Source organism: Capsicum annuum, chromosome 10 (genome assembly GCF_002878395.1).
Source record: "Capsicum annuum cultivar UCD-10X-F1 chromosome 10, UCD10Xv1.1, whole genome shotgun sequence".
Taxonomy (NCBI): Eukaryota; Viridiplantae; Streptophyta; class Magnoliopsida; order Solanales; family Solanaceae; genus Capsicum; species Capsicum annuum.
The window spans coordinates 185,558,856-185,630,944 of record NC_061120.1 but is presented as its reverse complement, the minus strand read 5'-3'; the positions used below and the strand labels follow the sequence as shown (position 1 = coordinate 185,630,944).

At 33.2% G+C, this 72,089-nt stretch overlaps 1 protein-coding gene and 1 pseudogene across 1 annotated transcript; both read left to right on the top strand.

The window, feature by feature from the left end:
- LOC107854283 overlaps window positions 1–300 on the top strand; it is a 15,157-nt pseudogene extending 14,857 nt beyond the window's left edge.
- A 43,784-nt stretch (window positions 301–44,084) lies between these two features.
- LOC107854295 (translin) lies at window positions 44,085–52,737 on the top strand. The gene is made up of 7 exons (XM_016699303.2): window positions 44,085–44,500; window positions 47,200–47,296; window positions 47,400–47,515; window positions 49,727–49,771; window positions 50,360–50,385; window positions 50,725–50,860; window positions 52,446–52,737. Exons 1-7 carry the CDS (start codon window positions 44,125–44,127, stop codon window positions 52,556–52,558), a joined length of 909 nt encoding a protein of 302 aa, XP_016554789.1. The 5' UTR covers window positions 44,085–44,124; the 3' UTR covers window positions 52,559–52,737.
- The last annotated feature ends 19,352 nt before the right edge of the window (window positions 52,738–72,089 follow it).

The following is a 72,089-nucleotide window of genomic DNA, read 5'->3' as shown; positions in this document are numbered from 1 at the left end:
GGATACCTTACTACTCTTCAAAAACTCAACCTCAACGCAAATTCCTTCACTGGAAAAATTTCTGAGACAATTGAAGACTTACAATCTTTGAACTTCTTGGCTCTAAGTAACAACAAGTCGGAATTTCCCTAAGGGACTAAATAAGTTACAACGTCTATAATATTTTTCATGGATGATAATCCAATGTACATAAAACTGCCTAAAGAATTCAGTCACCTACATAAACTTAAAGAATTGAGGCTTGCGGGTTCAGGTTACTCGGGTAAAATACCATCAAGTTACTGTTACGACCCAAATTGAGGCTCCGATTGTAACGAGCATCCGGAGCCATGAAGGCCCGAGCACCTTTTTCTAACTGGCAATCATACACACCATTCATATACAATAAGAAAGTTGTGGAAAGATAAATAGATGGAATCATGGTCATGTTCTGAGTTTATTTTAATAATATGAAATTTAGTTCATACACATTTAAAACCACATGAAAGCTAGTCTGCAAAATCTCTAACAATTTGAAAACCAACATCTGTCTAAAGACTGGGACAAGGCCCTCGGTTGAACCATGAAACAAAATAAAGTAGTACTGTCTAAAATTCAAGGCTTTCCGAAATAAGGGAGGATCACCAACAGAAAACTTCAGACAACCAATCTACTACTTAGAGGGACCCCGGGATTGTGCCTCAGATTCTGAAATATAGGGGGTCAATACAGATGTACTGGTATGCAGAGCATTCCAAAATAATGTACTGTTATATATAATATAAGTGAGAGTATTTCATAAAACATTATGCGTGAAATAATTTAAAACATATGGGCAACTTCAAATGATCTTCAAAACAATTCTGTAGATGCAATACCATTCTTTATTTTACTTATAAGATAGGTGGTACACCCTACAATTCTACAATCCCATAGAATATATGGAATCCGCCCTTGACTCGACGCCAAGACCTTAACCCAAGTTTACCGCAAGAGTTGGAGTTTCTAAATCTAATACGCCACAGGGCACTAGGCCAGTGTATAATCCCTCGTTGGGGACATAATAACCCGTATCGGCAAAATACGATTTTGGGAAATGAGTTTTCTGAGCTCATTCCTTCTTCGAGTAACCACCTAACTCTCTTTAGGCCCATTTTTAACTCTTTCTAAACATGCATCTTTCTGAATTCAAAATCTAAAAATCTGAGTAAAAATGTATATTTTGTTCTATTCTGTGTTACTATGGCATTATCTGTATTGGTATCATCATACCAATACTTGCAAGTCATATTTATCAGCCATAAATTATCAAGTTACAACTCTTTTCAATCAAAACAATGTTTACATCACCAAATCAATCAAACAATGCAAGAGAGTTCTTATTTTCAAAATATATTTCAACTATGCAGAGATTCTCTCTTTTCAACATTTCATCAAACATGTGATGGTCAAGTATTTTGTGACAAACCATGCAATTCTTTAAAATCATCACTTCTCCTTTATATAAACAAGAAACACCCTCTCTTCAATTCATAATCAAAATCAAGTCTTAACCAACAGTAAAGACATTTGCAACATGCTTCTTAGTATGAAATTGAATAATTCATAACATATAAAACAAGGGGATTTATAACAAGATAGGGATTATAATTATTCTTGCTCCCAATTCAAATTCCAAATATCAAACCACATGCATACATATATATATATATAAACAAAATTGAGTTTAAGGGGTAAGGCTTCAAGACCAAAACATTATTGTCAAGAAGGATTCACAATGCATAATTGTAATTATAAATTTAAGATCCCTTTGTAAATTCATGATTTATCAACATTTAAATATAATTAAAAATGATTTCACCATGCCCATGTAGTTTAGGAAAACCCTACGTACCTTATGTCATTTAGTTTGAAGATTGGAACTCTAATCTTGACCCTTTTCTTGAAATCTTGAACTTAAAGGAAAACCCTAGTTTGATCTTGTTCTTGAGAGTGGAGAGGATTTGATATGTTGTAAAACTGATAAAAGATCGATTCTAACGTGTTTTGGGTGATTTAAATCATGTAGAAGAAATTTGGGGTGGGAAAAATACCAAAATACCCCTCTGAATTCAAATAGAAATTTTTGAATTTCAAGGGTGACGACCTTGGCTGATAGGTCATCAACCAAGTGATGACCTATCACACCAAGTCATCACTCAAAAGCTGATTTTTATGAGTTACTTATCTTGGGTGATGACTTGGGCTGATAGGGCATCAATTAGGTGATGGCTTATCAACTCAAATCATCACTTTGTTGACAGACAAACATGCTGAAGTAAAATGAGCATAACTTTTTGCTCCGCTATCGGATTAAGGTGAAACCAAATACGTTGGAAAGAATATTCAAAGAACTTTCATTTTATATATGATATTACACGTAACTCATTATATACTAGGGTTAATAGTCGTTGAAATTTGAACCAAGCTGAAACGTTTAATAAACTTAAATCGATAGAAACATTCTCAACTTGTCTTTGTGTTAGGAAATATTTGTGACCTCAATTCATATTAAAAGGTACTCCTATACTATAGAATTGATCATAACATATATATTAACAAAGAATCATTGGGTTTGGATCTATACGCGTATGAACGACTGTTTGAAATCTAGCCTGAAAAAAAATATGGGGTGTTACAGTTACTCACAGCTTCTTAACTTAACTATATTATCACTTCAGAACAATCGGTTGACAGGCAATATTCCTATGAAATTAATGAGATTTTCACACATATATCACTTGAATTTTAGCAGAAATATGTTGTCTGGTGTTGTTCCATTCAATTCAAGTTTCTTGAAAAGACTTGGTAGGAACTTGGACTTGAGTCGAAATCCAGGGATGTTTTGGATCAACATGAGGGGGATAATGAAGTTTATCTTGGAGTAGTTAATGTGTGTAGGTGCAAGAATAGTATTAGTAGTAATTTTATAACTATGCCATTGAAGAATAAGTCTAAAGCTTCATGTGGAATATTTAGATTCTTGTTTGTGCTTTGTGTATTAATATGGCTTTATTGTATCCTTTAGAATTATTTATTTAGGAATTTAGGCATTGTTCCATCAATTGAGGCTCATGAAGTTGACTTAAATACTAAATCGGACATGATCAATAATGTCAAGGTTTCGGTCGAGTCTTTCTCCCAGTCAGTAAGATAATACGACTAACAAGAACCAGTAGAAGCTTCATGTTGTGTTACCTCTCCCTGCCTCAACATCACAAGTGCATAATGGTAGTAATACCGCTAAATTTCATACTCAACAAGAGAATTTAAATTCTTATCTTGAGTTATTAACCAATGGAAACATTAGCACCCTCGCAAGACGCAAAGAAATCAACAGTCCAATATACATACAAATAAGTTTCAGGGAAGGGATGCGGTTATTTGTGCACTTGTACGGTCTCAAAACAAAACTGAAGATGTTGGTGAAGCAAATTAGACAACTGGATCTAATTCAATTGGTCCTTATCATATGATGATAAAAAGAAAGAAATGTAAACGCATAAAAAACATTTTAACCCTTATAGAATAAAGCCTTTTAGCTCCATAATAATTGAATAAAAAATCTACGAACGTAAATAAGGAGCAAAAAGTATCACCTATAAAATAAACTGCACAGAACCATAATTAAAATCCTACTTATGTACAAATACACGAACCCCTAGAGTTCTGAATACATTCATTTGGTCATTTTGCTTCACTTAATTCTAAATTCAATATTAAAACAAATCAGTAACAGATCTTCCTATTAAACAACTGGACGAATCCTGGATTTTTCTCCAAATTTTATTCAGTTACACTTTTTTCAAAACACAATACCAGTTTATTCCTATTAAATGTGTAGTCAAATTGCATTTCTCCTCCTGTTAATATTCAAATTCATTATACACAAATCCTATAACCATTCAGCCTTTCATTCATATTTCATCCTCAAATTCACCAGAGACGACACTCAAGGAAGGAGAGAAATTTAATTAGTTATTTAGTAATAAAGAAAACTTACAGCAAAAACAAATTTAGACATTGCATTCCACTTTATCTCTTTGACATCATCCCCGCTGAGCATTTTAATTTCGAGTGGTTTGTATACTAATTACCTATGTATTTTAACTTCAACGTTTATATGGATATAACCAAAATATCTAATCTTCTGAAACATATGCAACAAGCACAATGGAATTACTATCTATTGTTGTTAAAAAATACAGTGGCTCGATGAATATTCCGCTAGAAATTAACCTCCTACAATAGTTTCTATCAGAATTAGCTCGGCGGGAACGGATGCTAAAAATTAAATCGAATATAAATAAATCAACAATAGATGCAAGTATTCCAGATTTAAGAGAAAGATTGCACTAATTGAAAAACAAATACAAGAAGCATCCCCAACAAAAAATAATCCGGCTTATACGATTTATCAATAGATTCAAAAAGTTGATGAAACTAACAAACTTGTCAGGCATACATGATTCAATTCATCAAAAGGGTATGTTAATCTACAACACCATTTATATCTTAACAAAATACTACTTTTTATTCATCTGTGAAACTTAAAAAAAAATATTAACTACCTATAAAATTGTTATGTTTATGAAGGGGAGCCTTGAAGTAACTAATAAAGTTGTTGCCATGTGACTAGGAGGTCATGGGTTCAAGCCTTGGAAACAGCCTCTGTCAGAAATGTAAGGTAAGGCTGCGTACAATACACCTTTGTGGTGGGGACCTTCCTCGAACACCATGCATAGTGGTAGCTTTAGTGCACAGGGCTGCCCTTTTTTTAAAAAAAATTACTATGTTTATATTTATAACTTTGAATTTTAGAGGTTATTACACAACAATTTGGAACTTTGGCCCCCCAAAGTACACATGCTAATATTGTGGTGCACTTTTATCGTATGAAGAATGGAAAAATAAAACAGTACCGATAAAAAAATTGATATTCTCATTTTGATGTATAGAAGGAGGTCGAGTCTAACTATTATTATTGAGTGAACCACCACCATATCTCAAGTATCTTTTGGGAACAGAATTAGAAAAAGTAGATACAAATTTTTGTAAAAATATCAGGGCTTATAACTTCATATTTACATTTATATCTATCGGAGTCCGAGTGGATGGAACTATCTATCGCTCAAAGGGGCCATATGTTTTTAGGATAAGCGGTCAGAATTACCATCATATAGGATCTTTATTGCCTGAAATTGATAAAACCCCATAGTTTTCTCAGCTATATATATATATGATACTGAAAATGAGATAACCAACAGAATGAATTGTCTGTCGTAAGGAGACCTTGATCCTAAAATTTTCCAGACCTTATCTGAAATGTTGGACGAGCACAATATATTGGTAAAAATATTTTGAGTGGCTAGGTATAGATATAAATAACATCCCAAATATGTATTTTACCTACGACTTCTATCTATCAGGACAAGAGATGGTCGATAATACAAAATATCCACCACTTTTGAAGTATCGAGTTAATTATTTATGATCTTACAGATGAAAACTTCCAGCAAGATAATATGGTATAGCATAAAAAAATAAACTTCAAAGAATTACAAATTTACACCCAAGTTTCATGTCTATGACATATCCATTAATACACCTATTTGGTGAAGACGGATATAGACTTGGAATTAATTTTCCAAAGGTGAACAACAAGACTCACAAGCGACAAAACTTATCAATGAGAGAGTTCTATTTCTTCATGATACAACAAAGACTAAACGAGGGGCACACTCTCCTACTGGCGGGTAGACTATTACAACAATACATTGTTGATGGTTATATGTCAATAGAGGAAGAAAGATTTTGCTATATCAAGAATAATAAAAAAAAAACTCAGAGCTGATACTTACTTTGGCTTAATGGATGCCATTCTCCATGGTGATTCAATAGTTAAATGATAGGAAAAAGTATTATCTTGCCCTCATCGCACACTAGAGGATCTCGATATAGGGCACAAAATTATCAAGACACAATGGCAATTTGTAGGTGGGCTGGTTATCCAGATTTGTTCCCCACTTTCACATGCAATCCAAAGTAGCCAGAAATAAATAAAATTCTACACTTAATTGGCCAACATGATGATAATAACCGAGTGGACATCATATGTAAAGTCTTCCAAATTAAACTTTTTCAACTAATGCAAGATCTGAAAAAGTAACAACCCTTTAGAAAAATAATCACCTGTAAGTTCTAACTTATGCATACTTATGTCTGACATCACTTATTCATTCAAGCTATTAAATTATGGTAAAAAAATATGAATACTTCTCCTAAATCATTACCAACATATATATCATTAACTATGTAGCTTTATATACTATTGAGTTTCAAGAAAAAGAACTACCTCATGTATATATTGCTCTTCCTCATGTAACTTGATATAATTTGGTAGGATACAACCACAATCAAAGATATTAAGAACAGAATTGTACAAGCAAAATGAGAAATCTATTAATGTGACGAACACACTTTTGATCATATGAGGAGTGACGCGACACTCTCTATAACTAGAATACATATTTTTCTTTTTCCTCCATTTTTATTTTGCTATATACAAAAGATTAAATCTCAAATGATTAGAGCTATACCTCCTCCTCTTAGCCTTCTTTATCTCATCTGTCTTTCCTAACACTAGATTTTACGCACCATAATTTCAAAGTCCTGCACATTTTCTTCAGCGAAGGTTCTATCGTTATTGATATTTCATATTTGGTGTTGCTCAGGGAATATACAGAACTAAAAGTAATATGGTTTTCTTGGCCTCTGCTTTCTCCTCCTCTTTTGCATTTTGTTAAGCAAGATCTTCAAGAGGAAGAAACATAGAAAAAGTTATTTGCAGTCATGTTGATCTATCAATATCTTTTCTCGGGTGATGAATTCTTTTGCAAATTTATTTCTCAACGCAGATAATAAGGAAGGAGTGCCCCAAGAAAGTACAAGTTAAGTGGTATTGTTCAGTGACCATTGATGTAAAGATTGGGGCAAATCCATCTGCAATATATGTGGGTGAAATCAAGGTATTAAGAATTAAACCGACAAGGTTGTCTATATTATTGACTCTTTTAGGCTTCAGGTGCAACATTCTTCCAAAATAAGAAGTTTATTTAGTACATTAAGAAATACATCGAGAATCCATCAACCAAGTTAGATGCTACGAAGAAAGAAATTTCAAACAACATTGAATAAGCAATTAAGTTTCTTTTGTGAAAACATAATGATTTTCTATTCTTTGTCGATGAGAATCAATGATGCTAGAAAGATGTTTCTACACTGCAAGTATGATGACACTGATCCATTTTTTGTCAACTTTGCATATGGACTGAAGGATGTCAAGTGTTGAATAGTATGATCTAGACTATGAGCTTTTAAAGATGAAGATGAAAATGTTTTTTATTTTTTCATGAGGTTTTTACACCGACATTTATCGACTGCAGTTTAATTTTCAATTTCTTAGTAAAAACTTATACTATAGTAGTTTAGATGTGCGTGATCTATATTTACAAATTGGTTTGATTTTAGAATCCACACAAATGGTAGCATACATACTGCTAGGAAGGCTTACAAAGAGTTGTGGTCCTCTGTTATTTCAATTCATAAAGGATTGCATAAGATGACTGCACACAATGAGTTTCGTTTCAAAAGGCAGACAAAAGCAACAATCATTATTCAGGTAAGCATTTAATATCTGAAGGATAAATCTGCCTTCTCTTTTATTGTTCCTGAAGAATGGTAAGCCTAAGGATCTAGACAAGTGGGATTTAATTTCATGACCTTCAAGTTTATGGTTGGACACTAAATGCATAAACCAATACGTACTATATTTTGAGTTGTGCAGCGTGTCTTTGGATAGAGATGGCTAATAGCTGACCTCTAAAACGATCATCATAGTGGCACCATCTACACACATTGAGTAAAATACTATAACTTTACTGAAACAATCATCATAATATCTATCTCTTTTTATGATTTATAGAATATCTTTAACTTTTATGGACAAGGATAGATAAGAAAATCATATCAAGGTCCCTGTTGGAATGTCTATGTTAGAAGCTGCACATAAAAATGATATTGAACTTAAAGGTCGGCTTTGTTGAGGCATCTTGAATTTTTTATCATGTACAAATCATATTATCCTCAATTACTTAAGTTCGCTGGCAATTTAAAAATGATAAGGCAACTTAGTAAATCATGGTATTAGTTTCTATCAGTTAGGAAGCATTTGTTGGATGTGTTAAAATTGTGATTTAATATTTGAGCATAATGTATTGTAATTCCCAAAATTGTTTCAAAGTTAATGGTATGGTTGAGCTTAAAGAGTTTCAGAAAGAGCACCAAGAGCATTGTGAGGTCACTGTCTTCATACTAGAGATACTACTATAGTGCTGATGGTGATGGTAAGAGGAGAAATTTGTAATGCATCTTTAAAGTTTCCTGTACAGACAATGATTGTCGATTGCACATGGGACTATTTTATTGAACGTATTAAATGAAAGTTTTTGTGTTCACGATACCTCTTCCCCTCGCGACTTCAGCATTAGATATTACGGGTGGGTGCATATGTTGTTCTTCTTTCAGATCATTCCTCTGATAGTCACCGCTCGAAATATCAATTGATGCATATTGTTCACACCCATAAAGGTAGGGATGATAAAGTTTTTGCTGTAGTATTTCAATGTTTTTGATTTGAACTTCAAATAATACATGACAATTGATTATGTTCTCAATCATGTAACTATATAATTTTATCAATATCTTAATATATTTTTAGTGAATTTATAGATTATAAAAGAGAGACAGAAAAGAGGTTCCATTTTTGCGGTCGTAATACTATTGATATTTATATTTTGTTACACATGTGATAAAAATGAGTTGCTATTAGTGTGAAAATTCAAGCCATTAAAAATAATGACAAAGGATCTTGGTGATTTATTTTGGAATGTTTTTACAAGTTCTCTTTTTAAAGATTTTATTAATCTAAGTAGCATTTAAAACATTTGATGTACATAAAATATACAACTCGGACCATGATTTATGTTTATCAACTTTAATTAATTTTTTTTAATTCATTGAGCCCTTGATATATCTTTTATACACTCTAAACAAAGTTTTCATTAAGAAAATAAAATAGTACCACTTAAATAGCCATACATAAAATCAAATATATTTAGATGATCATAGGTTCTTAAAAGACTGAAAATTATGAGAAAATTAATAAACTAATTCATTTAAATAATGCAACAAAATTTAAAATATTAAATTTAACATATCTCAGTTTGAAAACTTTAAAAAAAATTATAACATTCTTGATGCTTGATTATTAGGAAAAATTACAAAAGGAGAAGAAAAGAAGGATGTTATATAAATTTTACAAAAATATAAAAGTAAACCTTCCATTGAAATTTTTAGAGTTGTTATTCATGAAATTAATATTATGTGATAAGATTATAAATTATTTAAATAATACTTAAAATTATAAGTTGTTATGAATTTTTATCTAATTTCTTTTATAGAATATAATATTTATTTTAAAATTAAATATTTAATTATGACAATATCATTTTGTAGGTCAGCTACATGATATTATTCTATTTTGAAAAATCACATAACAATAAATAAAAATCAACAGTTAAGCGAGATAAAACGATTAAAAAAATAATACCTTGAAAATACTATGATATAAAGAAACAACTCATAATATTATTGTTGAAAATTATAAGGAAATAAATATTTAATAATAACTAATGATAATATTTATTTAATAATAATAATTCTTTAACGATCGCACGAAGCGCGAATGTATCCACTAGTATAATAATAATGATACTTGGACTTTTATAAGATAATAACATAATAGTTGAACTTCTTTAAGTTAAATATAATTTAACATGCTCGAACAAGACATTACAATTTAAAAAGACTATTATTCTTCCTTATCCTTACTTTTTCAAATACAATACATAACTATCTTATGATCTATATATTTGAATTGAGAAAAATATTTGAAATTAATGAAATTAATTTGGGATGATGGATGTAGATGAGGGTGAGTTGAGTGGGAGAAAAATTATTTCAAAAATTTGTGTGGGTGATGTGAGTAGGTCAAGGTCAGGGTAGGGGTAGGGGGTTGGGGTAGTGGTAGGAATTTTTTTTTAATATTTCTAATAAGTATACAAATTATATGCGCTTAGTTTTTCAATTGAGAGGTAAATTCTAAAATTTGAAATAACTAGTTTTGAAATTAGAAACAATCAAGTACTTTTAATGAAGTTGTTGATTTTGAGTTGATAGATAAAATGTTAAAATTTAACATGAAAGATAAATATTAATTGCGTATCTTAATTGATTAAAAATATATAAAATAACTATTATTTATTATTTTTGAAAATCATGAACGGAATATGATAAAAATATTAATTTCATTCTTTCATTGAAAAACGTCAAAAATAATTGTGATTGTGTTTATAATTAACGATTAATTATAGTTTTACTATTAATAATTATTTTTAATATTTAATAACCAATCTAAAATATATGAATATGATACAATAGATATTTTAAAATTTTAATTTTATTATTTTAATTAATAAGTTAGTATTTTTTTAAAAAATACTTTTATAAAAACATATTCCACTCATTGCACGGGCGCTAATACTAATTATTACTAATCGAAAGGTAAATAAATTAACATTTTAGTAAAAAAAAATAAGGGAGTAGTTTTTAGAGAAAATTGAAGGAAAGGTGTCTTTTAAGTCTTGAATGAAGAATTGGTGACATTGACCAACTTAAGGGTCAAACATCATTAGGAAACTTGATTAAGTTAATTGTGGACTTGATAAATATTTTCAAAAATTTCTAATCTTGTCAAAAATACAAATCAACCCAACCCACACCCCTCTTCAATCCAAATCAATCAGTCTCTCTCCTCTCTCTCGACAACTTCTCTCAACTCTCTCCTAACTAACAGTTCTACAAAATTCTCCCTTCAATCTCTGGTGACTTTAAACTCTAATGAAAAATAGTCGGGCAAGTTCCCTTTCGACTTTCAACCGTCAATCGAGGTGAAGACTTCTCCAGCGACAACAACTTCGAGTTCTTCATCGTCCCATTTCCATTTTCACAGGTAAAAAATTATAAAAAAAACAGAGAAACTTGAGTCAACTACTCTTCTAGTATATCAATGTGGATAAAATAAAACCCTAATTTCTGACATTTCTTCTTCTTGTTGTTGTACTGTTGATTCAGATTTGTTAGTGATTTTTTATCATAGTTGATGTTCTTAGTGTGTGTGTGTGATGTGTTGATGTTGTTGGGTTGATTTGTTGTTTGTCTTGATAAAAAAAGTGTTGCAATAGATGAAACATCTGATGCAACAGATGAAACATCTGATGAGATAGATAAAGACATCTAATACAACAGATAAAAAAATCTAATGCAACCGATTAAAATCTGATACAACTATAAAAATCTGATGCAACAGATGAACAATCTAACAGATCATTCACCTGTTGTGACAAGAGAATCTTCTATTTGGAAGAAAAAAACAATATTAATCCAATAGATAACTTATTTTGCAACAGATAAGTGATATATTTCAACAGATCAGTGATCAATTTTTATTGTTTCCAACGGTTTACTCATCTGTTGCAACAGGTCAGTTATATGTTACAGCAGATAACATACCTGATGCAATAAATTAGTGATCTATTTTTATATTTTTCAATGGATTACTCATCCGTTGCATCAGGTTGGTTATATGTTTCAATAGATAAACTACCTGGTGCAATAGATTAGTGATCTATTTTTATGGTTTCCATTGGTTTACTCATCCGTTGCAATGGTTGGATATATGTTGCAATAGATAAATTACCTGGTGCAACAGATTAGTTATTTATTTTTATTGTTTCCAACGGTTTACTTATCTGTTGCAACAGGTCAGTTATATATTGCAATAGATAACATACCTGGTGCAACATATGTGTGATATGTTTTTACTATTTCCAATGGATTACTCATTCTTGCAATAGGTTGGTTATACATTTCAACGATAAACTACCTGGTGCAATAGATTAGTGATCTGTTTTTATGGTTTTTAATAGTTTACTCATCTGTTGCATCCGGGTTGGTTATATGTTGCATCAGATAAAATACCTGGTGCAACAGATTAGAGATTTATTTTTATTGTTTCCAATGATTTGCTTATCTGTTGCAATAGGTCGGTTATATGCCGTAATAGATAACATACCTGGTCCAACAGATGTGTGGTCTGTTGGAACTGTTATTTTACCGTTGTGCATGTTAGATTTACTGTTATCCTTTTTAATAATGCATTAATCAATTATAATCTATTCTATGTTCCTGTTAATTTAAGATAATATGGATCCTAAAAGAAAAGAAACTGAATCAAGTCCAAGTAAAGGAACAAGTACAACAGCTCGGCTACATCCATAACTCTATGAGCTTGCTTTACGAGTGTTATCTCAATCAGGAGCAGAAGATAATGAACACGAGGAAGAGGAAAGTCTCAAAAGATCCATGATCTAAATGATAATAGCCCTTCCGTCGAAGAGTTTGTCAAAACCTTCAGCATTGATCGTTATCCTGTAAGAATGCAGTATGATAGTGCCACAGATTTAATGAGTGATTTCGTGGTTAAGTCAGTCATGAGAAAATCTTTCGACGCCTTCAGAAAAAGACTTTGAGAACAAAAATTGGATACTTATTTTAGGGAAACAGGATAGAATGATTAATGTTATTAATGCACTAACTGCTTTTGTAAAGAAAATAGCATCTAAGAAGGGTGTCATTCCATCAAAGAGGATTTCATATTCATACACTCCACTAGAGATCAAGGTGGCTAAGAGAAGGAGGAAAGATATCTTCAAGGCATCATCAAGCATCAAAAAAACCAAAATTGCAACGCCTCTATCTTTATTTTGCACCGTTGTTCAGTATACAAGGGCCACAGGAGAGCAGCATGGGCTAAAGAAGGTGAATGTACATCACCTGTTCCAACAAACAAATAGGCACATATCTATTTCAACAGATAATACATCTACTGAAAATTATCAAACAGATATTTACATCTATTGCAATTGTTGTCTAACCTGTTGCATCAGATGTGTTATCTGTTGCAACAGATGGGTCATCTGCTAGAAATTATCGTACTACTTCGATCTACCTGTTCAAATTTATCCCAACAGATGATCCATCTGTTGCAACATAAGACTCATTTGTTGCACCAGATGGACAATCTATTGTATATCTATAATTAACATTGATAATTTTTGGCATTCCAGGTGGATGTCACAGTAAAGCTACTGATAAAGATCATAATATCACGGTTGATAATCCATCAACTGCTTCTAAAGAAGAAAAAAAAGTGGAGCCTGTCAGTTCGGGAGAACAGATGAATTACACATTTGAAGGGTTCAATATCTCGGATGAGGCTCTAAAAAAATTAACACAGTTGATCAACAACTATTTAGAATAGATTGCTGATAGGCTGTTAAAGTATTATGCCGGTAGATACATAAATAAATTTTTAAAGATATTGGTTTATACAATTCTTGTTGTAAGAACGTGACATTAACACATATAAATCATCATGTAGAAATAAAATGACGAACGCCACAAAGTGAATGAATCGAGTCCTGATTTTGATATATTCGACTTTGTTGTTGTACATCCTGAAATGAAGAATTGGTTCTATTTGATGTCACAGCCCCAAACTTGCTGGAACGATGAGGTTTAAGTGTCATACATATTACTATTCATTAATACTTTATTTAATTGCATCTGCGTATTAATTTTTTCATCACATAATTCGAAATGTTTGATAATATGTTCAGCATATCAATGTCATTTTTTACTACCTTCGAAAGAAGGCCAGGTTGCAAACATAAGAACAATATAGATACATGACAGATAATTATTTGTACAAAGTTTACATCAATAATGCCTACGATAGGTATTGTCAACAACAACCGAAAGTTTTTCGAAATGAGGAATGCTTAATTAACATCATCAAAGGTTTTAGCATTTCGGCTGGCTTACCTTGGCATTTGATCGACGAAGTGTACATCCCAATCAATTGTGGTGATGAATTCCATTGGGTGTTAGCTGTATTCATTCTAAAAGAGAGGCGCATCTGAGCTTATGACTCGATGTCGCAAAGGAGACATTCCGGGCCGTCGTCTGAGATACAAAAGCTAGCCAAAATATTGCCTACTTACCTTAATATGAGTGGCTTTTTAGACCAAAAGGTTAGTACTGATTGGTCAACGATTGCATCATACCGGGATAAAATGGGTAATCCATTTAATGTACAATATGTTGAAGGAATTACTCAACAAACCATTGGTAGCGTATAAGTTTAAGTGTCATGATTTTATTTTATTTCATAAATTTCACAACGCTTGCATGAACTGTAAGATATGGATTATCTGTTTTTTAAAATGCGGGGATTGCGATCTTTCTGTTACCACATACGTCGAGTATTTGAGTAATGGATTACAAGTACCAAATGATGGACTTGATGCCAGATTACTCCGTAAAAGATATGCTGCTCTTTTAAGGAAATATGAAGAAGCGAAAGCTTAGAAGCTGTACGCAAGCGACATTAGAGATCCACGACGACCAAAGATGAATTCCGCAATACCAGATGAAGAAAAACTTATCCATATTGAGTATATCTTTGTAGCTTGAGTCCGTCAATGTAATAACCTATCCTCTTTGGTTTAACTTATTGATTTATTTGTAGAGTAGATCATTTGTACCTATAATGATCATTGGTTTAACTTTGGTTTACATTTCATTTATTTGTTGAGTTATTTCATGTAATTTCTGAAGGCTTCAACTTATTTTATGATGTTTATGAATATAATTTAATCCTTAGTTTTGAACATGTTAATTAATGGAATACTAGATTCAAATATCACAATCAATAACACATCTGCTGCAACAGACGACATATCTTATCAAATAAATTTAGACATATATTGCAACATGAGATGCAACAAGAGGGTTATCTGCTAAAATTATATAATAGGTCTTCCTACTTTCTTGATTTTTGCTAACAGATTGCCTATCAGTTGCAATAGATAGATTATATGTTGTAATAGATTGGATATCTATTGCGACAAACAGACTAGGAAATATCTATTAATGCAATGGATGGTCAACCTATTCCAACAGATAATCAATCTGTCACAATAGGTACTGTATCTATTACAACAGATATACTATCTATTGCATTATAAAATTTCAACTATCGACAGACATAAAAATTATTGCCACTATATGTAAAGTGAGGTGGCTTAAAATAAAAAATTGTTATCGTGTTAGTCTCCGTCTTTGTACATATTCTTATTTATACACGGGATCCAACCATTTAGTTAGGTCATCTACTCGAAATTATATTACAATTCTTGCTACTTTCTTGATTTGTGCTAACAGATTACCTATTAGTTGCAATAGATAGGTTATATGTTGCAACAGATTGTATATCCGTTGCGAAAGACAAACTGAGAAACATCTGCATAATGCAACAGATGACCAACCTATTCCAACAGATAATTAGTCTATCATAACAGGTATTATATCTGTTACAACATATATAAAATCTGTTGCATTATAATTATTCAACTTGGCCAGACATAAAATTACTGTCACTACATTTAAAGTGAAGTGGGTTGAAATGAAAAATTGTTATCGTGTTCATTTCTATCTTTGTACATATTATTTTTTATACACGGGCTCCAACCATTTTGTTAGTACCCCATAAGCCCAAATCCATTGCATCTTTCCCACAACGGTGTCGCACATACCGGTCATTTCTGTGCCGCTCAGCAAACACTCGATGTATGCAAGCGAGTATGGCCCTCACACTACATTGGTTCTATTTCTTTAGAGGTAGATGTTCTTATTTCGACCTTTAAAAACCCATGATTCCTACTACAGATAAGTTGTAGTCATAAACCTTAATCTTTCCCTCGTAGAGTAGTATGTCAATAGAGAGAAAATATTTAACTTCCACGTTCATGACTGTAAGATTTTTTTGCCTTGGTCCGTCTCTTACCGTGTGGATATGGCCTCTTCCCTCTAACATATTTAATCACCTCTTCATCCCATTAGAACATAAAAACTAACTTATCAAATCTCGGGCCACCAAAATCAGCTAGCTTACGGAGATCATCGTCCCTATCCTTGAAATTATTGAAGAAGTTAAGGTCCATTATCCTATCGGCAGCATCATAAGCATCCGGGTATGCTAATTGCCTACCCCTCATGAGGCAGAGAATTTCATCAACATACTGTGGTATAAGAAGACAATTTTTAAATAAATTAGTAATTGTAAAGAATAAAAACACAGTGGAAAGAATCTATTGCAGAGGGTTCTCTGAATCAGTTCATAGATTACGCAGCTAATGTAACTTATGCAACAGATGTGTATTATGTGCAATAGATTACCAAGCTGTTGCAACAGATTACACATCTTTTGCATAGATTCTTCTTCATGGAGTAGATTGGAAGGATAGGTTAGCAAAAGTAAACTTACATTGTTCTCGTACCACTCACACATATTTGTCATATATGTGAAGTCTTTGGTGGCAAATGAATGCATGGTGTATTCTTTTTGGCCCTTCATCTTTCCATTCATAATTTCTTCCAGTTTTTTTTTCTTCTCCTTGCCAAGTGCCGCAAATAGATTCACCTTCTTCAGCGGCCCCTGAACTTCAACAACTCTTAAAGCGAGAGGAGTTGCAATTTTTTTTGTTTTCAGAACGGAGAGAATTTGTCTAATTTTTCTTCTCTTCCTCTTAACTGCCATAGTAGGAGTGCATAGCTCCCTCACCTTATTGAATGGTATGACACCCCTCCTGGATTTCAACTCCTCGGCAGCTTCAGCAATAGCCTCTAGCTTTTCAAGAAGTTTATCCTCTCTATCCTTGCACACTTTGCATTTGCAATGAGAACATGAGGGTGAAGAGAGGTAAGAGGGACCACTGTAAGGGTGGGAGGGACCGATGTAGGAGTGAGAGGGACCTATGCAAGGGGTGTTTTCAAATGTATTTATTTTTGTTGAGCACCAAAATGATCATAATCACGACTAGCAGGAGCAGAAGCATCAGGATGGCTACCAACATCATCAACAACTCCACCAGCAACACCACCAGAAGAAGCACCCAGATCTATTGTAGTTTGAGGTTGATCGTGAAGAGCTTCAATATTAGGCTGACCTTACCTAACTGCTCTTCTTATAGATATTTCTCTAGCTAATTTCTTCTTTATTAACTCCACCATTGGGTCTTCTTTTGTATCAACAAGACCTAGAGTAAGAAAATAAGTCAACCCCAACTCATCAACGGTAGGCATGATCCAGGGATACACAATCTATAAAAAAAGACATGAGGCATTTAAATCATATAATAATAATTTCCAGTCAGTTGGGTTACATGGATGCTAACACAACCAACTTATGCAACAGATGATCTAGTTGTCGAAACAGTTGATCTGTATGTCACAACAGATTAACAATACATTGCATCAGATTACCTATCTATTGCATAATTTACAGTAGATGAGTAACCTATTGAGTCGGTTTCAGAGAACCAGAGCAACAAATTGTTAAACTGTTGTGAAATATAAATCATCTTTCGCAATAGATTACCCATCTGTTGCACTAGTTGCAATTGATGGGTAATCTGTTGTAACAGACGACCCCTCTGTCACAACAGTTGAAACATCTGTTTAATATCTTTCTTTAAGGCAAATTATTTTAGTTGAAAGAAGACGTATTGCATCATCCGGAGGGTTAAATAGATCAGCCTCCTACTCCTTAGTATTTTTTTTGCTGCCCTTTGTAGCTGCCAACCAACTAAGGATCCTTGGATGAGAGACCTCATTCGAGTAATTCTGGAACTGCTTTCAGAGGGAAGGAATGGCTTCACATGCCCAAGCCTAAAAAATGTAAACAAGAAGCAAACAAAAAATAATCATAATAACTATATTCATTATAAATTAATGGATGAGTAAAAATAGTGATCAATTTTACCATGAAAGCCTAGGAAATTCATATAATGTGATAGTCTTTAGGGATAGATTTGTCAAAAATATTCGATAGTCAAGTAGTAGGTGTCATATCCCTAGGAATAATCATTAAATTTGTCAAAATCATCATCAAGCGCCAACAAATCATCTTCTATGACTTTTCTGACGTCTCTTGCCAATAAAATGGAATGGACAAACCAAACTAAGCACAATTTCTCCCTGCAGTGCTTTGGTATGTCTTTATCCTTGAGATCTGCCATCAAATCCTCCGCTTTGTAGCTACTACGTCCAACAATGCCCAATAACCCATCTTTTTTTCCTTGCGTTTATTGGACCCTTTGTGGGGTGTTTCGTTAATAAGAGGATCTTCTGGATGATCTTATCTCAAGCCCATCACTATGGCAAACTCTTTCAACCCAAAACAAACCGGCATACCACAGTAGTTGATCCAGATTTCAACCATCTTTTTTTTGCCCTTCTTTGGATCTTTATAATCTCCTGTGTACTTGATCCTGTGCTTAAGAAGACCATATACCATGTTCATTGGGAAACAGAGAGTGCAGTCCTCAGGCAACTCAAGAAAGTATACAAAGCAGCTTTTGTTAAAAAGTCTGTCTATGTTTTCATTCTTCATAATTCTCCTTAATTCATCAAAATATTTCCCCAACTGATATTTAAGTAAAAGATCATCAGTTACTTTGTATGGGCTATCCATCGGCATCGCAACTCAAAACTTGCCGATACTAATTGTTTTGACAGAATCATGTTGGGATTTAAATATTATTTCACGCCCCATTGGTGAGAAGGAGTTATCACTTTTCTCGACTTCATTTTGCCCCGACTAATATTGTTCAAGAAGTTCCTCCGAATCTATCTATGCTCTAGCCATTTTTGTTGGGTGGTCAGAAGTTGATCCACTTTCAGTTTCTTTTCTTTTGGGAGACATCTTTTAGCTACAAATAATAGAAAAACAAAAGATACATTGCATTTGATGCCTTCATAATTTTTTTAAAAAAAGGTAAGACAAATTTTAATAAATTATTCTACGCTGCATTACAAAAAACATACTCCAACGGATAACCCATCAGTTGGAACAGATAGGGAATCTGTTTGAAGACCTATTTAATATCTCCCAACAGATATCCCACCTATTGCAACAGATGGACCACCAACACCATGACCAATTCCACCAATAATGCCACTAATACCACCACCAATGCCACCAATACTAACACCAAGACCACCGATACCACAACCAAAAATACAAATACCGACACCAACAACAACATCCACCAATAACACCATAAACACTATCCAACAATACCACGACAATCAATAAAACACTGAGATAAAAACTAGGGTTTTCTCGGGTGCTTCCTACTTTTTTAGCATCAAACCACAAAATTGTTAACCCATTCTCGAAGATAATACAACTAAAAGTCTTTTTTTATCATTAACTAAAAACCTTTAAGTTTTAGAATAAATAAAAAATATAGAACTCTTCTCAAACTCTGTTACCAGCAAAGACAAAGAAAACGATGGATACAAGCGAGAATGAAGTCGAAAACAACAACTATGTGGTCGAAAATGAGAAGAAAATTAATTTATTTTGAAGGGTTGAGCAATATGTTGAGTAGTTGTTGTCTGTATTATTAAGAGAGAGAGAGAGAGAGAGAGAGAGAGAGAAGAGCGAGATCTTGAGATTTGAAATAAGGAAAAGTTTTTTCCGCAAATGGATGATTTGTATGGGTTGATTTGTAATTTTGGAAAAGAATGACAAGCTTTGAAATTGTTAATTTGGTCTGAATTGATCTTAATTAATTTTTAAAATTTCAAAAGATATACTAGTTTTTAAAATATTAAGTTAATGAGAGCTCATTTCAACTCAGAGTGATCGATCGATGACCCGGGTCGGGATGAACGCAATACCAACACCATAAAATTGCAATGACTCAATTGAAGTGTTGATTTGTAATTTTGGAAAAGAATGACAAGTTTTAAAATTATTAATTTGGTATGAATTGATCTTAATTAATTTTTAAAATTTCAAAAGATATACTAGTTTTTAAAATATTAAGTTAATGAGAGCTCATTTCAACTCAGAGTGATCGATCGATGACCTAGGTCGGGATGAATGCAATACCAACACCATGCAATTGTAATGACTCAATTGAAGTTGTAGTTGATCCTATGAGCTCATTCATTCATACCTAGTTCCACCTAAATCAACTTAGGTACTATTACTCATAACATTAAGTTAATAAGAGCTCATTTCAACTCATAGTGATCGATCGATGACCCGGGTCGGGATGAACGCAATACTAATACCATCCAATTGCAACGACTTAATTGAAGTTGGTGTTGACCCTATGAGCTCATTCATTCATACCTAGCTCCACATAAATCAATTTAGGTACTATTAGTCTTAACATTAAGTTAATAAGAGCTCATTTCATCTCAGAGTGATCGATCGATGACTCAAGTCGGGATGAGCACAATACCAATATCATGTAATTGCAATGACTCAATTGAAGTTGTTGTTCACCTATGATCTCATTCATTCATCCCTAGTTCCACCTAAATCAATTTAGGTACTATTAATCTTAACATTAAGTTAATGAGAGCACATTTCAACTCAGAGTGATCAATCGACGATCCGAGTTGGGATGAACACAATACAATACCATGTAATTGCAATGACTCAATTGAAGTTGTTGTTCACCTATGATCTCATTCATTCATCCCTAGTTCCACCTAAATCAATTTAGGTACTATTAATCTTAACATTAAGTTAATGAGAGCACATTTCAACTCAGAGTGATCGATCGACGATCCGAGTCGGGATGAACGCAATACCAACACCATGCAATTGTAATAACTCGATTGAAGTTGTTGTTCACCCTATGAGTTTATTAATTCATCCCTAGTTCCACCTAAATCAATTTAGGTGCTATTAATCTTAACATTAAGTTAATAAGAGCTCATTTCATCTCAGAGTGATCGATCGATGACTCGGGTCGGGATGAAGACAATACCAATACCATGTAATTGCAATGACTCAATTGAAGTTGTTGTTCACCTATGATATCATTCATTCATCCCTAGTTCCACCTAAATCAATTTAGGTACTATTAATCTTAACATTAAGTTAATGAGAGCACATTTCAACTCAGAGTGATCAATCGACGATCCGAGTTGGGATGAACACAATACCAATACCATGTAATTGCAATAACTCAATTGAAGTTGTTGTTCACCTATGATCTCATTCATTCATCCCTAGTTCCACGTAAATCAATTTAGGTATCTTAACATTAAGTTAATGAGAGCATATTTCAACTCAGAGTGATCGATCGACGATCCGAGTCGGGATGAACGTAATACCAACACCATGCAATTGTAATAACTCGATTGAAGTTGTTGCTCACCCTATGAGCTTATTCATTCATCCCTAGTTCCACCTAAATCAATTTAGGTGCTATTAATCTTAACATTAAGTTAATAAGAGCTCATTTCAACTAGAGTGATTGATCGACGACCCAGGTCGGGATAAACGCAATACCAATACCATGAAATTTTAATTAATCAATTGAAGTTATTGTTCACCCTATGATCTCATTCATTCATCCCTAGTTCCACCTAAATTAATTGCAATAAAATTTGTTAGAACAAACAACTGAGTTGTTGGAAATTTCTAACAGATATTCATATCTGTTGCAACAGATGACATATCTAATTTAATTATCAAATAGACATTTACATCTGTTGTGACAGATGACTGAGCTATTGGAAATTTTCAATATTTATATTTATTGTAACACATGATATATCTGATTTAATTATCAAATAGACATTTACATCTGTCATCACAGATGACTGAGCTGTTGGAATATTTAAAAACATATTGATATCTGTAATAACAAATGACATATCTAATTTAATTATCAGATAGAAATTTTCATCTGTGAGTTGTTGGGATTTTTAATCAGATATTTATATCTGTTGTAACAGATGACTGTATTGTTAGGATTTTTAAATAGATATTTATATCTGTTGCAACAGATGATATATCTATTTGAAAATATATATTTTTTTCTTTCAACTTTAAAGCTTTCTATCCGAGTAGATAAAGTAGTAAGTACTACAAAATGCAGTAAAAAATGAAGAGTTTCTTTTTTTGGATAACTCAAAAATGAGTTCATTGAGTAGTTTTATCTTGTCTTTTCAATGTCACTAGTTTTCCTCGTGCCAGTCAAACTATTAATGAATATTAATTATATTAATTAATGAATATTAAAAAACCCACATCTACGTACACAATACATCTAGAATTATCTCATCTCTCCTCAACTTCAGTCCTAAATTTATTTTAGTCATCTCTCATCTTTTTCTTTCTCTCCTTTTTAGGTTAGGGTTATCACAACCTTTTTTCTTTCTTTTCTCTTTTCTTTCTCATAGTTTACTATTGCTCTTTCACTCTCATCTTCTTCTTTGCAAGTTATTTAGATCTATTTTTATATTTAATTACCATTTACCTATATCATATTTATTTATAAAATTTGAAGGAACTTTTAAGTGTTGAATAAACGAACCGAGATTTTTTATTACAATATACGAAAAAAATATTTTGTTGGGAGAAGTTTAAAAGCCTTATTGGCAGTATCATTTTTTTATATGTATTTTATTTGTTTCTTTGTTGTTTATGCAGTTATTGATGTTATTGGTGTGGTTGGCGTTGTTGGAACTTGTGATGTGGTGTTGTTGATGGTGTTGGAACAAAGGATGTTGCTTTTTCATTGTTGATGGTATTCTTTGTAGTTTATGTTGTTGTTGATGTTGCAACAGACGGAGCAACTGTTGGAACAAATCAAACCACCGGCAAGGCTAGTTTGATGTATTCACACAGACTCCACATCTGTAGCAACAAACACCACATATGTTGCATCAGACTCCACATCTGTACAATAGACTCCATATCTGATGTAATTGACTCTACATCTATTGCAATAGATGGATAATGTCCTTTTTTGTGACGTTAATTTTTTTCCTCTTCTTTGTAGATATAAGGAACTGAAAGTTGAACAACTTTTTTCCAACCATCAGAAGAGGTTGCAGTAAAGATGGGTTCGGAGGAATAAGTTGCATGTAGATGGAATCACTTCATATGTTGGAGGTATGTATTACTGATACTTTTATCGTGGAAACACATATAGAGTACACTAATTTTATGAATGTTGTTTTTACCGATTAGTCGCAGATCATTCAAACAAGATATCTACAATTTTATAGTTAAGTTTGGTAGGTCCAAACTAATAAGGCTGATGAACCATGAATATGGTTCTGATACCCTGTTAAGATTTAATGTCGGTTGTTGCTCATGTTTATTTGTCAAGTATTATGAAGGGATCTAGTTTTGGTGTCATTGTAAAGAGATTCAATAGTGATTGGACTAACTTTTAGGGTTGAGAAGGCCTTCGAGCCCTAGCACTGCATCTAACAAGAATGAAAAACCAATATAGTTATTGTCCTAGCCCAAATTTATATGGTTGGGTTTCTTGGGGTAATGATTATAAGCCAGAAGGTACGGTAGGAGAATTCCTTCGAGGAAAAATTGGTGGTTGATGAAACACTATATCATTTGAGAGCTAATTGAAGAGGATACATAGGATAGAAAATAACTTCTAGCGAATCTGACCGATGAAATTATCTTAAAACATGAGAAATCTATATCAAGGGCAAATATGAAAGTGTATCTGGTAATGAAAAATTTGTCTGTAATTTCTCTAAGAGAAAAATAGTGTAAATGATCACTTTGCTAGGAGCTGTAACTAGGTAGCGTGGTCAGGATTATCACCCAGATAGAAAATAGAAGAAAACCAAGAAAGCTGCCTTAAGGGAATCGAGGGTTGAAATGTTGTATAGTAAGTCTGGAAAACTTACGCCAACAACAACTACAGTTAAAGTAAGGAATCTAAGTGAAGGCAAAAATTTCTAAATTTTAAATTGCATCCCATGCCTTCTTGTTTGTGGTTTCGATTAGATCCACTACTATTGTCCTTATCGAAACCATAAATGAGATTGAAAGACAGATTGAGTATCATTACTTCCTTAGCAATATGATTATAATTGATTGTGTTTTATAGTCTTAGCATGCTTTCAACATATCTTGGAGAAGATCAGAGGCTTGCTGTAGTATGTGAATTTTGATAATTTTTAAGTTTGCCTCCAGCTTACTGATTCTATATTCAAGCTGGTTGTTGCCGTCTTTAAATTTGGTATAATGTTCCTGATCTTTTGTGAGCTCAATCAGGAATGCCATTTTTGAAGTTGTGGTATTCTAGAAGCTCTTCAGAACACTTTCTTCATAAGCCTTAAAGGATACATGTAGGATCGTTGTGTATGTTTTTAGGTCATAATGTGTTGATGCACACTGAATATATGGTCCCAACCATTGAACAACTCACTTTTATCAAGTGTTGCTCAATGAATCTTGCTCAACCAACCTTCAAGCAATTTGATAAATTAATAAGAAAGGAGTTACGTAACGTTAGATCTAAACCGACTCTACCAAGTCGTCAAACGTTACGTAACTCCAGGCTCATTACCCTATCAAAAAACTTTGCCCAAGTTAGTGAACAAATCAAACAAGCTCAATCTCTCAGTCTTTCTGTTGATCACTCTTCTCTAATATAGATGACAAGATATCCGTCATGCAAAAGTCTACACCGTCAGCAGAAATACTTGCCACAATGAAAGGTCTTCTGAAGGCATCAATAGTAATCTCTCAATATCAAGTAAAATTGAGATATTACTAGTCATGCCTTCCTAAGACTTTCGCTACAGCAAGAATTTTTGTTGATGAAAAGATATCTGTCATGCAAAAGTCTACACCGTCAGCAAAAATTTTTGTCAAAGCAAAAATCTTCAGAAGGCATTATTAGTAATCTCTCAATACCAAGGAAGTCTTGTACGAAATTCTTCAAAAGAAATTCAAAAATAAGGAAGTTTTTGACAATGACTACACATAATTACAATCAACAACCTCACCAGTTTACTCCTAGTTTAAAAGAAAAGGCATAAATATTTTTATTTGCATTCGAACTGGGAATGAAAATGAAAATATTTCCGCCTTTTCTTTGGAACTAGGAGTGAATCTGGTTAGGTTGTTGATGTCATAATTATGTGTAGTCATTGTTGAAAACTTTCTTATTTTTGAATGTCTTCTGAAGACTTTCGTGCAAGACTTCCTTGGTATTGAGAGATTACTAGTCATTACTTCTGAAGACTTTTGTTGTGGTAAGTATTTCTGCTGATGGTGTAAACTTTTGCATGGTGGATATCTAGTCATCAGCACAGATTCTTGCCAGAGCGAAAGTCTTGAGAAGGCATGACAAGTAATCTCTCAATATCACTTGGTATTAAGAGATTACTGTTGATACCTTCAGAAGACCTTTTGCAGTGGCAAGCATTTCTACTGATAGTATAGACCATTTTCATGGCGGATATCTTGTCATCTATATTGGAGAAGAGTGATCAGCAGAAAGGTTGAGAGATTGAGCTCGTTTGATTTGTGTACTAACTCGGGCAAAGTTTTTTTATAAGGTAATGAGCCTGGAGTTACATAAAGTTTGATAGGCTTGGTAGAGTCAGTTTAGATCAAACGTTACGTAACTCCTTGCTTATTAATTTATCAAATCCTTTGAAGATTGATTGAGTAAGCTGTATTGGGGAACACTCGATAAAAGTGATTTGTTCAACTGTTGGGACCATATCTTCAGTGTACATCAACATATTTTGACCAAAAACAAACACAACAGCCCTTCATTTATCCTTTAAGGCTTCTGAAGAAAGTGTTCTGAAGGCCTTCTTCAATGCCACAACTTTGAAGGTAGTGTTCCTGATCGAACTCACAAGAGACCAGGAACTCTATACCAACATCAAAGATGACAACGACCAGCTTGAATACAGAATCAGCAAACTGGAGGAAATCTTGAAAATTATCGGGATTCATATACTACAGCAAGCCTTTGATCCTTTCCAAGAAATGTTGAAAGCATGCTAAGGCAAGAAAACACAATCAATTAACCCATATTGCTAAGGAAGTAATGATACTCAATCTATCTTTCAATCTCATTCGTGGTTTCGATTAGGACAATAGCAGTGGACCTAATCGAAATCACAAACAAGAAGGCATGGGATGTAATTTAAAATTCAGAAATTACCGCCTTTACTTAGATTCCTTACTTTAACTGCAGTTACTATTGGCGCAAGTTTTTTGGATTTACTGTACATCATTTCAACCTTCTATGCCCGTAAGGCAGCTTTCTTGGTCTTCTATTATTTTCTATATAGGTGATAATCCTGACCACGCTACCTAGTCGCAGCTCCCTAGCAAAGTGTCCATCTGCATTATTTTTCTTTCAAAGAGACAACAAAAGAATTTACATTATCCGATACACTTTCATATTTGCACTTGATTCAGATTTCGGCCAGATTCGCTAGAAGTTACTTTATACCCTATGTCTCTTCTTCAATTAACTCTCAGATGATATAGTTTTTCATCTACTCCTCTTTTCCTCGCAGGTATTATCATTCGGCTTCTTCTTGTGTATAATCATCTTCTCGATCAACCCTTCCATATAAATTTAGGCTAAGGGAAATTTCTATTGGTTTTTCATTCTTATTGAATGTAGTGCAAGGCTTCAAAGGCGTTCTCAGAGTCCAATACAAACTTAAATTTAAGCCCAATCGCTATTGGTTCTCTGCAATGACACCAAATATTGATCCCTTCTCAAAACTTGACACGCATAAACACGAGCAACAACCGTTAGTAATTGGTAACAGGGTATTTGCACTATCTTCATAGGGCCCTCAGCCTAATTAATTTGAACCCATCAAACTTAACTGTACAATGCAGAATCTTGTTTGAATGATCAGTGCCTAATCGATTAAAAACTACATTCACAAAAACATTGTACTTTGTGTGTATTATCCCGGTGACCTATCAGTAATACTTACTTAACTCTCACACATATGATAGTGGATCCATCTTTATGCACCTTATTATTCCTAGCCCATCTATGGCATAAATTGAATAAACAGATGACTAGCAAGTTGCAACAAATACCACATCTGTTGGAAAAGCAAACTGATATATCCATCTGTTGCAACAGATTGTCAATATGTTGTAAATTATCTAACAGATGAAATATATTTTGCAACAGATTACCCATCTGTTATATTTATTTTAAAGCTATTTTATTTTTTTTTTCAAAATACAATAAAAGATAAAATGTTGTATTTAGATTCTTTTTTTTATTTACTTATTCAAAAAGTCACCAGTTTTATTTAATTAAGGGATATGCACAGTCGTGGCTTTTTGTTTGACTAACCCCTTCCAATTCAATCATTTATAAATAGATCCCTCCGGCCTCCTTCCTTACTCACTACTCACTCTCACTCACTCACTCGTTCATCTACTACACTTACAATACAAATATAGTTGATCCAGATTCGTACAAGAAGATTCATATCGAGTCCTTATGGGAACTTTAAAGGCAGTTTGATAAACTCTAGAGGGATTTGGCCGACTTCAGAGCAAGGCTAAGGAGGGCCTTGCTGCCGGATGAAAATTGTCCGGTTGACAATAATAATAGTAATAATAGTAATAATAATAATAATAATAGTAATGATAATAATAATAATAATAATAATAATAATAATAATAATAATAATAGCAGTAATAATAATTAGGTAATGTTTTTTATTTCTTTTAGCATATGTATTTTTCTTTTTTATATCGGATCTACCTATAAGGGATTCAAAAATCTATGTTTAGTTGGTTTGGTCGACTTTGAACTTTTAATTCTTATTTAATATTTAATTATCACTCTATTTATTACTTATTCTCAACATGTCGATAGTTGGAGGTAGAGATAAAGTATTTGAGGCAACAGAGTTTAATCTAATACGATAGATGGAACATATGTTGCAACAGGTGGTTATAAATAAAAAAGGGTTATTGTTGAGAGGGTGGTGAAAAGTCATGATTCTCCTAAAAATGGTTTGTAAATAAATAATAAGGAACTAAATGATATACACAATTTATAACCATAAAAAAAGATTATTTAATTTTAAAAAAAGTCACAACATTGGATTAATTAAGTTATATAATGATTGTTTGTTAAGAAAAAGATGAAGAGTCGTGACTGTGACTTTTTGTCTAAACACATTAAACAAACAAACAATGTTGCTAATGCATCAATTTTTCCATTGTTGCAACTGATGAATCAACTATTAGAAAAAATTTAAAAAGTTTCTAAAATAGATAGTCGATCTGGTGCAACAGATGGTATATCTGTTGCAACATATGTGTTATTTGATGCAACAGATATACAATCTGTTGTCATAACTCAATAAAAATAGTTATTACTTTATTAAAGAAACGGTTATTAAATAGGTGTCTTCAATTTTTAAATTGAGAAAAAGGTTATTTAAATTTAAGAACTAATTAATAATAATAAGCTGAAAAGTCATGACTTGTCACAATAATAAAAAACTCACCAGCTTGATTTAATTAAGTAATTTCTTTTCACAGAAAAAAAATAAGGAAATAAATGATAAACACAATTTAAACCGTAAAAAGTGGTTATTTAATTTGAATAGTTGACGTTAATATTAAATAGGCGCCATTTTTTTCACAAAAAATATTTTTGTTTTTAAATCTGTTTTATTAATTTATATAATAAAAAGTCAGTAAATTTGAATTAATGATATGATGATAATTTTTTTAAAAAAAAGATAGATTATAAGTTGCAATAGATAAATTATATCTGATGTAACATGTTATCTATTTGTTGCAATGGATGATATATCTGTTGTCATAGATGAGTTATCTGATGCAACAGATATAGAATCTGTTGTCACAACTCAATAAAAATAGTTCCTGGAAAGAACTAATTATTAATAATAATAAGCTAAAAAGTCATGACTTATCACAATATTGCTTAATTTAATTAAGTTATAACTTTTAACAGTAATCAAGAATGTCATTAATAAGTAGAGGTGAACAGTTGCGCCTTTAAATCTATTTTATTAATTTATATAATAAAAAAATCAAAAAAATTAGATGTCATGATGATAATTTTAAAAAAAAATAGATTATATGTTGTAACAGATATATTATCTTATGCAACATGTTATCTATTTGTTGCAATAGATGATATATCTGTTGTCCCATACGAGTTATCTGATGCAACAGATATAGAATATGTTGTCACAACTCAATATAAAAACGGTTCCTGGAAAGAACTAATTATTAATAATAATAAGCTGAAAAGTCATGATTTATCACAATATTGCTTAATTTAATTAAGTCATAACTTTTCACAATAAGCAAGAATGTCATTAATAAATGGAGGTGAACAGTTGCAAATTTTTGCCCAGCTCATTCACGTTCAATCCTCTATAAATAGGTCCCTCCTTACTTAATCGTTTATTCTACTACACTCTATTTATTCTTTGCTCTTGTTACATTTTCAACTACTTTCACTTCAAGGACTTGATAATTTTTTCCTGTCTCTGGTAAGTTTTTTTCTTGCTTTTTGTGTAAATATATGTTGTATTACATTCGAATTCTTTCTTTTCTTCACTTTTGTTTTTATGTGTTTTATCAATTAATCCATGTTCTAGATATGGCTGATCCAGTGTGAGATGTCGTTATTTTATGACCCATGCTGGAACTTCAAAAGGAGGTTCATGACCTACAGTGGAAGTTGGCCACCGTCAGAGTAAGGATGCTGCGGGAGATCCGCAGGCTGAGGAGGACGCTGCTACTACCGATTGAAGACTTTTCGGCTGGCCATACAAATAATAATGATAATAATGATAATAATAACTAAGTTTTTTTTTTCTTTTACCTATGTATTTTTATTTTTTTTGTTTAATAAAAAATTTATGTTTGATCTATTTGACGTTTTAATACTTATTTAATTTTCATGATGTCTATTTCTTCTTCTTAACAAATGATATGTCTATAATTAAGGAATAATTTGAATCCAGTATCTGAGTTGAGTTATCTGTTGGGTTTGTGATAGGAGTTTTATTGTGTTATTCGAAATAGATTATTCATCTGTTGCAACAGAATAATTATCTGTTGCAATAAATAAATATTCTTTTACAACAAATTACTTGTTTGTTGGAACATATAACTAATCTGGTGCAATAATTTATTAATCTATTGAAACAGATTACTAATCTGGTGCAACAGAATACTCATCTATTCGATTCATATTACGGGTGCGTAGAACCATAAACATGAATCCAACATGAGTTTCCTATTGCAACAGAATATTTATCTGGTACGACAGATGATGGATTTGTTTAAACAGATTGCTCTGATGTTGGATTCATGTTCGTGCGCTAGCTATTGTTGAAAAACAACACATTAGCAGTTACCCAGATGATAAATTCCACTAAAAAGCATAATTTGACATACCAAAGTCTCCTCTTAAGTAAATGTCAAAGTTGAAAGTGATGTACGAAACAAATGTACGAAACAAAATTTGACCTAAGAAATTGGTCAAAGAGCAGCAGTTGTGGTAACAATAACAACAACAATGGTCAACAAGAAGAATATGAAGATGATAGTGAAGTACAAGATGATGATAATAAATCAGAAGATAATGAATGAAGCAACAACAACAATGAACAACAAATATCACAAAGAGAGAGAAAATAACAATGGATGAGAAGAGAGAAAAATGCCCTTTTTTTCCTTCATTTCCCATTATATTAACTAACATTTGGATCAAAGTATAAATTTAAAAACTTGTGGGTTATTTTGAAATTTTTCAAACTTTTTTAATCCATAATTAAGCAGTTGTCACCTCCACTCAATTATTAAGACTTGTGTCACCTACACCTCATTTTAAAACTTTTTTGTCACCTACAGCCCAAAGCCCCTAGTTTTTAATTGAATGGCAATATGGATTTACATTTCTGCCCATAATATTATATCTGCAGTAAAATATATATTGTAAGTAAGCTACAAAAAAATAATAAATATGGAACTATTGAACAAAGTTGTTACAGAGAAATAATTTCAGAAAGGTTGTGATGTCTGTTGATATTATAACTAAAAAAACCATTAAAAAAAGGAAAATTAAATACAACATAAAATATCAATTGGTTATAATAAAATGTAATTACAAAGATGATTATTTGTAAAGAAGTTTGGCTTTATTTGCTTTGTGTTATGAATTATAACGAAATATAAAACAAGAACAAGAATAAATAGAGAGAGACGAGAAGAAGCTTCTTTATTTCTCTTGAAGGATGAGAAATAAAAATTCTTGAGAATAATTTACAATGAATAAAACCCCTCTATTTATAGGAAAAATTACTCCTAGTTTCTCTCTAATAGATAGATACTTCAATCTTGATAGATATCAAATAGATCTTGATAGATCTTATCTATATTCTTGAGAAACATTCACTATAATGTAAATACATTTATAACACTTCCCTTGAATGTCTAATTGATAGATAATGTGCCTCGTTAAAACCTTACTAGAAAAAAACCTGTAGAAAAAAAATCTAGTGAAAGAAAAAGAGTACACATAACAATACGCATATAGGCTGCCTTATTAAAAACCTTACAAGGAAAGCCCAATGGGACAAAACTTCGTAAGGGAAAAAGAGTACAACTCAAACTTCGTAAGGGAAAAAGAGTACAACGCATATTAACTCCCCCTAATGAGAACATCCTTGAACCTTTGCATCTCAATCTTGTGCACCATCTTCTTGAAAGTTGTAGAAGGAAGAGACTTGGTGAATAAATCAATCACATTATCACTTGAACGAACCTGTTGCACGTTAATATCACCAAACTCTCATAAGGTTTCATAGAGTGTTATGTCGTAGGCTCTTCAAGAGCATATTGCCTTTTTATTATGATTATTTGCTTCTTATTCATTTCAAGGATTATTTCATTTGGAACTGATTGGTTTACCACGCTTCACATATGTATAGACTTTGCTCTTCATAGACACAAAATAGAAGAACTTGCAGCTTAAATATGAGATGTTTTTGGTATTTGACTTGAATTATCTTTTGAATGAGGATCTGATGATAATTCCTAATATACTTCATAGCTGTTTATTATCTCCTCCTTATGTTAGAAAAACTAATATACATCTCAATTTACTTTAGATAATCCATCTTGTCCATTATGGTATATTCAATAATCGTATACCACACATCAAAACTATTAGATGGACAACGTGTGGTTCGTGACTCAGAACCAACTTTGAGGGGGAATTAATCATAATTTATTGGTCTAATGCATACATGTGCTATTGTATGCAATATATCATATTTCATATCAATACATGAAGCTTTGTTCTCATTAACAATGGTTTACCTATTTATCGAAGGTATTCAATGTCAAACCATCTTCATCAAGATGAATTGTCTTGATTACACAATCTAAAAATTATGTTCTTAACTCAATTTTATTGAGCAAGCAACTTTATGAATGTCAAACGGCAGGTTGACAATAAACGTACAAGTGATCATCTTATATCGATGCATCTGAATAGATCACATGACTGGTGAATGGGCCTATATTCACCTTTTATACTTTTTAAATTTTGAGAGATCAAATCTCAACATTAGTTGGTCCAGCCAACTTATCATGAGAACAAGTAACATAGATAATTTTTGAAGAATCTTCTAGTTCTTCATTACATGTCCAATGCTCAATATGCACATCTTCAAGATATCATAATTGTTCATGTCAATTTATGAACTTTTATTCTAGTAAACTCCAAGTTTACCATGACATGTACTTTTTTCTTTAGTAAATTTCAGATTTGCTATTACATGAATAAATTTTAGATTTACTACTTTAGAAATAGATTTTAAAAAATAACTCTTTTCAGTCATTCTGCCTCTTTCGGAGGTGAGTTATGATATCATCACAATCAAGTGCACGTTTTCATTAATAAGTTTCTCATTCCCAACAATGGAATATAATCATGCGTTAAGCGCATTAGATTATGATAGCTACTACAAAAGTAAATTGAGGCATACATAAGATTTATTGCTACCACATTCAATTCAAGGAATGGAGCATAGTTAATGAGACATGTTTCACCAAATACCCATTTTGTCTTAGCCATCATAATACCATCAATATGGTGCATTAAGATTTAAACTCAACATCTTATCCATATAAAGGGATCTTAGGCATAAATTGATGGGACTTAAACCCAAATATTATCATCCCTTTTGATAATATTGTTCTTGAGAAATAAATTTAAAACATAGATAGTTCCAAACCAATTATTTTTCCTCAAATCCAACAATAATTATATTATTAGTAGCAAAAGACAGATAACATAAGGAATTACTAACCTTGAAATTACCTTTAGATTAATAATCTCACCTTGCCACCTTGTTTGATAGAGTTTTGTGCTGATAACGTGTTATAAAATAATAAAGAATAAAGAAGAAGAGTGGAGAAAATAGAGAGAGTAATTGTTATTTCTCTTGAGGGATGAGAGATCATAAGATTATATCATATTGTGAACGGATACAAAATGATATATCATCAATGATTTATTTGATACAATATTAATGCAATATTGTAAAAGATTATAAGGATCTGAATTCTACGTTTATTAAAGCATGCTGACTTAGAAATATTTATCAAGTGATCTAAAAAGATGCATTTTGGTAAGCGTAAAACGTATTTGATTTGTAGCCCAGACACTTAAAGATGTCACACTTGACAAAAATCCATATAAATCCCTAAAGGATTCAAAATGCCTAAAGCATATAAAGTTTTTGAGAAACCTTTTTACTATCCTCATAAAAGATAATTAGATGATTTGAGTATCATTGGAACTCTTGGAGAGTTTTCAAAAGCAATAGAATATTTGATTAAATAAGAAACATGCAAAATTGAATAAGAATCCATTCCGGCCTAAAAAAAAAGGAGGAACTCCTTCGTTATGAAGTACCATATCTTAGTACAATTGATGCACTAATGTATCTTGCAAATATTACAAGGCCTGATATAGCCTTTTTCAATTAATTTGTTAGCAAGTTTGCAATTCCGATCTTATTGGTCATGTTGATAATGAGTACTTATCTGACCTACATAAAGCCCGGTCTTAAATAGGCTATGTGTTCATATGTGGTGGTACTGTAATATCTTGGAGATATATAAAGCAGTCTATCTAGCTACTTCATCGAATCATGCTGAGATAATAGCTATTCATGAAGCATATTGAGAATATGTATGGTTAAGGTCCATGATACATCTCATTCGAGTAAATTGTGGTTTGAAATGTGACAATGTATTCACAATTTTATCAAGAGATAATGCAGCTTGCATAGCACATCTTAATGTAGGATTCATAAAAAGAGATAGAACGGGGCACACTTCATCAAAACTTTTTTACATACATAAGCTACAAAAGAATGGTGATATTAACATGCAATAGATTTATTCAAGTGATAATATGACTAATTTATTCACCAAGTCTCCTCCAATTACAACTTTCAAGAAGATGGTGCACAAGATCGGGATGCAAAGGTTCAAGGATGTTCTCATTAGGGGAAGTTAATATACACTGTACTCTTTTTTTCTTATGAGGTTTTGTCCCACTGGGTTTTCCTTGTAAGTTTTTTAATGAGACATCCTATATACGTATTGTTAGAGATTGTACTCTTTTTCCTTCACCAAATTTTTTTTCCACTGGATTTTTTCTAGTAAGGTTTTAATGAGTCACATTATCTATCTAGACATTCAAGGAGGAGTGTTATAAATATATTTACATTATTGTGAATGTCTATCAAGATCTAATAAGATCTAGTTAATATCTACCAAGATTTGAAGTATCTGTTTTTTAGTCAGAAATTAAGAGTATTTTTCCCTATAAATAGAGGGGTTTTGTTCATTGTATTTTCAATCTTATGATTTTTCATAGAAATAAATTAGTCTCCTCCTTATGTCTATATTTATTCTTCTTAAATATAAAAGCAAGAATAAGAAGAATAAATAGAGAGAGAAGAGAGAAGGCTTCTTTATTTCTATGAGAAATCATAAGATTCAGTATACAATGAACAAAACCCCTCTATTTATATGGAAAAATACTCCTAGTTTTTGACTAAAAAAAAGATACTTCAAATCATGATAGATATTAACTAGATCTTGATAGATCTTATTAGATCTTATCTATATTTTGTATGGACATTTACTATAATGTAAATACATTTATAACATTCCCTCTTGAATGTCTAATTGATAGATAATGTGCCTCATAAAAACCTTACTAGAAAAAACCCAGTAGGAAAAAAAATCTAGTGAAGGAAAAAGAGAACACATCTCTAACAATACGCATATAGGCTGCCTCATTAAAAACCTTATAAGAAAAATCCAGTGAGACAAAACGTCGTAAGAGAAAAAGAGTACAAAGCGTATTAACTCCCCCTAATGAAAATATCCTTAAGTCTTTGCATCCCAATCTTGTGCACCATCTTCTTGAAAGTTGCAATTAGAGGAGACTTAGTGAATAAATTAGCCACATTATCACTTGAACGAATATGTTGCACGTCAATATAACCATTCTTTTGGAGCTCATGTATGTAGAATAGCTTTGATAAAGTATGCTTCATTCTATTTCTTTTTATGAATCCTCTCTTAAGTTGTGCTATGCATGTTGCATTATCTCCATATAAAATTGTAGATATATTGTAATATTTCACATCATATTTTTCTCGAATGAGATGTACCACGGATATCAACCATACTCATTTTCAGGTTACTTCATGAATAGCTATTATCTTAGCATGATTCGATGAAGTGGCTAGATAGACTGCTTTGTATATCTCCAATATATAACAGTATCCCCACATATGAACATATAGCTTATTTGAGATTGATTTTTATACGGGTTAGATAAGTACCCAACATCAGCATAACCAACAAGATCGAGACTACAATCTTTGGAATAAAATAAGGTCATGTGTTTTATCCCATTCTGATGTCTCCTAGTAGGAGAAAAAATATACCTTGCTAACAAATTAATTGAAAAGGCTATATCATGCCTTGTAGTTTGCAAGATACATTAGTACGTCAATTGCACTGAGATATGGTATCTCATAACCAATTCAATTCGGTATATTTCTTATGTCATCAAACAATGTATTGCTTTTGAAAACTCTCCAAGAATTTCAATAATTTTTTAAGTTATAAACTTATGCAATATAAGGGTTATAAATAAGTTTCCCAGAAACTTTTATATGCTTCAGACATTTTGAATCCTTAAAAAGTTTCATATAAATGTTGTCAAGTGACAATATTTAACATTTTACATGTGAAATTTTCAAGTGTTATAATTGCAAATCAAATTGTTTTATGCTTACCAAGATGCATCCTTTCACGTCACTTGATAAATGTTTCTACGTCAGCATGCTTAAATAAACGTAGAATTCGGATCCTCATAATCTTTTGCAATATTGCCCCAATATTGTATTAAAGATATCGTTAATGATATATTATTTTGTATCGGTTCACAATGTGACATAACATTTTGAGATCTCATCACTTCATTATTTTCAGGTACCTGAACCTCTCATAATGTTTCATTAAGTGTTATGTCATAGGCTTTTCAAGCGCACATTGCCTTCTTATTATGATTATTCGCTCTTTATTCATTTCAAGGATTATTTCATTTAGAACCGATTGGTCTACCACGCTTTACGTATGCATAGACTTTGTCCTTTTGAGACACAAAATAGGAGCACTTGCAGCTTAATATGAGATGCTTTTGGCATTTGACTTGAATTATCCTTTGAATAAGGATCCGATGATAATTTCTCACACATTTCATAGCTGCTTATAATCTCCCCCTTATACTAGGAATACTAACATACATCCTCCATCTTCTTTGAGGAATCCACCTTTATGCATCATGGTATATTCATTAATCGTATACCGCACATCAACTATTACATGAAATAGTTGGTTCTTGACCTTGAACCAATTGAGAGGGAAGAATTAATCATAATTTATTGGTTTGATTCATATAAATACTTTTGTATATAATATTTCAAACCAACACATGAAGTTTTACTCTCATTAGCAATGGTTTAGCTATTTATCAAAGACATTTAATGTCAAACCATCATCATTAAGATGAATTTTCTTGATTACACAATTTGAAAGTTATGCTCTTAACTTAATTTTATTGTGCAAGCAACTTTATGAATGTCAAACTGCAGGTTGGCAATAAACGTACAAGTGATCAACTTATATCAAGGCATCTTAATAGATCACATGACTGGTGAACGGGCCCATATTAACTTTTATATTTTTCAAATTTTAAGGGGTCAAATCCCAACATTAGTTGGTCTAACCAACTTATCACGAGAACAAACAACATAAATAATTCTTGAAGAATTTTCTATTTCTTCAACATATGTCAATACTCAATATGCAAATTTTTCGCAATGTAGCAATCATTCAAGTCAGTTTATGAACTTTTATATTAGTAAACTCTAAGTTTACTATGACATGTGCCTTTTTTCTTTAGTAAATTTTGGATCTACTATTACATGAGTAGATTTAAAAATAACTCTTCTCAGTTATTCTGTCTCATTCGGAGGTGAGTTGTAATATGCACGTTTGTATTGAAACAATCAAAATTTTCATTCCCCAGGAATGAACTATAGCCTTAAACCTATCAAATTACCCGAACCTCTTTTAAGATTTCATGAAGTGTTATGTGTAGGCTCTTCAAGAGCATATCACCTTCTTATTATGATTATTTGCTCCTTATTTTTTTCAAGGATTATTTTATTTGGAACCGATTGGTATACAACACTTTACGCATGTATAAACTTTGTCCTTTAGCGACACAAAATAGGAGCACTTGCAGCTTAATGTGAGATGCTTTCGGCATTTGACTTGAATTATCTTTTGAATGAGGATCTAATGATAATTCCTAACATATTTCATAGTCATTTATAATCTCCCCCTTATGTTAGGAAAACTAGCATAGATCCTCATCTTCTTTGAGGAATCCATCTTTATGCATCATGATATATTCATTAATCGTATACCGGGCATCAACTATTAGATGAAATAATTGATTCCTAACCTTGAACCAATTGATAGGAAAGAAATAATCATAATTTATTAATCTAATGCATACAATTACTATTGTATGCAACATATCATATTTCAGATCAACACATGAAGCTTTGTTCTCTTTAGCAATGGTTTAGCTATTTATCAAAAGCATTTAATGTCAAACCATCATCATCAAGATTATCTTGATTACACAATCTGAAAATTATACTCTTAACTCTATTTTATCAAGCAAGCAACTTTATGAATGTCAAACTCCAGGTTGATAATAAACCCACATGTGATCATCTTATATCGATGCATCTAAATAGATCACATTAAAGGTGAACAGGCCCATATTCACCTTTTATACTTTTCAGATTTTGAGGGATCAAATCCAAATATTAGTTGGTCCAACCAACTTATGATGAGAACAAGCAACATAGATAATTTTTAAAGAATCTTCTAATTCTTCAGTAGATGTCCAATACTCAATATGCGCATCTTTAGGATGTCACAATTGTTCGTGTCAATTTATAAACTTTTATTCTAGTAAACTCCAAGTTTACCATGACATGTGCTTTTGCTTTAATAAATTTTAGATTTACTATTACATGAATAAATTTCAGATTTACTACTTTAGAAGTAGATTTTGAAATAACTCTTCTCAGTTATTCTGCCTCATTCAGAGGTGAGTTGTGATTCCATCATAATCAAGTGCACGTTTGTATTGAAATAATCAAAATCCTCATTCCCCAGGAATGAAATATAATTGTGCCCTAAATTTATCAAATTTTGATAGCTTATAACCTTTTTCATGATATTGCTACTTCAGGAGCAAATCGAGGCATACATATAATGTAAAGAATTTTTTCTCTAACATATCTTATAGTCATAATAAGCATGTGAAAATATTATCACTTTTCATGATTATTATTATATTGTTCCTCCACGCTTATATTTGTACGTTCAATCACTTGTCTTCTTTCAAATGTATTAAATATTGCTACTACATTCACTTCAAGGAATGAAGCATATTCAATAAGACATGTTCCTTTCATGACTTTTCACAAAAACACATTATTTTGCCGTAGCCATCATTATATCAACAATATGGTGCATTGAGATTCAAACTCGATGTCTTATCCATATAAAGGCATCTTAGGCAACAAATCGATGGGGTTTGAATCCAACATCTTATTTTCATAGTGTATGCATTCATATCATGCTTTTGGGAGGATGACCATCTTTAAGTGGTCAAATCTTTATTTTAGGCTATTCCACAAAACAAGTGGATCCTTAGTAGTAAGGTATTCAATTTTTAAAATTTCGTCAAGATGATGACGTAGGAAAATCATAGCCTTAGCACAATTTTGATTAAATATTGTATTTTCTTTCTTTATGGCGTCTGCAAAACCCATAACATCTAGAGTCATGTCCTTAGAAAGCTGTAACAGCCCCATGTCGTGCCTAATTACTTCTCTCCAGTATTTATTCGGCCTACCTCCACTTCTCCTGAAACCACCCAAAGCTAGCATCTCACACCTACGAACTGGGGTATCCATGCCCCTCCTCATCACATGCCCAAACCATCTCAGCCTTTCTTCCCATATCTTGTCCTCCACCAAAGCCACTCCCACCTTCTCCCGGATAATCTCATTACTAACTCTATTTCCTCTAGTAAGTCCACAAATTCAATGCAGCATTCTTATTTTCACTACCTTTAATTTTTGGATATGAGAGTTCTTGACTGGCCAACACTCCACGCCATACAGCATGGCCGGGCAAACTGCCACTATATAGAACTTGCCTTTAAGCTTTAATGGCACCTTCTCATCACACAACACTCCCGAGGAGAGCCTCCACTTTATCCAACCTGCTCCAATATGTTTAGAGACATCCTCATCAATCTCACCATTTCTCTGAATCATAGGCCCAAGATACTTAAAACTATCCTTCTTACAAACATCCTGGGAATCCAACCTCACCACTACTCCGCCCTCCTACTTCGAGTCACTAAACTTGCATTTCAAATACTCCATCTTGGACCTACTCAACCTAAACCCTTTAGATTCGAGGATTTGCCTCCAAACCTCTAATTTTTTATTCACACCCACACCCCTTTCCCCACCCCAGTGTCTCATCAATTAGCACTACATAATCTGTAAATAACATACACCAAGGCGTCTCATATTGAATACTCCATGTTAACACGTCCATCACCAGCGCAAACAAAAATGAGCTGAGAGTCGATCCCTGGTGCAACCTAGTCTCTACTAGGAAATGATCAGAGTTTCCTCTCACTGTCCTCACTCGAGTCTTCTCTTTCTCGTACATGTCCTTAATCACTCTGATGTACGCCATCAGGACCCCTCTCACCTCCAAGCATCTCCAAAGAACCTCTCTCAGGACTTTGTCATAAGCCTTCTCCAGGTCGATGAACACCATGTGTAAATCCCTCTTCATTTCCCTATACTTCTCCACTAATTTTCTCACCAGGTGGATTGCCTCTTTCGTCAGTGACTAGGCATAAATCCAAACTGATTCTCCGAAAAAGACATGACCCTCCTCAATCTCCGCTGAACCACTCTCTCCCAAATCGTCATAGTGTGAATCAACAGCTTAATACCTCTATAGTTGTTGCAACTCTGAATTGCACCCTTGTTTTTATACAACGGAATCATCGTACTCCATCTCCAAGCCTCAGGTATTTTTGCAGAATTGAAAATACCGTTAAACAAATTAGTCAACTAGCTCAAACCAACTCCACCAGTAAACTTCCAAAAATCCACCAAAATTTTGTCAGGCCCTGTCGCCTTGCCCCTCCGCATCCTACGAATAGCCTCTCTGACCTCCTCAACCTTAAAACATCTATAGTAACCGAAAATCCCGATTATCCTCCGAGTGCTCCAGCTCTCCTAGCTCAATGCTTCTGTCTCCCTCCTTGTTCAATAAGACATAAAAATACTCTAGCCATCTCTTCTTAATGTGGACATCCTCCACCAAAACTCTCACATCCTCTCCCTTAATGCACTTCACTAGATCGAGGTCACGGCCTTTTCGTCCCTAGCTTTAGCCAGCCTATACAATCTATTTTCCCCGTCTTTCTCCTCTAACCTCGCATACATACTCTCAAACACTATTGTCTTAGCCATTGTAACTGCTAACTTGGCCTCCTTTCTTGCTACTTTGTACACCTCCCTATTCTCCCGCTTCTCCTCTTCATCTTTACTCTCAATAAACTTAACATATGTCTCCTTCTTACTCTCCACTTTCTTTTTAACTTCTTCATTCTACTATCAATCCCCCTTATATCGTCCTGCCCAACCCCTAGAAATACCCAACACTTCTCTTGCAGTCTTTGTGATGCAACTGACAGCCCTATCCCACATAACATCCACGTCCCCCCTGCACTCCCACACCCCTCTTCCCGCCACTTTTTTTCTTATCTCCAGCGCACCAACTGGCGTCAAGCTTCCCCACTTAATTCTAGGTCGGCCCTTTTCTTTTTGCTCTTCTTGATTATCAAGTCCATTACCAGAATCCTATGTTGGGTCAAAAGATGCTCACTCGAGATGACTTTACAGTCCTTACAAAAAGACCTATCCCCCTTCCTAAGTAGCAAAAAGTCAATCTGAGTCTTGGCAATCACGCTTCAGAAGGTAATCAAGTGACCCTCTTTTTTTGGAAAACTCGAGTTCACAACTACCAGCCCAAAAACCCTTGCAAACTCCAACAGAGCAGCTCCTTCCCCATTCTTATCACCAAAACCAAAACCTCCATGTATATCGTCATAGCCTCCCGGTAAAACCCCAACATATCCATTGAAGTCCCCTGCTATGACAATCTTCTCCGAGCTAGGCACGCTTCTCACCACCTCGTCCAAAGCCTCCCAAAAACTCGCTTTCACCTCTTCATCCAAGCCCGCCTATGGCGCATAAACACTACACACATGCAAAGTAAACCCCCCAATGACCAGCTTAATTGTCATTAGCCTATCCTGAACCTCCTGACCTCCACCACCTGCCCTCTAAGATCCTCGTTCACTAAGATGCCCACTCCATTCCGCTGCCTCTCACTCTCTGAGTACCACAGCTTGAACCCATCCACATCCCTAGCCTTAGACCCTACCTACTTAGTCTTCTGAACACACGCACTATTAATCTTCCTCTTCTTAAGGATCTTCACCAGCTCAACGGACTTACTCTGGAGGGTCCCTATATTCTAAGACCCTACCCTAAACCTATCCTCTCTCGCCTCTCATCTTCCTCTACCACCCCTCACCAAACCAGCCCTATCGTCTAGCCTAGGCCCAATACCCGTCCCTACCCTTCCCTCTTCACCCCCTCCCAAAACTACCCCCCGCCTAGCCCTCTTGGACATGACTCCACTCCACCATCAACCCCCAAAGTCACTACACAAAAGTCGGAACAAAGCCCCAAACAGACAGGCAAATAGAAAAGGAAAAAATAGGACAAACAACCGTCACGCATAAAACACCCTATCCGGTCTAGCAGCTAGAACAACACACAATATCCACCAAAAGCTAAAACAGCCAGTCACAACTCTAGTCACAATAAAGGAACAAAACCAAGAAATAGGATAATATATAAAACTAAATTGTAGGAAGTAACTAAAGGTCGAAGTTTAGGTATCACCGGATACTCCTGTTTGCTGCTGATTCCGGCAAAATCTATTGACAAAATTGGTTGTCGGATATGTGTCGCCGGACCAGACCCGTCGGAGCTTCGCTTGAATTTTGCCTGAATATTGCCGGCGCTTCCAGTGGAATACTTGCCGGAAGCTGTACGTTGGCTTCTCCGCGTACCAACCTGCTCCGATTAGTGTATCGACCGTACCCATCACCCGAAACAAGTCGAGCCGGTAGGAACCCTAAACCCGCCGATGATAGTAGCATCTAAGTGGGGGCAGAGGGGGTGAGAGAGGGGAAAGGGTAGAGACGGGGGTGGAGAGAACTAGGGAGAGAGAGAGAGAAATGAGGGAGAAAGAGCCACTTACCTGATTCCGGCGTTATCTACGCCGTCGCTGGCGTCTTGACAGAAGCGGTCAGTGACTGTTTAGCAAAGAGGAACGTTCAAATTATCATTAATAATATTAATTTAGCAAAATATACCTCTAAGTAAAATTTTCTTAAGAATTGTTTTATATCAATAAAAAGTTAAGTAATACGAAACGAATTGAGTAAGAGAGTGAAAAAACACGAAAATATATGCACATGCATGTACATACATATGTATATATACACACTTTGGGGTGGGTTGTTTGGAAACAAGTTATTCCGGGATTAGTTATTACAAAATAAGTTGTACTAACATGTATGTGTGATCACTTATCTCATCAGTGTGGTATAAATGGTGCGACAAATAATTTTGATATTACCTAATACATCTAATTAAACGCAGGATAAATAATGATGAACTTTATCTCTGAATTATTATAATTATACCTCACACCAAACGACTCTTTAATACATATAATACTAAAATAACGATCTTAAAAAATAACATTGAATTTTGTGATAAATTTATAAAAAGTATTAATCTGCGTATAAAGTTAATACACGTAAATAAAATGCTACAAATATCCATGTTAAAAAAATATTCATTACATATAATATAAAAAGATATTACATAAATATAGAATTAAAATTATAGGGATAAAATGGACATTGCATGAGATAAAGGGAAATATGATTATTGTTCATGTTGAGGGGGAATTTGATTTTTTAATCAAAGTTGGAATTTACTAATATTGATATCAATATTTTTTAAATAAATATTTCCTTTTCTTACCATACATAAAAAAGAAAATATATATATTTTTGTAAAATAATTTTCGGTAACAACCAAAGGGTCCCAAGCTATACATTAATTTCAAGGAAAGCAATGAAAAGAATCCCAAACATCATGTTATCTGCATTTCGAAACACTTGTACTACTCTTTGTTCTCATCATTTCTTAAACCCTAAACCCTATTTTCCTCTCTTTCTTATTTCCACCCAAAATATCTCCCTTCCCAATTCCACTTCACTCTCCAAACCTCGTTATTGGCACTCTACATTTTTCTCAATGACTAGTGGTGCTGATTCCCCTAATCTTTCTTCGGAGAAATTGGAGAAACAGTTTGAGGATTTTCGGGTTCGTTTGGAGGAATCCGGGAATTTAAAGGAGCGGATACGAGCTGTTGCGACGGAAATTGATTCGGTTACGCGGTTGATATATGCTAGTCTTCTTCTTGTTCATCAGTCTCGCCCTGTTGCTGGTATTCATAAATTTACTACTCCTTTTGGTCTAATTTATTATTCGGTTTTTGGGATGTATGATGGAATTGTAGCTGTAGTAACTTTCACATTTTTAAAATTTCCAACTCATTATACTACATATATCTTTTTTTTTTTTTAATAACCGTGGTGTGTGGACTAGCTTATTTCACGTGATACAGCAACAAGTACCGGATAATTATGTTCATCAAGGCTTGGACGGATGAGAAAAAATCACCTACGGAGCGTTTGACCATGGAAATTATTTACTTTTTCTGGGGTTCAACTCTAGAAAACTCGTTTGGGTTCAACTTGAAGTTGAATTCAAGGATTTTTAGGAATTTGAAAAACATTGAAAAGCTGTTTCACCTTTTTCACTCCAAATTACTCATATAAAGTCTAAAACAACTCCTTTTTGTATTAATTGCCAAACACAACTCCGATTTTCAAATACAATCATTTTTCACTTTGAAAACAAAAACTACTTTTTTCAAATACTCACAATTTTCATGGACTAACCGCCCCTAGTGTTTTTCTCTCTTGGGATTTGAACCTAAGACCTCATGGTTCTCAACCCACTTCATTGATCACTAGGCCACGCCCTTGGGTGCCTTTATACTATCACACTCTATTACGTGCATTTGGAGCTCAGTGTCCAGTAAAATTGGACAGTAGTATCATTTTTCTCGTTTCCTTCCCTTAGACAAGGTGTTCTGGAGTGTTGATGTGGGTTGAATTTTGAAATTTGTGTGCTTCATTTAACATGCTCAATCTGTACCTATTTATGAGTAAGATGCTTTTAGTTTGGGGTGTATTTGTAGCATGGACATCAATAGCAAGCAAAGATTGAAACATTTATCTGAAAGCGTGTAAATGTCCGAGGAATTTTATTTTTTTTTAACACTGGTTTGAGTGCTGTTGTTGGTAAGATGAGGCACTTCATATCTAAAAGATTGTAGATGTCACACCTTTTTAGAAATTCTGAACTTAAACCATTTGAAAGAGCTGAGGTAAAATTTGATGAAAAATAAATTACTGCTATGATTATCTGCTTAGTAGCATGCTCATATATGGGTTGCAACAATGTTAACTTTTAGTCTAAGGATGACCTCAATGCAAGTTCATACTTGAATTATAAGATAAATTATTTTAACCATTGGGTTTTCATTTTCAATATAATCTCTATCAGTTAACAAAGCCGAATTTGCTTTTAAAAGGTAAGAGCAATATGACCTTTATGAGAGAAGGGAAAAAACAGCAACATAAACTAAGAAAGACAAGTTAGTGAGGAATTGCAGGAAAGTGGGAGGATAATGGGGCCAAAAGGGACATGGAGGGAGAATAGATGTACGGGGAAGGTGACTGAGCTTTGAGGACACCGATGGGGAATGGACAAGATTGAGGATAAAGGATGATGCAAAAGAGAAGGTTCTTTGACTTACTTAAAGAAGAGGGAGAAAAGGTCATTATGCCATGACAATGATCTGAGCCCTCATAATCACCCCATAGCTGCTAATTCCATGTAGTTGTAGATTCCCCATAAAAAGAAGAAGAAAAAGGCTACCAAATGCGAGGTTGTTCTTATCCACCCTCTTGTTATCCAACTTACTATGAGTCTATGACCCTAGAGTAGTACAGTGAAAAAAGGACTCCTAAACTCTAAAAGCAGTACAGAACATCCATTCTTAAGGTTGGAGGAATTAGAACTGTTTCAGTGAAAGGAAATGCTATTTCTCTTTATCTAGCATGTATAAAGCCAATCAATATGTAATATAGCTAAGTGGTTATAACAATATTAATATAGGTTTCATCATTAATTTTATCAGCATTGAACAATTCTAAATATTACTTCTCATGAGTTATTAGGAATCAAACTGTATAGTGGTTCATAGATAAAGTTCATAGGAGACTCATTTACATCTATGATTCTTATTATAAGTAATACTGGAATACTTTCACTGTATTCCTTCGTTTATAGTACATGTTACCTTTCTTTGTAAAAAAAGTTCTCCAGAGAGATATAAATGATAGTTTCTTTGAAAAGAAAAAGTTCAAACTGTATAGTAAGAATAAGAGAAAAAGTATCTGGCCAGTGGCTCCCAGGGTTTTGGTCTAGTGGTAAGAATGCCTAGCATGTGTGGGTTAGGTCCACATCATAGGTTCAAACTCTACTGCAGACAAAGTGTTTGGTATTTAAGTGGAGAAGGGTAGAGCAGTGAGTGTATTGTCCATTGAGATTCAAATTGTTCACCATTGGCTCTCGGAGATTTGTTGGTTATTAAAAAGGAAAAAAGAAGTACCTGCAATACGGTAGTCTATAATCCGCATCACCTGAAATCAACTTTAAGCTATAGAATTGCTGGCGTATGTCTGTTGTTGGGTGTGACAAACTTCTCGAGCTGTCTCATTTGACTATGCATAAAGTAATTCCTGTGATAGCGGGAGCGACATAGTGCAATGTTTACTTTTATTTTTTTATTGAAATGGTTGGTTTGGCTTTGGAGCTTGTCAACTTCTCGAGATATATTACTAACCAAGAGCTCTACCCTTCAAAATTTTCTGTTAACTTTTAAACATATAATTGAGGACAATTTAGGCCCAGACTACTTTTCTAGTTTTCTTGCTGTTGTTATTATTAGCATAGATTTTCTTTTGACATATGACATAGCCTGATAGTCTTTTGTTCTCTATGCTGCAATAGAGGTGATAGAGAAGGCTAAGTCTCAGATTGGAGTACTGAAGGAACTTTACAGCCGGCTTTCAGAAATTGTAAGTGAATGCCCTGGTCAGTATTACCGGTGAGTGATACTTGGAACTATTACCTTGTTTTTTTATTTGTTAATATAAGATGATTTTATTGTTGCGTTTGCCATTCTAATTGTGCATTTTTTGGTGGATTAGATATCATGGTGATTGGAAGAGTGAAACCCAAACTGTGGTGTCATTGCTTGCTTTTATGCATTGGCTAGAAACTGGGACTCTTGTTCTGCACAGTGAAGTTGAGGAGAAACTTGGGTGTAAGTTTTTTTCTCTGTTTACAATATTTCCTTTTCCTAAGAAGTCCTTGAATATTTCTAGGGAAAAATGGGTTGGTATTTGTTAGTGTAACATATTATTTAATACCCTACAGTAGTCGCATCGGGTGCAGCATTTATTTTCTTGTGATTTTATGATGTTTTGCTATTCTCACATTTGGGGGGTCTATTTTATTTGAATTGCTAATATTGTTTCTTTTTGCCCCATGGTCCTCCAAGGAAGCTTCATGTTTCTCTTTATCTTTCCCTATCTTATTTTGACTTTCTTAACCAATTAAATGTGTATTTAAATGATATATCTTTGAACTTTTAGAGTTTAAATAATGAATGTTGATGAGGAAATTCAAATTAGTTAGAAGAGGGGAAGATCAATGCTCACTCACCCTAGCTTGTAGTGCATGGTGGTGCCTCTGTTTTCACCATCTACTGTTCTAGGATAATTGTCACCTCTCTTTATTGGGATTAACCCCTATATTTGAATTCTCTGATAGCAAATGCTAATGAGGGAGTGTCAACCTTTTAAAAGCAAAAGCCATTTGAAAACTGAAAGAAAGAATAATCCCTTGCATTGGCTGTTTCTTCTGTTCCTTTTGAGGTCAATAGGCTCTTAGATATTCAAAGCGGCCATCATGTTCATTTGTTTAGAAAAAAACATGTTTATTTTTATCAGTTTTGATCCGTGTTTAATTTTGGTTGGATTAGATTGTGAGAAAATAATGGAGAAAAATTATTATTGAATTGTTGTCTCTAAATTATTACATTGAGACCCTATTTATAAACACTATATTCCAATCCCTTTCCAAGTAAAATTCTATATGCTAGTCCTATTCATATTCTAACACTCCTCCTCAAGCTGGTGCATACAAGTCACATGTACCAAGCTTGTTACAAATGTAATTAATACGAGGACTGGAGAGGGACTTGGTAAAGATATCTGCAAGTTGGTCACTTGACTTCACAAATTTTGTAACAATATCTCCCAAGAGTATCTTTTCTATGACAAAGTGACAATCAATCTCTATGTGCTTGGTCCTCTCATGGAACACTAGATTAGATGCAATATGAAGGGCTATCTGATTATCACATACAAGTTTCATCTTACCAGTTTCTCCAAATTTTAATTTTCTCAGCAGTTGCTAGATCCAAACCAGCTCGCAAGTTGCTGCAGCCAGTGCTCGATATTCTGCCTCGGCACTAGATCGAACAACCACACTCTGTTTCTTACTCTTCCAGGACACCAAATTACCTCCTACTAAAACACAATATCGAGATGTAGAACGTCTATGAGAGGGTGATCCTACCCAATCAACATCTGTATATCCAATGAAATGCTCATGGCCTCGATCCTCGAAGAGTGGTCCTTTAAATGGAGATGACTTTATATATTGCAAAATCCGAACAACTGCATCATAATGACGATCACGGGGGAAGTCATAAACTGACTTACAACACTCACAGGAAAAAAAGATGTCAGGTCTAGTCACTGTGAGATAATTCAACTCTCCAACTAACCGCCTATACCTTCCAGGATCACTGAGTGACTCTCATTGTCAGGACAGAAGTTTAACATTTGGATCCTTAGGAGTGTCAATGGATCGACATCCCATCATTCCTGTTTCTTTAAGAATGTCTAAAGCATACTTGCGTTGAGAAATAACAATACCTGAGCTGGACTGAGCAACCTCAATACCTAGAAAGTATTTCAATCTGCAAATAATCTCCAAAAATGAGATTGAAATACCCAGGCGACTCCAACGGAAAAAGAAATAGTCAGAAACTAGATCGGAAAAATGCCTCACGCGCCGGCGCGTGACCGAGATCTCGTCAGAAAATCTTCTTGTTGTCGGCGCATGAGAGCGCGTGCGGAGATATTTTCCGGTGGTTCTCATCGGGGTTTAGTTGCCGGAGATTATAGAGCCTTGTGGTACTGTTGGTTTTTGCACAACACATACCAAACGGAAGATGACACAATTCAGCCACTGGAAATTGAAGCACAATGGCTTTTTTTTTTTTTTAATTTAATGAAATTTCTGACCAAATCTCTGATACCATGTGAGAAAATATTATATTGAGACTCTATTTATAGACACTACCTTCCAATCCCTTTCAAGTAAAATTCTATATGCTATTCCTATTCATATTCTAACATAGATATTTGAAGATTTTAACTTTTCATACTTGTCTACTTTGTAGTGACACCAACAGAATTTGGACTTGATGTTGATGACTATCTTATTGGTGAGTGTCCCTATATTTCCAGAAATCTTTGGTATAAAAACTTGCTCTTTTTCTTTTTGACGATGGGTAACTTGCTGTTATTCTGTTGGAAATGTTTCAAAGATAATTAGAATAGTGGGAGATTATTTGGTTCTATTGGTTTTGAGTCTCTAGTCTGCCATATGTTTAAGGATTTCATTACACATATGCAATCAGTGTTATTTTCCAGGAGGTCACGGGTTCAAGCCTTGGAAACAGCCCCTTGCAGAAATGTAAGGTGAGGCTGCTTACACTAGACCCTCGTGGCTGGGCACTTTCGGGCCCTGCGCTAATGGGAGCATAGTTCACCGGGATGCCCTTTTTTAGTCAGTGTTATTTCCACAGCAGAAGCTTACATGCGAATTCCTGGAACTTGTTTTTAAAGGATTTTTTGCTTACGTCAGAGGCATCTATCATGCCTTCCATGTTTGCTTATACCTCCTAACATGTATATGCATCATTTAGGAGGTCTACCTGATTCCCTTGAAAGATAGTTTAAGGCCTTGTAACTTCGTTGTATTGTTTGATTCAATATTTTTGGAGGAGCTAATACTTTTTTTTTTCTGGCAGGTATTTGTTTCATGTCCAATGAGTTGGTAAGCGAAATAAGCTAGAGCCCAGAATATATTTGATTTTCTGTTTTCTTTGACTAACTTAATCGTGGTAACTCTGTCGTGGTTTTGACTCAAAGCTCCCCTAGTGTGAAAATTAATGTATAGAGTAATACATTTAAAGTTTGTTTCCAGTCTTCCTTCTCATGTGGTAATTGGTGAATATAAAGAATTTCTGAAGTTATTTTGGTTAGCTGTGAATATGCTATAATGCTATTGATGTGCAAAATTTTCAAGCAATGGTTTCTTAGCCAATTTAATCAGCAAAGGCTATTGATAATATCTGTTATTGGAATGATGAATCTTGTGGTAATGGTGTTGCAGCCTAGATATGTGGTGAACCAAGTGACAGCTGGGGATTATGACTGCCCACGCAAGGTTTTGAAGTTCTTGACAGATCTTCATGCAGCATTTCGTATGCTTAATCTCAGAAATGATTTCTTGCGCAAAAAGTTTGATGGTGAGCTTGCAATTCCATATAAATTAGATTATCCTTCTCCTTGATTTGCAGAAAAGATCCTTACAAATTGCATGTTTAGATCACTAAGATTTCAAAGCATTTTTTGTTAAATTTGCTCTTGTAATGCAGTAAAAGAAACACAAATGAAAATATTACTATTAAATCTAAAAAATAAATCAAGTTATCTTTCTCAAAAAAAAATCTAAAAAATAAATGAAATCTAGTCTTCTTTGAGCACTTGGAGAAAATGTGAGAAAATTTAGAGCTTATCCAGATTATAGGGTAAATTTTTGTGGTTTCAACCAAAGATATAGGACAAAACAAGGAGAGAGGATTAAAATAAAAGTTCTGCTGGTTTGAAGAAGAAAAAAGAATATCAGACATTGTCTGACCTGCATAAATTGTGGATATTTATTTACCAAAGAAAGAGGTAAAAGAAATGCATTATTTTCCAAAACCAGTCAGTCCAACTTCTCCAGCTTGAGCAATAACTTAATTTTGATATGGACACATGTTGGATTTTAAATGTTTCTCTAAAGTGGGTAATTAGTAAATAGCATTTATAAGCTAGATCGATCATCTTCGCCACAAAAGAAGACTCTTCCACTATAAACCAGTGTGTCAATGCATGTTAGAACTAGGCCTGGTCCATTCAAAATTTCAGGTTGCCGCCCTTGACCATATGACGTAATGTCTGACTGTTGGCTAGTATTGGCTCCAATCTTTCCAAATGACATGATATATTTCAAAGGGGTATGTGAGATACAAGTTAGCAGCTGTGAGTGTTCAATGTAGCACAGATGTGGTGAAGAAATTTTATATTCTCCAACAAACTCCTCAATTTCTTAGTTAACATTTTCGTGGTGTAATTTGTATGATGTAAATAGTTCCCTTTTTTTGGTGGGGTGGAGAGATGGGGGGAGGTCAGCTCCTTGAGTTTTCAGATGGAAGTTCAACAGTAATACAGGAGTTCATTTCTCTTTTTGTTCTCAGATGCATCCAGAGGATGCTTATTTGTTTTTGACAACCGTGGTGTCCGGGCCAGCTTTCGCGCACCTCGACCAAATCCACGGGATACCTGGCACCTCGCACAGCAACAGATATCAGGTACCTTTGTTTAGTGCTTCAACCCACTTCATTGACCTCACGAAGTACTGAACGACTCAACCCACTTCATTGACCTCTAGGCCACACCCTTGGATTCCAAAGGATGCTTGTTTGAATGAGATGTAATCTTACCGGATAAAAAAATGAGAGGATGAGTGTGGGAGGTCATGGGTGTGGAAGGTGGTTTTGCATTGTTCTTCTGTTCCCCTGGCTTGAGGACTACCGAATTCTCCTAGCAGTTTCTCCTGCCTTTCTCGACTCTTCTGTAAGGCAAGAAGGTTACCTAAGTTAGAACTCTATGCACACTAGGTGTATATTTAGGAAGGGTGCATTTACCGATTTGCTGTTTTTCATAGCTTGTATATCCAATGGGGTCCTGATTTTAGTGCTTCGTGTTGATTTTCTGATTCTTATTTTTGTATGATTATATGATGTTGCAGTCTAAAAGTCAAAACAAGTACTTGTTTTTTTTGTGCAGGAATGAAATATGACCTGAGGAAAGTTGAAGAAGTATTTTATGATGTAAAAATCAGAGGCTTGGCTGCAAATGGAGACTCAGCTGGAGCGAAGCAGGCGCAAGGACAATCTTGAATATCTTTCTGTGCACTGTCAATTAAAAATAGGATTTTGTTTTTGTATTTGTGTATGTTCGAGGATGGGTAGTGGCTCTTGTCCAGTTTTAGTTTCTCCTGTAATGCCACAATGCAGGTTCTGTTGATACTGTCAGTGAAACAGGAAAGAGTTGAAGTCTATGCTATTCCTTTTGCCGATGATTACTGTAAATTTTATTCCAAAAAGGTTTTTTTATTAAAATATTGTGGAAGAAAATAGTTAAGTATTGAAAGAAATTGTGGGCTGGATGCCAGATAAGAAAACGCAGAAAATGCACGTGCAGTGTACATGTCTAATCAAATCATTGCTAGAACTGAGCCCTCCCTGCATTATAGTGTTGTGATCTTCTCCCCGTGGTCTTTTGGTGGTAGGTCCCAGACTTCATGTGCTCTACATCCCTTGTTAATCAATGTTTCAAATCCAAGTCACCAAAGTCCAACTTGTAGGTGCGTTGTCTTGAACTTTTGATATTATTCTAGGACAAAACGGTAAGTTTGACAAGTTGGTTACTTGATCTTGAAGGTCTGCACATGAGATAAGTACGGGTTAAAAGTTCACGACTATTTATTTCCAAGGTCATTCCAACAAACGCATATAGCTTTTGTGTGTGCGCGCGTGCGTGATGTGTAGTATATGCACAGCTGTGTGTATTATATACATACAGCTCTGAATGCACCTGCATACAGTGTGTTCCAAACTTAATATTGGGAGTTAAAAGTTGAGTTTCTTCAAGTTTAATCTAACAGGATGTCAATTAGTAATGACCAAAGAAAAGTTGAATTAATATTCAGACTTCACCAATAGTTTTTAGTTCAATAATATGTCATGTGATCGAGAGATCACGGGTTTGACTTGTGAAAATAGTCTCTCATAGAAATACAAGATCAGATTATGTACAATAGATTTTTGTGGTTAAATCCTTCTCCGAATCCTGTTTATAGCGAAAGCTTAGTGCACAAGAATGTGACTTTTACATATTGTCATTTTACCAGGGGCGGACCCATGTGTAATTTTGGGGTGCTCCGGCACCCACTAAATTCGACGTAGATTGGGTATAATTATATAAGAAACACAGATAAATGGTATAATTTATTAAAAAGCACCCAGAGAACAAACATATGGTTGGGTGCAGTGGCTTGAGGATGTGACTCCCATGTCCAATTTTTCAGGTTTGAATCCCTACAGCTACATACTATTTTTTATAAATTTATAAATTTTTTTGAGCACCCACAACCTTGAATTCCTGGATCCGCCGCTGCATTTTACCATACTGGTCCTACTACGACTTCATAAAAGAAGTCACCTTTTGGAAATAAGAACAAAAAAGTTTTAAATCAAGGAAATTTTTTCCAAAAGAACATCAAGGAATAATGGAGAAAACAATTGTTCCAATCAAAAACATGGAATTTCGAAGAAACTTCCTTCATGTAACAGCCAAGGTTTCCTTGATTAAGACATCACATTCTTGTGATATGTTCTAAGGATATAATGCCTGTAGCAAGAAAGATACCATGCTATATTTAATTATTTGATTATTTATCTAATACATGACCAATATTCGTCCTCCCTTTATATAATGCTTTTGTATCAGAGATCAAGTTCCCTTTGTCATTTTCTTTTGTGATATGTAATACATCCTATTTTAAACAAATTCCAACTATTGTTTTGAATATGTCAAAACCCTGAATTCATAATTGAAGTTACAGCAACGAAATTCAGTATAACCTCACAGGTGAGTCATAATTAGAAGTTTGATGAAATAGGAAAGTCTCCCCATCCTTTCTACCCAATCTAAAATCAACTTACTTGGAATTACATTTTCCAAAAAAGGTAGTCTCTTTTTAAACTGTGATCTCTTTATTTTCTTAGGTGGTTAATATATTTTTCACATATTCAAACACTTGCCTCCTCCCCCTCCCCCTCCCCCCCCCCCTCCGCTCGCCCCCCCCCCCCCCCCCCCTCGAAAAAAAAGAAGAAAAAATATCGAAAATAGGAAGACATAATTATTCCATTTCGCATATTTAGTAGAAAGGGTATTATTGAGTTACTTGACTAGTTGAACGGCCCTTTGAACTAGTTGACTAATGGCGAGTGTGTAACCGAGGATAAAATTGACCTAAAGGGCAGCTTGATATACTAAAATTGTTGTTATGCACGAGCTCCACGAAAAGACCAGACCACAAAAGCCTATTGTACCCAAGGTTACACTATATTTCTGCGGGAGATTAGTTTCAATAATTCAAGAATGTTTTTAACCTTTCATTCCTTAAAAAGAAAACAAAACAGAAGCCTGCAGGTACATGTACATCCAATAATTAACTGTTTTTTGCCTCTGATAAATGCAAATATTGCAGCTTTTGCTATGCCAATATTTTTCTCTTTCTCCATTAACATAGATAACAAAAATCTTAAACATGTATACACTCTTCACGTCCTGTATTACTTCACTCTTGTTGACCTAACACGCTTTTTAAGAAAATTAAAAAAAAAAGGTTGTCACGATCCAAAAAAATATGAAGGTCATGATGGCACTTATCGCGGTGTATCTTGACAAGTAAGTCTATCACTCAAACCGATAAAAAAAGAAGAAGATAGAAATATCCCAAGGTGAGGCTTCTAGAATGAAGCCAAACCATATAAGTAATCACAACAACATGAAAAAAACTTATCCAAAATAGCAATCATGTCCAAAACCAGGTGTCAATAGTGTAAGAACTACTAATACAATCCAAGAGTCAAATACATCGGAAAAGTAACCACAAAGGAGTAATATCTGTCTTCGAATACTAATAAAGACATAACTACTATAGAAAGATAGAGGTGAATTTCGGATGCATGAATGGCCAACCGCTATCTTAGAAGCTCCAACAATCGCCTGAGTCAAGCAAGCTGCAGCGCACTCGAGGTAGGACCTGCACCGAAAGGACGCAGTAGGCATGAGAGTACGGTCCACTTGTACTCAGTAGGTATCATAGGCCGACCAAGCAAAGTAGTAAATAAAACATACAAAATATACGCTAAGGGCACGTCACCTGCAATAAAAAAAATGTCCCACAACAGTAGCCCACACCGCTTGCACTAACAGTTCTAATATATCTCACATATATTGCAACATCACACCAAGATAGAACAAAAATACGTATTATATCACATATAAAAAGAACAAGGGGAACATGCATATACAAGATCGTCAAATACAAGTAAAAGAAGATACGCTAAATACATAGATGACAAGTCAATATGCCAATACAACACAACATAACACGATAAAGTAAGTGCAATGTATATGATGATGATGATGATGCACGAGGTCGTCGCACGTTGCACAATCCCCGTATACACCTACGGAGCTAAAGCTTCCCGACGTAGGACCCATAGGGGGTTCGTCAACCCGTATACAATCCACATATCCGATATCTCCTTTCCGGTACATCCCTCGAAAAGGATTTTATAAGGTGTAACAATATTTTCTCCCCGGCACGCCCCTCAGGGAGGGTTTTAAAAGGTATTGCCTATGTTTCTCAGATGTTGCCATGGTGGTATCAATGTTTCATGAATGAGTATGATATAAGGATGTCATGCTCACAACCAATCACAATGAGTATTTTCACAACCAATCACAATGATATATTTCCACAACCATGTGAACCAATATCTACTTATTATTTCATTTCATCCATGAATTTCCACATGTCTCATATGCCATATAAAGTATGAATATAATCATAATACACCAATGGTACCATATTAAGTATATTAACAACACAATATAATTATTCACATGTATTCAAGGCTATTAATATCATATAGGACCCCACACGGTCACACATATCACATAATAATTCAATTTCGATAATTACATCACATATAGGCCCCTACACGGACACAACACATAGATAACTATTTTTCATGATTAGTTCCCATCCTTAACATGCATTTTATACCATCATTTACTACACAACCCACTCTGAAAAAGTTAAGTCATAACTTACCTCAAAAATCGAAACAGGTCCGCTACACTCAAAACGCAACCTTACTTTTCGCGAATGATCCCAAACTCCACTAAAAACATCAAATATGAAATCTACGCGTCAAAACAAAGCCATTGATACCCATATTGACTACTTTTGATTCAGAGTCAAAACGGACCCTCAAAATGAATTTTCAAAAAAAAAGAGCAAAATCGAAACTTTATTTAAAAAATATGTTCCCCAATATTTTTAGGAACCTACAGTTGAAAACTCAAGTTAAATGGGTAAACCAACGATGTTTAAATCAAAAAAAAAAATTTGAACTTTACTGGGCAAAATCTTTGAAATTTGGGTTAAAATCAAGAATCAGAATTGTTTTGAAGTTTAAATTGATGAAAAACTAGTAATATAAGATAATAAAATTATTCAAGTGAAAAGAAGTGAAATTGGGGTTTAAAATCAAGCCCTAAGATTTTTGGAGTTTTGACAAATTAATCAAGAAATTACTTCTTACCATCAATTCGAAATAAAACCAAGAAATAGATGTTAATCTAGCTTTCCAGCTCCCACAACCTTTACTTTTAAGCTCTCACACTATCTTAGGGTTTAACTCTGAAGAGACAAGATGAAAATGTACAAAATGGGCTAAATATTTTCTTGATTTTTTCATTTGGAATTCTTGAAAATTTGGTTCTTGGTAAAGTTTTTTTTAAAAAAAAAAAAAATTTAACAGCAACAATTCCTCAGTTCTGATTTTCCGGCGAGTTTCGCCGAAAAATACTTCCCTTAGAAAATTCCTCCGACCAACCACCAGTGAGTTCTAATCCGGCTCACAAAGCTTTAATTCATGCTAAATCAAACAATTTTGATCAGCCAACCAAACAACAACACCAGAAACACACGCCATAAACAAATTAAATTGCTAAGAATTAATTTTAAATTTTTTTGTAAAACTTTGAATGAAGAAGACGACGACTGGGGGTTGATTTTCTTTTTCTTATGAAGAAGAGGACGGCTAACGGTGGGGGGAAGGGGGAGGGGTTGGTGGTTTACTCTTCTTTTTCTTATGAAGAAGACGACGGTTAAAGGGGTGGGGTGGGGGGTTGCTTTTTTTAAAAAAATAATAGGAAATTATTATTATTGAAAATTGTATCAGTGAAACAATTTAAGTATAAATTTTTTAATAAAAATAAAATATTATTTGATACTCAATTCACGCGTTTAAGGAAAGGGTCTTACACTTTTCTTGTCACATCAACAATTTATGTATAATAGGTATATATTTTGAACAATTTAGGTGTTCAATAGATTTAAGACTGAGTTGAGGGGTCCAAGTGAAATCTCAAAGCAAGTTTAAGGGTATATCGATGACTTAAGCGTATAATATATGTTGAAGTTGCTTCGGTTTGTTTGTATATTTACTTGTAAATTTTTTTTGTGAAAAGTCTGACTCCGCTGCTAATATTAAATAAGAAAATATAACATATCTTTTGAGATGGATGAAAAAAAATATTTCACATAAAATAAGATGAAGAGAATAGTAAAATATGAAATTTTATAAGTATCAGAAAAAGTGAGGTGCCTAAATAAAAGATTACCACTGTACGGCATAACGCACTTTCAATGCTTTAATGGGTTGTTCTACACAAGGATAATCACACTAGCATTAAAAAATGTACACACTAAATAAAATAATACAAAGTGAAGAAATTTAAGAAAAAGGTCAAATGATAATGAAAGATTGGTTCAATCTTAATCTTTCAACATGGAATTTTGCTAATGTCATCACCACTCAGCCAATTATAATCTGGTGCTCTTATTAAGTGGGTGATTATTATTAATAATCCTTCCAATTAGAGGTGTTAAGTGGGCCGGGTCGGGTCAATTCGAAACCAGCCCGTGAAATTTAACAGAGTTGTGGGTCGATCCGGATTTGGACCTGATTAAACGGATCGTTTCGGTTTCGGAACCAACAGTAAAATTTTTGAAAACAACCCTGAACCGACTCACTTAACCCAATTTGGTCCAACCCACCTAAACCCGGTTAAAATCGGTTAAAAATCCGGTCAAAATCGATCAAAAATCAATTTTTTTCTTCAATATACACTATATATACCCACCTATATACATTTTAAATACGTTAACAATATATATATACACTATATATATATATATACTACATTAGAATTTTAAAAATATATACACATAATACATATACACAATTACACATGTAATCGTGTATACGACTATACGTTAGTTAAATATATATACTACTATAAATAAAACATATACGACAATATATATACACACTATATATATAGTTATATACTAATTTATAAAACATATACACATGTATACATTAAATATATATATCTGTAGAAGATATATACACATATATACGTACCATTCAATATATACATACTACTTTAAATAAAATATATTACAATATACACATGCACACTATATATATAGTTATATATTAATTTATAAAACATATACACATATATACATTAAATATATACGTCCATAGAAGATATACACACATATGTACGTACCATTCAATATATACGTACTACTTTAAATAAAATATACTACAATATATACACACACACTATATATATAGTTATATACTAATATATAAAATATATACACATGTATACGTTAAATATATAGTACTTTAGAAAATATATACACATATATATACATACCATTCAATATATACATACTACTTTAAAATATCTGTACTTCTTTAAATAAAACATATGCTACTTAATATAATAAATTAATAATACTTTATAGTAAATTAGTAATATATTAAAACTAAGTATTTAAGTTAAACTAAAAAATCAATTTAAATTATTAAATGTAATAAATTACAAAGTAAGGACTAAGGAGTGAATGAATGTTGAATTTTATTGATTGTAAAATGATCTCAAATTTATAATTTACATGGATGAAAAATTTACAAATTTTGCATCATTTTTTCTAGGTCATGCATGTTAATATTAACGGGAACTTGCATAGGATAGTCAAAGTCAACGGGGACAAAACCATGCATTGGACTTGATTCTGCTGAGTTCTCCTGTGAAGTCATAATTTCTTTTAGTCTCTGCTCGTCGTTCGGCTTCACTTTCATTCCTTCATTTCTTCGTTCGGCTCTAATCCAATCTTTAAGGTAAACTAGAACATTCATTGCATTGCTTCCCAATGAATGTCGGTTGTCTCCAAGCTGTTGTCGTCCCTGACTAAAAGCGCTCTCCGATGCAACGGTTGACATTGGAACATTCAGGATATCTCTAGCTAATCTTGAAAGCACAGGATGTTGTGCTTCATTACTCCTCCACCAATCCAACGTGTTGATCCGTTGTCTGCGATCCTCTAGCGGCGATCGAAGATAATACTTAAGCTCTTGCCGATAAGTTGATGTGTAAGCTCCCTCCCCAACACTGTTCTAACAAGGTAAATCATAAAAGGAATCAGAAAAACCGCCATGTGCCGGCCTTTTAGAAGATGATGGCTCCTCGGAAGGATGAGCAGCGACAGTTGGAGTGATATTTGTTGGTACAGCTAAATCAACTAAATCAGCATAGTGGTTATATAATTTATCTATGTAAGCGTTCGCATCACCCATAGCCATCTACAAATCAGGTTGTACTTGTTCAGAATCATTGTTAGTATTTATCTCTAAGTTATAATAAATAAGAGCACTAAAGTGGCACATAGCAGTATATTTCATACACGGATTTGGCATAACACCAACCAAGTAAATAGAGAAAATCGAATTTTTTTTTTAAAATTTAGCAAACATGGCACCAATAGCTTCTTTGTAATCTTTTTTATTTTTGTATTCTTTGAGCAAAGCAAAAATATCGGCTATATATGACAAAATATTACAAATAGTAAGATAATAAGCACCGAAAAATTCAACCGTAGCTATATACATTTTTTGCAAAAACTTAACAAGATCATTAATTACAGCCTAATCAGAATCATGTAGCATGCAATCAGTAGAATTAGCAAAAGAACTACAATGTTGGTTAAAAGATAGTATAATAGGAACTCTACATTTATAACAAATTTTTAATAAAAAGATGTTTTTAGCCGTTTTGGGCTCCCAACGGCTATATTACCGTTGGGCCCAACGACCTTTTTTAATTAAAATTCAATTTTTTTTTAAAAAAAACTAACCGAGTCGGTCGGTTAACCGACGGGCTTGGACCGGCCTGGTTAATCGGGCCCAATCCAAAAAGTAATCCAAATCGGGACCCGAGATCCTACAGCCCATGGTTTGACCGGGCCGATTTTCTTAAGTGGACCGGTTCAGGCTGGGTTAGGCCGGGTCAACTCGGCTCGTTTAACAGGTATTAGAATTATTTTTGAAGTATTAGAATTAAAAATCATAAATAATTCACGTTATTATGTGTTAACAATTTTAAGGATATCTAAGCTATTTTGACAAAAAAAAAGTTATTGACAACACTTGTTTACCAAATACATCAACAGATTATTTTCAGTTTCAGCACTTCTATCCAAACACTTATCTGTTTAATTTAAAAGCACTTATTTTAAGCTTTTAATCACTTAAGCTAAAAATCAATTTTTTTAATCTTATCCAAACGGGCTCAAAATTCGAACTCAATTTATGACCAATTTTATATTAAAATAATTTTTTAAAAAATTAAAAATAATATTAAAATTTTAAAAAGATCATTTTTCTTCATCTTTAAAAAAAATTTTCCCCTCCCCCCACCCTAGCCCCCCCCCGCCCCCCCCCCCCCCCCCCCCCCTCCCCTCCATTCCCCTAAACCCCAACCTTCTCCCCCGCTGCCCCCCACCATTTCCCCAGCCCCTCTCCCCCATTCCAACCCCAGCCCCACCAATTCTTTTACTAAAAAATGAGTATCATTTCAGCCTAGAATGAGGATAATAGAGGAGAGAAAAAAATAGGGTGTTCATAGAGGGTGGTTGCCCTCTCTGTTTGGCCTATGATTCTCAAAAACCTGCAACTCTCCCTTGTCATTGATAGCAGCAGCAGCAGTAGCCCAGCAACAAAGAACCTTCATTCTTAAATTTTAACCAATTCACAGAATATTCCCAAAAAAGCAAAAAAAAATATTCAAATTGATTTTGAAGAATTCTCAACATTCTTGAAATACCCAAATTTCAAGAAAAATAAAATTGAGTCTTTATTTTGAATTTTAAGAATTTCCAATCTTCTTGAATTACCCAAATCACAAAAAAATTCATAAACTTAAATTTTTACATTGAATTTCGAGAATTTCAAACTTTCTTGAATAATCCAAATCACAAAAAATCTAAAGAAAACATAAAAATTGAGTCTTTATATTGAATTTTAAATTTCTTGGATCACCAAATCACTAAAATTTTCAAAAATCTTTCTTTTCATACTTCTTAAATTTTTTGCTCCTTATTTTTTAATTTTTTTCTAGAGCAAAAAGAATAAGGAAATGATAAAAGAAAAAAAGAATGAAAAGAGGAGGAAGAACAATAAGAAAAAGAAAGAAGAAGAAGAAGAAAGGCATGCCAAGAAGAAATAGAAAAAAAAAAAAGAACGCGAAAGAAAGAAAGAGGGGAAGAGAGAGAAAGGGGGGTTGTTTTGTTTATTTATTTATTTATTTAGTATTTTAATATTTAATATTTTTATATACAAAAATGACTTGAAAGATGATATGGTAAATGTGACAACTGACGTGGCGAGAGTGTGTTAAACTTGCTAAAAAAGTGTTTAAAATGTTGCTTTTTAATGGGTTCAGATGACAAACATGTAAGTAGAAGTATTCAACTTACAAAACGAATATAATACAAGGATGAGAAGATCATTTTGCCAACTATATTTGAATTAGAATTTCATTCTTACATCACGAAAACTACATATTCGGTCACTTGCCATATCAGCTTTTTTTTCTTTTTTCTTTTATCAATTTCTGATGTAGAAATTTGTTCACGCACCTTATAATATTACCGACTTTTTTTGTTCTCTCGTTATTTTCTTTCTTGATGATCAATCAAGGTGAAACTTAGAGCAACATGACTCAATTCAAGATTTCAAGCCCCCACTTCCCACTCCTCTCTTTTTTCATTACTTATGAGTTGTGACAACAATTATAAGTGGGATATGGGCAGTGCACTTTCCCCAAGAAACTTATCTCATTTCATCTTTCCAATCTTATCAACTTTGTTTTTCCATCTGTGGGGTCTAAAAGAAGATTTTCAGCACATCACTTGAAAAAGTAATTTACAGATGCACATTACTTTTCATATTATTCACACAATACTTGTTCGTACATATTGTATCAACAAGTACTACCGACTACGGACTACGTACTGTTAAAGGAACAAGTACGGTTAGCGGCCGCGCGTTTGATTCACGTACTAATCATATGGGAGTATAATATGTGGACTGCATAACTACAAAGGGGTTGTTTGGTGTGCGATATAAATAGTTTCAGGATAATATAAAGATTATTTTATTTCATATTTGGTGTGAAGTATTAGTTAGTACCGGAACTCTTTATCCCACCATTTATAACATATTGATGGAATAAGTTATCCCATGAGATAATTAATCTCGAAATTAATTATCCCGAGATAATCCTTTCCCAACCAAACAACCCCTAAAGGTATAATTATACTATGAAAATACTAATCTACTCGTAATAATTGCTACTTCCTTCGGTCTGTTTTACTTGTCATAGTTACTATAAGTAATTGATTCAAAATTGAGAAGATGGTCTATCGAAAACATCTACGCCTCAAAGGTAGGGGTGAGATTTGAAAATACCTGCCGTTTTCGGATCTTAATTATTTTTTCACTCATACGCTTATGTTAATGCTCACCTATGAGGTAGTGGTATGAACTGCATATACTTACTCCTCATATTTCACTTTATGAAAATGTACCAGACATGTTATTATTGTTGTGCCCTTATTCTGATGAATATGGAAATTATGGTTAAAGAAAAAGTAGTATTAGCTTGAGATCAAAGAAAAAAGACCAAATCCATCGGTAGCCCCCTAAACTTGGCACAATCTTTTACTTTGGCACCTTAACTGGATGTTGGTCACTTTTTACACCTCAAGTAGTCTTAAACTGTGTCACTTTGGCACCTTTTGCTGATTCAGCAAAGAGAGTGTATTACACTCGCTTTTGGGCGTGTTTCAGGGATATTTTCGTAATTTTTGAGGGGCATTTTCGTAATTCTTTCATCTTTAATTTTTTTCAAAATTATATATAGAAAATTTTGAAATTTCATCTTCTCCACACAATTTTTCTTTACCTTAACCTCCATTAATGGAGGTTGAATTTTTCAAGAATCAATGAAACACATTATCACACTAACAGCAACCAAATTACACCCAAAACAGCAACCCAAAATTCTCCTCTTCCACCCACGACATCATTAACATTTAAAAGAAAAAAAATGTTCATTTCATCAACCCACACAAAGAACACAACAAAATACTCATTTCTTCTTCATTTTCTTTTACCTGTTGAACAGACACATACGACTTCAATAAGAAATACCCAAATTAATATTTCTCCAAAACTCCTGAAAAATACAAAGAATCACTAAAATTCAATGATTTACATCTTTGGAAAATTTTATCAAACAAAAAGTGTGCAAAGAAAAATGAAATTATTTAAGAGGGCAAATACAATTTTTTTTTGCTTTTCCACAAGAATAGTGGATCCTTTACTAGTAGGAAAAAATCCAAATTGGTCAAAGAAAAAAACCTTAAATATTAACAAACTACATGACATAAGAAGGATTTAATTATTTATGTTTTCTTCCGTTAAATAATTTTTTAACTGAACATTGACCTCCTCTTTCTCCATGTCTAAAATTTGTGAAGCTTTTAAGGCGGATCTATCATCCTCAGCGAATGGGGAGGTATGTTTACTTTTCTGGAAAATTCTACCTCCATTAATGGAGATTCGACTTCCATTAATGGAAGTTGAACTTAAAAAGGTTAGATGAGGAAGATGTGAACTTTTTTGTAACTATTTAATTAAAAAATCATGTGTCATTAATATATTGGACACTTAGCCATTTATTTTGATCCTTTTTTTGTTTTTTAAAAAATTGTGAGTGTAAATAATGATGTGGCCTTTAAAATGAGTTAACACGAATTAATTGACCACTTAATCCATGCTGGAAGCGTGTGTAATTCACGCACCAGAGTTGGTACCGAAAGGAGCCAAAATGACACATTTTATGATTACTTGAGGTGTCAAAAGTGAACAACGTTCACTTGAGATGATAAAGTGAAAGATTGTGTCGAGTTTAGAGTGCCGCCGATTGGTTTGGCCAAGAAAAAATAAAGGTAATTTAATCAACTTATTTTTTTAGTTAATGTTTGTCTAATGGTGTGCAAAAGAACAAGCCTGATACGTAAAATGATCGGAATGAATATAAGGTGAGTAATAATATATAGAGAAAATGTTATGTAATGACTATTTACTTTAAGCTTTTTTTTTGCCAACCAAATGCTGAATATAGTTATGTCAGATTAATTAGTTTCTTGTACGATAAAAACTAAACAATGCATTACTTACATGGATAACTAAACAATGCATTACTTTTATGGTCGTTTATTTATCCTTTTTCACCCTCAAATTTTATGTTTTATTTTATGCTGGAAATATTTTTTCTAGTCTATCTTAATATCAATCACACGCGCTCTGCCTATCTCAGTTGCTCAACAGTATGTTGACCTTTTAGATCCCAAAGGATTGGCTCTTCCCCAACTCTTATACTATATATATATACTCATACATGTCTCACTATCATACAAACACCATTCTCTCCAATAGTTTCATAAAATAGTTGATCACCCTCTGTGTTTATTCTTTTTCAAATTAAAGGGATTATCAAAATGATGGATGGAAAATTTCTCAAGGCATGCCAAAACAAATGGCAAAAGATGTGCATGGCCAATTGTACAACTTGTGACAAATGTTGTAAGTGGACAATATGGCCATTTGTCCAAGAAGAAAACACTATCCCAAGGGATGTTCCAAAGGGTCACTTGGTGGTGTATGTAGGAAAATACCAAAAGAGGTTTGTAATCAAAATTACTTTGCTCAACCACCCACTTTTCAAAGCATTGCTAGATCAAGCACAAGAAGAAATTTATGATTTCCCTCATGTTGAGTCCAAATTATGGATCCCTTGTGATGAAAACATATTTGTAAGTGTCATAAGATGTGCCACATCTCCAAAAAGTCGACGTATCTCTTTATGCTTTTGATGTTCCAATCATATATAGCTAGTGGTAAAAAATCATTAATTCATGATGTTCAACTCATAGATAGAATGTTGACATCTATTAAGTCTATTACATAGCATATCGTATGTATATTCGTTACCTATAAATCTGAAAATTAAGCATTTTCCTAAGGCAAAATTAAATCAGGTAAATTTGTTTAGATAGTTGCTTAGTGGCGCAGGCAAATTTTTATAAAGTAATATCAGTCTATCATCACAACTTAAATTGCGTGTTCGATCTATGTCATTAAGAGGCCGTTTGGCCATAGATATTTTTTTTACTTTTTTCCCGAAAATTTTTTCACTTTATGGAATCATGGTATTTGGCCGTAGATATTTCAAAAACATTTCAATTTTTTTTTGAAAAAAGTGAAAACAAATTTTTGTTGTTTTCACTTTTTTTCAACTCCAATTCTAAGTTTTTTTTTTTATTACATATAACCTTAATTTTTTTAATATTACATAAAAGACCCTTAAATGGTTTAGATGAGTTTTGGAGCAAATTCGGAAAGAAAGACATTTTTGATGAACAACAAATCAAGTCCGGACATATTTTTGAAAGACATTTCTTCTTAGTAAAAGACATTTTTGAACAACAAATAAAGATTGTTAAGCTAAAAGATCGGTATATTTTCATTATTTGTAGGTATATTTTTATTTTTAAGCTCAGGACCTCTTCTATCATTGATGAGAAATTTTTTTAATTCATGAGTATAATCAGTAGATAAATTAGTTGGACAATTTTGATAATTTTAAAAAGTTTGAGGTATAAAATTAAATTTAAAAAAGACTTTTCAAAAGTCAAAACACATATTTCAAAAATAAATGGGCAAACACCACTCCAACTCCAAATTCAAATTTTTTTTAATTTTTATGGTCAAATGCCTACTAAGTCTTCTGCAAATTGATGCGTATTTTAAGATAATTCGAGCAACATGGGCAGCCTCAATAAATTTGATGATTTAAATTCAAATTTTAATAAGGCCTTAAATTCTTTCGTGTAAAAAAGCCTTCATAACTTGATTCTAGGCAAAACATTCACTTAATTAAGTCTCCATCCTAACACAACGTCCATAATAGAACAACAATATAAATAATACTTTCTCCGTTCCATTTTATGTGTCATCATTTCCTTTTTGTTCGTCTCAAAAAGAATATCACCTTTCCTTATTTGATAACTATTTAAAGACACAATTTCACTTGTACCCTTATTGGTCTACTTATAAGACCTCACTTAATTAAAAATAATAATAGTATATTATTTTAATAAAGGACAATTTGGTAAAAAGTATCAAGTCTTTACTTATTTCTTAAACTCTGTATCCGATCAAACTATGACATATAAAATGGGATGAAAAGAGTACTTTAAAAAGGAGAGGAATAAATTAGTGTGCTATAGGAGTTCGTAGGCCTTAATGGCCATTTGTGGAGATGCAAATTAATTAGGGGAAAGGACATGGCATGATCATTTAAAAGAAAATGACTCATAATTGAAAAGGTGGACATGCTGTAGCCAGTCGGCTAAAGTAATTCCCCTTTTAGCCATTTGGCTCAATTGAGCACATGCAGTCTCTATACTCAATTGATACACTTTTATACCATATTGATACACTTACTATATTGATACACTTTTTAAAAAAGAGAAAGGAAATTCTATGCAAGCACATGCAGTTCCTATACCCAATTGATACTCTTTTATACCACATTAATATACTTTTATACTGCATTGATACACTTGCAATGTCCATATACTCAATTGATACTCTCTTATACTAGATTGATACATTTTTTAGAATGCATGTAGAAACTACATAGAGTCGTACAAAATATGTATCTAAATAATAATTGTAGTTAAAAATTGTATAGAATGTGTATATCTATTTTCTTTTTGATGGTTGACTTGTTTTATTTATAGTTCCTCTTTTGGACTTGCAATAATGTTGGGGGTTGATTTTTGGATTTTGGGAATTGCAGTTGAACTGTTGAAGAAAGTTGGAGTTAGGTTTTTCATTTTGAGTCTGAGTTGCATTATCTGCTCCTCAAAATCCTATGTATTTGTTTTGGTCAAATAAAGTTTCTTATAGTAAAACTTTCACATGGCTTTTTTGATAGTCAATGTCATCATTCATATCTAATGCATGTTTCAACATATAACAATTGTGGTTATGCTAATTTCAAAAAAGCAATAGATTTTTTAAACAAAATAAAAAAACTGTAAAAAAGAGAGTATAAAAATAGTGAAAAAAACACAAAAGAGCACTGATTTTTTTATAATAGAATGAAACATCAATTTTTTTTTTAAAAAATAGAACATAAAATAAGCAGCAAAATTTTAAAAATAAAATGAACTAGCGTTTTAAAAAAAAGGAAAAAAAAACGAGAAGTAACTAGCATGCAAAATCCACACTTTTGCTTTGCAAAAGAAAAAGTTGAATTGTGATGCTTAATGGCCAAATTGTGATGCTTAATGGCTATTTACTGGGTTTTTAAATTTATGTGCTAGTTTTGTTAAATTATTTTAGTTTTAGGTGTTATTTTTGTCCTTTCTTGCATGCCATAGACCCAAATATGGGTGACTTGAGATATCTGACCCCAATAAGAAATGTCTTTAAAGAATAACATTCTTCACTTTTTAAATATAGTACAAGTACCATTTTGCCCCTCTACACCTCAAATATATTTTTTAAACTTTCCATACTTATTTGTTTCTCAAATTTTATTTTTTATTATTTTCACTTTTTATTTTTTTTAATTTTATTATTCTATTTTTTTTTATTTTTTATTTTTTATTTTTTTCTTTAATTTTATTATTCCATGTTATATTATTTTCTCTTTTTATTTTTTCTTTAATTTTATTTTCATGTTTTAATTCATTTATCTCAACCTTTATTTTTTTCTCAAGCACTATCTATTTTTTTTTCTTTTTAATTCATTTGGTTTTAACCTTTATTTTTCTTTTATTTTTGTTTTTTATCAGTTCTCTTTTTCCCCCCTCACTTTTCTCAAACTTTATTTTTATTTTTTCCTCTCATTTTTTTATTTTCTCAAATTTTTTAATTCTTCGCTTTTTTCTTAATCTTTATTTTTTTTGCCTTTTTTTTCTCACTTTTTTTTATTTCTCTATTTTGTTTGATCATTTTTTTCTTTATTCAGTTCTCTTTTTTTTCCTCATTTTTCTCAAACTTTATTTTTATTTGTCCTCTCATTTTATTTTTCACAATTTTTTTTAATTCTTCGCTTTTTGCTTGATCTTTATTTTTTTCTTTTCTTTTTTCTCAATATTTTTTTGATTTCTCTATTTTGTTTGATCGTTTTTTTCTTTTTTCTCAACTTCTATTATATTTTGCTAATAAATAAAAAATTGAATAATCCGCAAAGGTATCTTCTTTTTTTGACATCAAAGCAAATTTAAGGACATGAATTGTTGTTACGAAGTTCTTTGAAAAATTCTTGAGATAAGTCGTGTCTCTAAGGTGAGAGTTGTAGAATATCTCATAAATAAAGACATAATGTGGTAGTATCAACTCTTACCCGTGGGACATAATTTATTATTTTAAAGTTCTTGAGCTAAGTTTTGCCTCTAAAGCAAAAGTTGTTGAACATCCCATAAATGAAGACATAACGTGGTAGCGTCAACTCTTGCCTGAGGGGCATAATTTGTATTTTGAAAGTCTTTGAGCTAAGTCTTACCTCTAAGGCAAGAGTTGTAGAACATCTCATAAATGAAGACATAACGCGGTAGTGTCAACTCTTGCCCGTGGGGCATAATTTGTAGTTTGAAAGTCCTTGATCTAAGTCTTGCCTCTAAGGCAAGAGTTGTAGAACATCTTATAAATAAAAACATAGTGTGGTAGAGTCAACTCTTGCCCGTAGGATATAATTTATTGTTTGAAAGTCCCTGAGCTAAGTCTTTCCACTAAGGTAAGAGTTATAAAACATTTCATAAATCAAAATACAATGTGGTAGTGTCGGCTCTTGCCCATGAAACATAACTTGTTATTTGAAAGTCATAAGTCTTGCCTCTACAAAGTTTTAGTGTCAACTCTTACCCGTGAAACGTAGCTTATTGTTCGAAAGTCGTAAGTTTTACCTTTATAATGTGATAGTGTTAACTCTTGCTCATGAGATGTAAATTAAATGGAAGAAATCGAAGAAAAGAACAAAAATAATAAAAATTGTGGAAAAAGAAGAAAATGAAGAAAATTATTAAAAGAATAAAAATCAAAGAAAATGTAGAAGTTGAGAGAGAATAGGAAAAAAATAAAGGTTGATAAAAAAAAGAAAGATTAAATAAAAATAAAGGTCGAGAAAAATGTAAAAAGAAAAAAATAAAGATTTTTTTTATTATTATAAAAGTAGACGTTGAAAGGTGTAAAGAAAAAAAAAGTAAGGGTTGAGAAAAACTAAAAAGAACAAAAAAAAGAGGAAGAAAAAATAAAAAATAAAAAAAAAAATTTGAGAGGAAAAAGGAAAAAGTAAGGGTTGAGAAAATTAAAAATAAAAAGAGAAAAAATTAAAAAGAGAAAAAAAAATAAAAGTTGAAAGATATAAATATGAAGTTGTTATCCAATATGAGGATATTTATGCAATTTACTCCATTGATTAGGGGTAATTTTGTCTAAAAAATATTAGTTAATAGGTAAAGATTATTTTAAAAAAGTTTTTTTATTTGGGGCGAAAATTTAAAAGTTACTCCAATTTAAGTCTATTTTTGAACTTCACCCATTAATTAGTGCGGTGTATGTAGAAAATAAAATCCTTATTTTTGCACATTAGGTTGGTCAAAATTTGCCATTCGCACGTCATTTACGTTCCGAACTCTTTATCCTAGATACTGACACTTTTCACTACATATATATGATACTCAACATATATATATATATATATATATGGAATCTTCTCCCTAAAACATAGTGGTACGCCCTTAGAAAACTAATCCCCTAACTGTCGATAAGAAGGAAATCAACTTTCTCCTACTTAGGGAAATCATATGGATCAACCTCTATATCATCCATAGTAAACCTGTCAAACGGGCCAGGTTGGGCCGCTTCGACCCGTTTAGCCTGGCCCAATCGATGAGCCTGACCCAGTTGACCCAGCCCAGTCAACCCATGGGCTTAAGGGCTGCCGGTCCCGGGCCTAGGCCATCCAAGTGGGTTGAACCGATGGACCGGCTCGATTAGAAAATCGGACCAGGCCCACCGGTTAACCGGACTGGACCGACCCGATTTCAATTTTTTTTTTAAATTGGTAGCCGTTGAGGTTTTGGCCCAAATGGACCGTTGGAGGCCCAACAACTCTAATGTCATTGGCCTACCAACAACCATTTGGCCAATTACCCATTAATTTTTTTTTTAAAGTTAATTCAAAATTTTTTCTATAAATACCCCCAATTCAAAATTTATTTTTCACACAAATCTCATTCTCTCAAATCTCAATCTCTCTTAAATCTTCTAATTTATCTCCTAAAGTGCTCAATTTTATTTTTTAATTTTGCAATTACAAATACAAGGGGAAGTTTCTAAAGTCGCAACTTTCGGATACTTTCAAAATTTGGTACTGTCGTTCCATCTTTTACCTTTAGTTTTTAATTAGCGTATTAGTTATTGAGTATTTATTTTTATTATTTGTATATATTTGAAATATTTTTTATTTTATTTTTTAATATGGATAAAATAAGAATCCTCAGTAAAAGTGTCAAAATTTTTTGTTCCGAAAATGGTAGTGGTAGTAAAAAATGAATTGGTGGTAGTTCCGGTAGAGGTAGTTCAAGTAATAGATATACCCGTGTGCCTCTGGTACCGGTTAGTCAACCTTTTGAGGAAGAAATAATGTAGGTGCTCACGATATGAATTATGCAAAAATTCAGAAAAATTATGATATAGAAGAAGAAAATAAAGTAGATGCGGTTAATTTAGATGAAGATGATGATAATATTGGTGAGACACCCGCAATAGGAAATGCTAATGTTAGATCTGATCGGTTAATCGTCCTCTCCATCCCCCAAGAGGTCGTAGAAAAACTAGTATTGCATGAATTTTTTTCGGAAATAGAAGGAGAAAGTAAGGTGCAATGCAATATTTGTGAAATTATATATGAGCATAAAATCAGAGGCAATAAAGGAGGTACGAGTTCGTTGATGAGACATTTAACAGATAGACACGCTACAGAGTTATTTATTGCACAAGGTGGTGAGGCTGTTGGTGGGCCAACACAAACTAGATTAAACCCGACAAATGGTCAATTAAT

Coding starts and splice junctions, on each gene's coding strand:
- LOC107854295 (XM_016699303.2), top strand. CDS start 44,125: ATGAAAAGAATCCCAAACATCATGTTATCTGCATTTCGAAACACTTGT. Junction 49,772..50,359: donor TGTTGATGACTATCTTATTG/GTGAGTGTCCCT, acceptor TTTTTCTGGCAG/GTATTTGTTTCATGTCCAAT. Junction 50,386..50,724: donor GTTTCATGTCCAATGAGTTG/GTAAGCGAAATA, acceptor ATGGTGTTGCAG/CCTAGATATGTGGTGAACCA.